Below are 72,089 nucleotides of genomic sequence, written 5' to 3'. Positions count from 1 at the left end.
CACAGATTACAGAAATTTTGTACGACTTATGAGTGACCAGAATGATTATACTTGTGTTTGCAGCTATGTTGCTTGTTTTTTGTTTGTAATGTTTTGATGCATGATATTGCTAATTTTGTTTTTGAAAAAAGAGGAAGAAATGCTGGGGCTTGCAGCTATGTTGCATTGTTTTTGTCAATGTTTGCAATGTTTATTGCTAATTTCTCTTTTTGAAAAAAGAGGGGGAAATGTCGGGGCTTGTAGCCATGTTACTTGGTTTTTGCCAATATTTGCAATGTTCATTGCTAATTTTCTTTTTGAAAAAAGAGGGGGAGATGTTGGGGCCTTAGTACTTTTGTAAGAATATAAGAAACTGGGGTAATGGGATTCGGGGGTCACCCAGAGGAGAAGAACGTGTTCGTGGGCAAGTTTCAGGGGGACTGGACCGACGCCTGGGAGACCTAGCAACCAAGCACCAAGAAGAGCACCAATCAACTGCGATCTTGTAGACCGACCAATGAGAATGCTGCTTCTTAGCGCATGACCACGTGTACTGGTATAAAGCTCTGTTGCAGACGACAGCAGAGCGAGTTGAACCTGCTTCATATTGAAGTGTTGTTCACTCCGGCTCGCGGGGTGGGCCTCGGCAAGTGTGCCCAGGTGACCAAGAAGGTCAACAGCATCCTGGCTTGTATGAGGAATAGTGTAGCCAGCAGGACCAGGGAAGTGATCGTTCCCCTGTACTCGGCACTGATGAGGCTGCACCTCAAATATTGTGTTCAGTTTTGGGCCCCTCACTACAAGACAGACATTGAGGTGCTGGAGCATGTCCAGAGAAGAGTAATGAGGCTGATGAAGGGGCTGGAGCACAGACCTTATGAGGAGCGGCTGAGGGAGCTGGGGTTATTTAGTCTGGAGAAGGGGAGACCTTATCGCTCTCTACAATTACCTGAAAGGAGGTTGTAGTGAGCGGGGGTCAATCTCTTCTCCAGAATAACTACCCCTAGGACAAGTGGAAAGGGCCTCAAGTTGTGCCAGAGGAGGTTCAGGTTAGACATTAGGAAAAATTTCTACTCAGAGAGTGGTGAAGCATTGGAACAGGCTGCCCAGGGAAGTGGTGGAGTCACCATCCCTGGCAGTGTTCAAGAAACATGTAGATAAGGCACTTAGGGACATGGTTTAGCATGCAGGGTGTTGAAGGACTTATGGTTGGACTCTATCTTTAAGGTCTTTTCCAACCATAATGATTCTATGATTATCATATTGGCTGAAGATAGACTGCTGCACATCACTAAAACTACCAGCATGATAAACCTTCCTAGTTACAGGCCAAAATGGTCCATTCCATATCTTAAAAATTCAGAAACTTTTCTGTCTTCCACTCCACAGTTAATTAAGGACATTGCAATGACCTTTCTCAGTTACAATGGAAATTCTTTTTCTTTTTTTTTTCCTTCAAAAACATGTTTTTCTCTAGCTTAGTAGAACGGTGCCCAGTTTGAATCTTGATTTGTACTTTTTTGTTTGGTATCCTACACAAATTTAAAGGATGAAGTTGTCGGAGGTATGACATGTAGGAAAAACTTTATGGGCTGTATTTGTTCATGAGGTCAGAGTAGGATGCTAGCATGGTATAGTAACTAAATATAAGATTATAGCATTTACAAGGTAAATGGTTTCCCCCTCCCCTAGAAATTTTTTTTATGTTCAAAAGATAGAGACTGAAACCTGAAGGGCTTTGACTTAAGTGGGACTTTTAAGGGACTGAAAGCAATGACACAGTGCAAAGTATTAATTTTCAAACTATGAGTAATCCTGGCAAATAAATAAAAAATAAAAAAGTACTGATCTACATTCATAGGCCTCCAAGTTGATCCATTTCTATTAAAACCGATAGGTAATTTTCCTTTTCTACCTTTGCTCTCTGTTATTAGCCAAACACAACACCTTTCACACACAGCTACCTCACAATCACAAATGAGGATAGAGAGGTTTGTTATATTATGAAGAAATGCTAATTGTTAGACCACAACTCCAGAAGCAGTCAGATACATAGGTAACCTGTGTTTAGAAGGTGATTTTTCAGTGAATTCTCAAAGTGAAAATGATGAGCTGATTTGAAACCTTCCACTATGGCTACTGCTTGTACCAGTCACTGCAGATGGACACAGTCCCGAGCCCCTACATGTGCCTCTAGAGAATCGGAGTCTAGAGACTGTTGCGAGTCTTCTGGAGAGCTTGCTGGGAATTTACAGGGCAGTTCTTTTTGGTGCCTCACAAGCATATTGCACCCTTGGGCAAATAGAACAGGAACTCAGAACCTTATGGCTCCTACTGGCTAACAAAATCCTTGGGATTTTTTTCAGCAACATTTTATTAAATAATCCACATCATCGCATTTTAACCCTTGCCTGGAGACTAAAACTGCAGGCCCCAAACTTGGCCCAATATTAATTACTAATAACATAACTCATAATAACTAATGATTAGTTATATTAATAACCTATGAATGCTAGGAAGTTTAAAATTATATGCAATTGGTAATAAATAAAAATAGCCACCACATTTTTGATATATGTTAAACAGAAGTGAAGACTTTTTGCACCCGGCAGATGCCTGTAGAGCCATAAGGTACCAACCCATGCTGGCAAAGACTGTTGCATCACCCAGAACCCTTTAGTGATGCTGCAAACCAGTGGTAAACAGAGGAAGAGTTGCACCTTGCATCATTTGTACTTTCTCATACACGACTGGAATTGCTGAGAAGGAATGGAAACCCTGAAATGCGCAATTGTTGGCATTTATCGGCCCTGAGTAATCCAAACAAAACTGTATTGCTGTTCTCATCTGCTCACACACGCTGCTTTTAGCTCCTGGGATCTTATCGTGAATATTCCAGTACACTATATTTTTCCATTTTCTGTTTTTAAACAGGAGGATCCTCTGCTTACCTTAAGCACTTTTCTTGTATCAACACCCTAGAGCACCCAAAGAATCAAAGCATCCTTCCTTTCTGCAAAACTTCAGACAGGATCTCCCTCTACAGGCCTCCAAGGGCACTTTCTCCTCTCCTTAGACAAAAATGAGATCCCAGAACAGTGTCCTGAAGCTTGGTGGCCTGGGTACCAAGAGAAGTTTTCTTCTCTACACTGAGCTCTTGAGATGCACATGCACCAGGTATAAAAGCACAAAACCAAAAGGCAAAGAATGGCATGTTTTATGCTTTGCTTAGGCATGACTCAGAAGCCATCCTTGTGAATTTTGAAGTCTGTTGATTAAACATGTGGAACCACTGCATGAGGTCTTGCACAAATATTCAGTCTCTCAAGCACAGTGTACTCTGTCTCTCTAAGTGAAGCCCAGGCAGCCTCCTTCCCTGGACAGCATTAATGGCAAGTCTATAAGATGCCATCTGGGAGGCCTCTGCATTCAGCAAAGGCTGCACGCATGCTTCAGTCCTCTGAGTTGAAGGGCAGCTCAGTGGGTTTGGACAGGCTGTGGCAGTTGATGTTTACAGCTTGGGCTGTGGGTTAAATACCGAAGAATTTTCTGTTGAAACCTCGACTGTCGATGATAGAGATCGCAATGCTGCCACGTGGCCGAGCAAATGTTCTGCTTATTATGAGTGTGCATATACACAAATTCATGCATGTGATGCTTTGGAAGAATCCTGAACAGGGATTTTATTTCCTTGGGGAAATACTGATGAACTCACAGGTGCATCCCAAATTCTTCCAGAAAAAACTTTCTACAGAAACTGTGTAGAGACACACAGCTCTGAAGCAACTTGGAATCCCTTTTTTTGCTAAGTGCCATGATGGTGGCCACAATGAAAATAGAGGCCTGCTGCAGCTTCAATACAAAGTATTTTCTATCCAATTCTTCTCTTTTTGTTATGAAGGCTTCTCACCAGTAGTTTTGAACATCAGAGAATTGCAGTGTTTAGAAAAGAATTCAGCGCGCTAGGAGTTTTGAAAGGAATTTGGAACATATTGTTTACTGGATGTTAGCAGCTACTTCAAATTGAACTTTTTCTGTGTGTATACATTACCATCCTCCAATCCCACAGGAATTATACACAAATATCCACCTCTACTGATGGAAAACATGACAGGGTGCATTTGGCAAAGATTTTTCATTCAGGACTCCCCTGCCAGGAGATTGAGAGGCTCATGCAGCATTATTCACATGGCATCTACCCTTCTGCAAACCATCAGCGTTGCTGAAAAAGCTGCCTGATTACATCACCCCTTTTCATTTTCTTACCAATTAGTAAATGCTTCCTTGTGGTGAGAAAAAGGTTGGACTGTTTGTCTCAATCAAGCTAAATATTCTCGCAGAGCTTCCTGTCCTAATTCTAACAGTTTATTGGCAAAATTCATAGCACATTTAATGTGACCAAGAACCGGCCTAAAACACTGATTTTCATTTTTTTTTCTATTTGTGGATTTTCAACATCTCCACAGGAGAGGCAAGTCCCCTATATTGCAAACACAAGCTTAGCAAAGCCTCAGTTTCCTTAACTGCCTTTCACAGAATCCTGGCTGAAAAGCATAACCCATAACCAGCTCACAGTACCACATTGCTTAGCTTGTGCAGCATTGGTCCCTGTGAAAGCAGTAAGCTATACCTCTGCAGAAGTGCTCTCCATCATTTGGCCCACAATGACACAGTAGGTAGGTATTCACGAAATCTATCACACAGTGAAGGACAGACTTCTTCCCTGCAAAGTGACAGGACAAGGGGTAATGGGTACAAATTGAAACACAGGAAGTTCCACCTCCGTATGAGGAAGAACTTCTTCTTTAATGTGAGAGTGACAGAGCCCTGGAAAAGGCTGCCCAGAGAGGTTGTGGAGTCTCCTTCTCTGGAGATCTTCAAAACCCGCTTGGACGCCACCCTGTGCCACGTGCTCTAGGTGACCCTGCGTGTGCAGGGGGGTTGGACTAGATGACCTCTAGAGGTCCCTTCCAACCTTAACCATTCTGTGATTCTGTGAAAACTGAAGACATTTGTCCATACTGCCACGCTCACAGAGAACCTCACAGTCTTTATGTCCACTGCGTATTTATGTCCACTGCATATGAATATATGGTGTACTCCTTTTTAACAGTGGAGAAAAGAAGAACAAGGAAATACATTCCCAAACATATTCAGGAGCCTAATTGCAATAGAAGCATAACCACACCAGAAATTTTCACTTCACCATGGAGAGAAACCCGCTTCACAAAGCGGAATGCACAGGAAGGTGCTCATTTATGCAAAATACCCTACAGATCCCTGAGGAACCCCTCCGAGGGACTGTGGCTGTGGGTGATGCACACCAGGACAGGGGCACTCTGAGGGACCATGCTGGTATAGGAACTACAACCACAGGTGACCCACGCTGGGACAAGGACACCCTGGCGGGACTGTGGGTGACCCACGGGGTGACCCATACTGGGGCAGAGACAGCCCCAAGGGACTGCAACTGTGAGCGAGCCATGCATGGGGCAGGCAGCAGGAAAACCTGAAGCAAGAAACCGCATCAGAGAAAAGGAGTAAGAAGCAAAAAGCAAGAAGACAAGAAGCAGGAAGAAACAAGGTACAGCAAGGAAAGAAAGTAATAAGTGAAAGAGTAGCTGAAAGAAAGGGTTACACCTACGATCCCAACGTTCCTGTGTCATGCACTGCCTCACCAGAGGAGGCAGGACAAACCGAGTCTAACCTGTGACGAAGAAAGGAAGCTGAGCCTGCTGAAAGGGGATGAAAAGTGTTTGGCTGAAGTGTTTGCTTGTTCCTGCTCACTTTTTTTTCCCTAAGTATCTGAATCTGTGATCAGAAGTTAGTGTTAACTGGAAATAAACTACATAAAAATCCCCTGAGCAGAGATGTGTTGCCTGTGACAGATGCTTAGGCTTTCTTGCCCATTTGGTGCTTCCATGGGGCCAACAAAGGCCCTCAGGCCAACAAAGATCTGACTCCTCCATGGGAAAGCTTCTATCTATTTTCAGTAAAAAACTGACCAGAAACCACATTACCTGGCTCCCCTCAGGTATCCTAGCCAATAGTTTCCTTTAACATAAAATGTCATAAAGAGCTTATTAATAGGCCAAACCTAAAGCCACAGGAGTTTTTCAAAATATTCATTATTAAATGTCAGGGCAAGAGGGAATAGAAGTTACATTTGGTAATAAAGGATTGCAGCCCAGTAGAAGAAAAAAAAATGAGAAAAAATTATTAAACACAGAGTTAAGTGATTGCCATGTTACAGGTGAGGCTTTAAAATTCTATTTTTCTTTCACTACAGTCAGTAGTAAAACATGCTTTTACTTCAATAGGGTCTGAATAGAGCCATTAAATAGACTTGAATTGTTAGGCCATATGTTCTTTCTTCATGCAGTTTTCTTCATGCTGCAGGTATTTGTTTCTGTTTTGTGTTTGTATTTACATTTTCTTGGCCCTTTTAGTCCCCTAAGGAGGCATTTGTAAGTGGTCATAACATAGTAATCCACAAAATTATAGCCCTATAAATTATTCCCTTGGGCATTAAAAGAGCCTGGGAAAATACAGACAGACTCAAAATCTTTATTTAACAAAATGTAGGCAATACTGGTGGTGAAAAAATATTATCATTTAAAAACATGTCATATAATAAGATATCATGTTTGTTTGGTAACAATTCAATAAATACAAGAAAGCACTAGGCCTTCCATAATATCATTCTACATCCAAATTGATGTTTTGATGTTTTTTACAGGAAAAAATGAATTTTATGTAAAAGCAGTGAATATTGCTAAATGACAGTGTACTTGCTTATCACATCATTTACAAACTGAAACACTTAAAAGCCAGGAAATGGATAAAGGACATCTGAAATCTTACACTTGCCACATAATAAAAGAAAATATACTGCCATCTATTGCAATAGAATCCTAAAATATCACACTCGTTCACACACTCATTCACAGCTTTTTTTTTTTTTTTTTTTTTTTTCCCTGAGACAGGGACATGATATTTTTAATCAATTGGAAATTAGGACACAAAGCGAGAGATCCTGAAAGACACTTTGCAGATGCAATCGACACACCTGATGGCCATTAACTTCTATGCCAGAGTCACTGTTGAACATAAGGCTACATTTGCAGCCTACAGGAGCGCAAGCAAGAAGGCGATAAACATACTTATGTTCCCTGTCTGAGCTCCACACGCAGGTTACTGGAAGCAGCTCTGAGACACACTGTTGGACATCAGCTCTGGAGAGTTTCAGACTCCACACACATTTTGCCTCGTAATTTTGGGACCCACATACTAAAAGTCTCATAATCAGCTTGCATGATGTCTACCACATGGTGCTGGGTAGCACAAGCCCAAGCATCTTCCCAGCCACTCAATGAGCCCCCAAAATCTCACAAACCTAAGTCAGGAATGTGGTCATATTCCCATGCTCAAACTGGGAAACAAGAAACTGCCTGGAAAACTGCGTGCAATGTCAGGAAAGCTACAATGCCAACTATACTTGGCTTACAAGTTATCTACAGGTTTGACCACAACCTCTCCTCCTAAATTTCCTAGCATGCCTTGTTGTTCTAAGCTTGTGAGATTTGGCAAGATCCCTGAAGCAGGTGGCATGGCCATAAATACTCTCCATTTTAAATTCTAGTCAAGTGATATTAGTTTCTTGACTAAAAAGGGAGATTTTGACTGAAAATGTAATCACAGAACACTTTGAACACTTGCAAGAAGACAAATGTCTCCATGTTAATCCCAGAAACAATAACAACAAGAAAATGCCTTTGTCAGTTGTTTCCAAATGTTTTTTGACCTCTTAGTCCTAGGGATTATGAATTTCAGATGGATGTGCTAGATGCCAGATATATTTGTTAGGTCCGGTTTTCAAATTGACGGAGAAAGAGGCAAACACCATCGATATATTGTGCTTTTTAATAATAGGAGAAAGATAATAAGTATTACCAGCTAGCTGGGGTCCGGGCTTTCCCACGCAGGGGTCACACCACGGACCCCGACCGCTTCGGTCGTCCCTCTTTTATACCGTTCTTACCCCCAAAATGTCCCCCCTCTCGTTTCCCTGTTCTGCTTTCATGTCAATGTTATCTATATTTTATTGCTGACTACACATCTGGATAAGCAACCCCTCCATGCAGATCATCCTGACTTGCCATATATCAGGAGTCCTTGTAGATAGGCAACCCCTCCATGCAGAACATCCTGACCTGCCATATATCAGGAGTCCTTGCAGATAGGTAACCCCTCCATGCAGAGCCACCTGTCCTTGCAGATTGAGACTAAGTATTGACTAGCTTATTAGTACACTCTACATTAACTATTTAGTCCCTACATATTAACTCAAATAATGGATGCCCTGAGGACTCACCTCTCTGGGAGACTGAATTCATCAATAGAACGGACTGACTTTGGCACACATTAATATGAATTCAAGACTAGGGGAATGAACCTTAGAATTTACCTTAAATATATTTATGGACTACTTTCATGGTTATATGTTATTATTTTGACTACATTGTTGCCATCATAGGATTTGAGTAATGTCTGGGTCCCTCTCTCCACTGAAATGTGAAAAGAAACCCACACATTTTTCCCTAGGATGAGATATTGGAGACACAATGCATCTGCTGGAAAGACAAATGTTTAAGGGAAGATTTTGCAGGCTAATATATTGGGGTACCCTAAGGCTCAGCCGTCTGCCAAGAAACTGCTCCAACTCACACCAGTGGTGAAATAAAGCCTAGAAGAGCAAGGAAAAGATCTATCATAGTTTCTCCAAGAGAAGAATTTGCGCAGAGCAAGGGAGAGAGAGACTGCTGAAGAGCAAATTTCCCCTGAACTCTGCTAAAGCAATGTGTATACATTTTTGGGGGCATAACAGAACATTTTTTTAACAAGCTTTTCTAGTGAGTACTAATAAACTGCCTTTGCCAACAGAAAACTCGTCCTTCTAGATGCTTTGGCCATATTCACAACGAGGGAATAACACAGGCCCAAGACTATTCTCTGGCCTTAAGGCACAATGGCCAAGCATAGAGGATGCTACATCTCTCCTTCCCCATCCGCTCACAAAAAGAGGGTGGCAGCACCCAAACCACCTACTGGGAATGTCCCCGGGTTGTGCCGGTCTCTGAGGGGGGCCAGGTCTTGTCTGAGAAAGCACCGGTTGAGCTGGGCCATGGCCAGGGCCTACACTAACAGTTTTACAGTGTCCTGGCCCTCTTTAACATACTAGTTAAAGCCACTTAGTGCAAATTTGGATCATGTGAAGGTAAATCAGGCATATTTAAGACCTGTTTAAGACCTTCATGCTTATGCAAGCAATATTATCCCCCTACGCCTATGACGTAAGACCACAGAAACAGACTGGCTCTAAAACCCCTTTTTTGACTATGCAGAGAGATTCTTCCCACATCATTCTGTTTGTAACAGTAAGGGAAATATACCATTTTTTAAATCTAAGCTTTTACATCCACAGAAGTTTATCATAAATTTTACATCATTACTACATATAAAGCCATTTTCATATTGAGCATGGATTGTGCTCAATTGGCAAATATATATATATATATATTTTCAAAATCAGTGATTTTAGCAGATATGAACTATCAAAATTTGAGAGCATTGAGTTAATTTTTCTAAGTGTATGCTCAGTAAAATTCATAGAAATAAGATTTACTGCAGACTGTAGATTGAATGTTTTAAACAACTGTTTTCATTTCAGAAGTTCCATAAATAAACTAAATTACAATTGTCTGAAAATTCAAAACCAGACATTATTAAACACAGCACTGAAAGTTAGAACTAAGATAGATAGAGAACACTGACTTCACAATTTCTCAGAACAGACTTCCATTGATTGTCTTTTTAAATAAGGTTAACAGAATATTTAAATTACCATGTTGTTATGTGTCATGCATCAACAACCACTTTTCACTATGCAAAATAAGAACTTGAAGACAATCCTTTCCCTGAGGAGACTTTAATGAAGATGCTGAATATTCTCATGCTACACAGACTCACAGCGGGAACTAGATCACACCAGCAGAAGCAGCAAGCATTTGTGTTTAACTGAAAGAATGCATATGTCAAATGCATATCTACCTCCAGAGAATAGACTTCAATTAGAAGTTATAACCACAAGGAGACAACAGTATGAATTTAAAGCTAACTTGACCTGTCTGAATTCCAGTAGGATTTTCATTGGCAGCATGAGCGCGTGCTTCAGTTCCACATCCATCCTCAGCCTGGCTGGCTCATCAGGCTAGGACAGCTGAGGCAATCCCTAGCCCAGAGCTCAAACAGGAGGGATGTGACCAGCCCTGTCTCTGCCTACCTTTGCTTCAAGCAGCTTATGAGACCCTCTGTGCGCTGACATGTGGCCTTCCACTCCTGCGCCTTGTATGCCTTGAGCCCACCAACCTCTGACACTTTACCTGAAGAAAAAATTACATGGCATTCAAAGGAGATCAAATGAAATATTCTTAAACCTACTGTGAGGTTAACTGCAATTGAAACAGCTAACATTCGAAACATAAATGAGTTTACTGCCTGCCCTCTTAATTTAATATCTCTGAGCTAAAGACTTTAGTTTTTATCTCCTGTTGTACTACATTCAACCCTAATATGGGTTTAATATTTTCCCTTAGATGTAGGATGATTCTTGCAAATTCTTCCATTTCAGTACAAAATAAACTATTTTTTATAGCATTCTTCAGAACTGCCCTTGAAGGGTAGAATCCCCAAAAGACTATTCTGTGCTGCAGTACAAATACAAACTTCCCAGAGATCACATCCAAACCTTCTCTGTCAATACTTCAGTTTTCAACAGTATCACCATCCATTATGATAATAAAATGCACAGGGTTCTTTGCAGACTACAAAATATTCCATAAGAGAAGATACAGCCCCACAGACCTCTCTATTTGGTTCTGGTTTCTGTCTACCTGACATTCTGTATTTGCACATACTCTCTTTAATATATTTTTTAAATATACAATAAGGTTGCTGCTTTTGTAACTGTATAAATGTACAACATTATAGTAGATAATCTCAGTCCAGTCCATTATTTAGTTGCATATGCTGCATTGGCATAGGATTTCCAGCTCCCTTTTTATAGTGTTCTTATGATTCATTAAATAAATTACAAAAGAAATGTCTGTTTTTGAAGGCAACATTTTAAGCAGTGTTTGGAGACTTTGACAGACTATGTAGTTCATTCAAAACAGTAAAATTTTATGCAGAAGATACTTTTTTTTCTAATGCTCCAGTTAGTTTTTAAGGGGTTTTTGCTTTCTTCCCTTCTCAGGAAGTACTCTTTCCAAAATCATCATTTATTAGAGCAGTAACTCTTTAAAAAGTATAGACAGACAAAGAAGCAAGTGCAATTTTCATTTTAAAATCTTCCAATAGATGAAAGGCAATTCAGCATCTATCATCATGCCTGTATCTGCATTCATTCCTTACAAATACTTTTATTGATCTCTGTGTCATTACTCCTGAAAAAACTACTTACAGGAATTGGGAGCCCTCTTATGTAATATACCATACCACAGAAAACATGTAGGGGAAGAGTTTCATCATTATGTAACATGCAGTCTATGAATCACGACTTCCTTACAATGGTCAATGCTTCGCAGCAGTTTGTTTTAGTCTCCACTGTAGTATCTCTCTGCTGGTTACTAAATATTCTAGAACAGTTTATATTGACTCCAGGGACAGCTGTTGAGGAGAAAATTCCTTGTTTCAAGCCAAATATGGAGTTCATGGCTTAGCTCAGGAATTGGATGGTGCCCAAGAATTTGTTAGGGTTTTTTTCTCCCCTTTGCTCTGAATTGTCCAACATCCCCCCTACCTCCTCCTCCCCTCCAAAAAACCCTCTGCAACAATAAAATGTAAAGCATATCCAGAACGCTTATTATATACTGAAATCTACTTAAAGGAACAGTGTCAGGATACCTTAGGCTTCCATTTTGGATTTAATAAAAACTTTTTAAAACTAAATTTAAAGTTAATACAAGATGTAATGTGATTCTTAAGCTGTCTCACTGAAAGCAGCAGTTGATGTTTTAAGAGGCCCTCAGTGTTGCTACATTTCAAAGAAATGCCTCATTCTAAAAGGCTAGAATGTAGAACTGAATAGATTAAGTACAGTACACTACCCTACTTTATTACCTAAACAGAGAAAAGCAATAAACAATAACAACGACAAAATATTTTTGGAATTTTCATCTTCTCTTTATATTAATTACACACCAGAAAAAGGTATTTTTTGATGTGGCCCTTACAAACAGGCAACAAATATCTCCCTATAAAGAAAATATATGTTTTTTCCTAACAGTTAAAAATACACTAATATATCTTCCATAGTCCACTAGCCAAAGGTCTATCTGCCTTTCCTATGACTAATCATAACAAATAAGCCAAGAGTATCAAAACATAAGAGATACTGACGAAATTCTTATCTGGTCAAGAAAAGGAAATGTGTTTACAAAACAAGTCCTATTTGATACAGGAAATATCTCAATTTGAACTTACTACATAAAGTCTAGGTTATATGTTTGATTTCCATCTATTTTTAGCTCACTCTTAAAACATAATGCAGCAAGTTGCAAATGTTACAAGACGTTTAGAAAACGCTGCTTGTCAAGACAAGGTTATTCTCTTCACAGATAACACCTGTAAATGTCTTCTGTGAATGACATTTCATACGTCACAAGTCTTTTGTGAATGACACCTTACATCAGTTCCAGTAGAAGAGGAACTTGCTAGCAGGAAAAAAAAATTCAATAAAATGAGGTAATGCCAAGAATCAAAGCAAATCTGTAACTGATAAACTCTAAGGCATGGGTGACTCAAAGCAAATAATGTTTAATCCTAGTGATATGTAAAATATTTTAAAGATTTACAATTGGAAATACCTGAACAGTTTTGAGTTTTAAAAAATGCTTCTTGAGTTTTATTGAGAATTCTTGGTGGAGCAGTGTACCTGTCTGATGTGGATCCAGCTATAACAGCTGTCTCGCACTCCCTTGTCGCAGGCCAGGGAGCCTCCTGAAGCCAGGGGCGCGTGGGAGGCCTGAGGCACTTCACAGTCATGTGCTATAGCTTCAGAAACTGCCTCTGGCACCTCCTACAACTATCCAAGCTGGCATGAGTGCTCTGTTCCTTTGACAGGAAATGAACATTGATCCTTTAGGCAACTAGCAGTGATAAAACAAACCTCCTGCCGGGTGCTCTACACAGCAAGGTCTCAGAGCAGAGTGGTTGCAGAGCTAGGCCCAAGTGCAAGGCACTCATGAACAACATATGGATATGCATATCTGTAGAGGGATGGCTAGAGAGCCGCGTACATGGCTGCCCAGCAGGCCTGCTCAATTCCAGCCTTCAGGTTTCAGTGAAAGAACAAAGGGAGTGCTAACTAGGAGATAAGAAAGTAGACCAAGGTCAGAGGGAATAAAAGAGCTGTTGAACTAAAAGGATGAGCTAAACAAGTAAGGGGGGCTGTAAGGGTCTGAGTTAGATCATTGTCTACCAATTAGGAGCCTGTGTAATTACATCACTAATTGTTAAGAATCATATAAATGTACTGCATGAAAAGCTAATAAACGAAGTCAGTTCCAGCTTCTATGAAGTTGATGTCTGGCATTCCTGACCCGCTCCAAGCTGCAACAAGTGGCGCCCGAACAGGGACCAGATTCCGAACAGGGACTGGTACAGGGACCTGGCACAACGGTGCGGGATTCCGGAGGACGACGTACGGGTGCAGCCGAGTGATCCGACCAAGAAGGGGACCGGAGCGGGTAAGCCGGCCGTGATTGCGCACACGGGAAGACGGCGTGGGGTAACGGTTAGAAGCAGAATTCCCAGTGCACGTGTACATGGAGCGAGAAGCTGCTGAACAACTGCTGCTGGACTTATTAGCAAAAAGGGAAGCAGCAGTGAGCACGAAGAAGCTGTATGAGTTGATTAAGTGGGCAAGGGAGAAAGGACATTTAAAGGAGCCACAATTTGTTTTTAGTATAACAGAGTGGCGTGAGATAGGGAACTCATTATGGGAAGCCACTCTGGAGGGCAACAAAGCTGCCAAAGAACTGGGTCAAACTTGGCGCGAGGTGGCGAATCAGCTCAAGTGTATGCAGGCTGAAAAGAAAATGGTAGCAGCCGCGACGCAGATGCTGCAAGGGGAGGAATCAACTCCTGAGGGATCGGCAGTGCAGAAGGGCCCCCTTGGACGAGGCGCCACTGCAGTCCCAAAGAGCACCGCCAAGGAGTTGATCGATAGCGTTCTCGGAGGTGGGTCGTCGCAACTTCAGCGTCCCTTGGAGTCATCACCTCCACCACCGGAACCTGCGCCAGCCGAATCGACCGCGACTCCCGAATCGCCACAGCAGCCATCGGCGCCATCACTCCCGGCAGGGGCAGCTGGAAATAGACCACAGGAGCAACCGCCGGAGCGAAGCCGGGACCGACCCTCTGATAAGCTGTTCCGAGAAGCCTCTAGAGCGCTGGTTCAAGCCCAGGCAGATGGGCGAGCCACAGATGGGGGGTGGTCGGGGGCTTCCGGGGGGCTTTCGGGTCCGCGGGTTTCCTCTTCGCGTTGGTCTGGGGTTATCAGGGATGCAATTCTGGAGGGTCAATGGGAGCCGGCTATGAGGGTAGCGTGCCCGGTAACCTTTGAGCCGGATGGTCAAGGGGGGGCAGCGGGTAAATGGGATCCGTTTGACTGGAAAATTCTGAGTCAATTGAGGGATACGGTCGTGCGTTGGGGGATCAAAGGCGAGCCCTCCAGACAAATGCTATCCTACATTTTTAGCAGCGATATGCTTCTTCCTAGTGACTGTCAACAAATCGCAAAATTAATCTTGACACCAGGTCAGTTACTGTTATGGGAAAGACAGTGGGCAGCTCACGCGGCACGGGAATGCGCTGTGCCGCGGGGGCAGGATGATCCATTGTTTAATTTACGGCCCGAAACGGTCATAGGACAGGGAAACTTCGCGGATGTGGGGGTGCAGATGCAGTATCCTCCTATTCTTTTGAGGCTCGTGACACAGACCGCCTTATCAGCGTTTATGTCCTTACCAGAGGAAAAGAAGGGGCCGTCTTTTGTAAATGTTAAACAGGGTGTAAACGAGCCTTTTGGTGAGTTTGTGGATCGTCTGCTTAAGGCCTTAGAGGAAATGGACGCGTTAGATGAAAGAACTAGGAGGCTTATGGCACAGTCCTTAGCAGTCGAGAATGCTAATAAGCGAACTAGGGATGTGCTGGTGACATTGCCTCAGGGAGTGTCCCTTGAGGAAATGCTTGAAGAGATTGTTCGTCGGGGTGTGGGAAACCCAGGAGCATTCTTAGGGGCTCGGGTAGAGCAGGCACTGCTTGACTCAGCCGCTCAGCAGGCGCAGGCGACTCGAGTGTTAGCAGCGGCACTGCAACCCCTTGTGGGAAAGGGACAGAAGAAACGGCCGAGTGATGATGGCCCTAAGTGCTTTCGGTGTGGTCGTCGGGGACATATTCGGAAGAATTGTGATGAAGGGCGTGTTTGGTGCCCCCGATGTCAGAGAGACACTCATTCCCAAAAGGCGTGCAGATCAGCCCCTGGTACTGTTTGTTCGGGAAACGGGAATGTGAGCGCGAACCCTGCCCGCGCGAGGAGAACAGTGGTGCAGGGGGGGAGCTCTGGCTGCCTGCCACAAGGGGAAGCCTGGGCATTGACCTGGCAGCCGCAGTAAGCATCTGTCTACAAGATGCCTCCCCCGTGCGAATCCCATCCCAGTTTAAGGGCTTACCTTGGTCAGGGAAAAGAAGTGGGGGGTTGATATTGGGACGATCTTCGGCGGGAATGTCTGGTATTTTTGTAATACCTGGGATTATTGATTCGGATTCGGAAGGAGTAATCAACCTGGTGGTATACACATTGACCCCACCGGTAACTATTGCTAAAGGTAGTAAATTGGCTCAATTAGTTCCTTTGCAGAATTTGTTAGGGGCTATTAATCCCCGGGCGGCTTCATTGCCGTCACGGAAGCAAAAAGGCTTTGGATCTACAGGAGGACAAGCCCTCTTAACTCTAAACATGAAACATCGGCCGTTAGTAAAGGTGCAAGTGAGTTTCCGGGGCCAAAACGTGTGCTGTCAAGGGTTAATGGACACTGGTGCAGATTGCACCATCATCTCAAGCGAGTGTTGGCCACGTAGCAGCAGCGTGCATTGGAGGTGTAGGCGGGGTTCAACAAACAGAGGAAAGTGTTTACCCTGTACAGCTTACAATAGACCATCAAGTGGTCAGCACTCACGTGTCTATCCTGCCGTTGCCTGCTCCTATTCAGATGTTGATTGGCAGGGAGTGCATGGCCCAGCTAGGAGTGGTTCTCTCAACTGCGTCAGGACAGGGTTTTCCTTAGCGGCTACTGTCGAGCAGCCCATTGCTATCACCTGGATAACAGAAGACCCTATCTGGGTGGAGCAGTGGCCGCTAACGAAGGAGAGGCTGCAAATAGCGGAAGAGTTAGTAGAGGAACAGTTAAAGGCGGGTCATTTGGTGCCCTCCACTATCCCATGGAATACACCGATCTTTGTTATCCCTAAGAAGTCAGGGAAGTGGAGGTTACTTCATGATCTTCGTGCAGTTAATCAACAGATGCAGGCAATGGGGGCTCTACAGCCCGGCCTGCCTTCTCCTTCTATGATCCCGGAAAATTGGTACTTGTTGATAATTGACTTAAAAGATTGTTTCTATACCATCCCGCTGCAAGCCCAGGACTCCGTCCGTTTTGCATTTACGCTACCCTCCATAAATAGGGCAGCACCTGCTAGGCGCTATCAGTGGGTAGTGTTACCCCAGGGAATGAAGAACAGTCCGATAATGTGCCAACTGTTTGTGGCTGCGGTCCTTCAGCCATTGCGTACACAGTGGCCACACACATTGATCTATCATTATATGGATGATATCCTTTTTGCGCGAGCAGAACCTATTACGGTAAAGGAGGAGGAAGTAATTTCAAAGGCCCTTCGGGAGCGAGGGTTGCAAATCGCACCTGAAAAGGTACAACGTACTCAGCCTTGGAAGTACTTGGGCTGGCTTATATCAGAGGCTACCATTAGGCCACAGAAGGCAGAATTGAAGGTGAGCCTGCGCACGTTGTCTGATGTGCAAACCCTTATGGGGGATTTGCAATGGGTACGGTCTGTCCTAGGTATCACCAATGATGAGATTGCACCGTTAGTGCCCTTACTAAAAGGTACCGACCCAGCGACGCCAATCAACCTGACAGAGCAGCAACAACAGTGCCTTCAGAATCTCTCCCAGGTCTTGTCTCAGCGGTTAGCCCGCCGCCGGAGGTTGGACCTCGGTATAACCTTACTACTGTTAAAGGGGCCGACTAGTTACGCTGCTGTAATTAGTCAGCTCACAAAAGAAAAAGGGGGAGAGACGCAGGTATCGGTGCTAGAATGGGTATTCCCTGCAGTGCGCCCAAAAACAGCCCTTGCGACACCCTTTGAGATTCTGGGATCTCTAATTCGGAAAGGTAGGGATCGGGTTGTAGCGATCGCAGGGGAAGAGCCAAACATGATAGGTCTACCGATACAAAAGGAAGATTTAGAGTGGGCAATTAGGCACTCGACAGCTCTGCAGCTGGCGTTGTTGGATTTTTCAGGGGACATAATATCGCGCCCAGTGTCGGGGAAAATCGGTCATTTGTTAAACAATTATGATTGGGTCGAACGCCCTAGGCGATCCAAGCGACCATTGGCAAATGCGGTGACAGCTTTCACAGATGCAGGTAAAAAGTCGCGCTTGGCCGCAATTACCTGGCGGAATGGAGATCGGTGGGAGTCTCAGACTTTATCCGCGGAGAAGAAGGATTCCCTTCAAACCTTGGAATTGAAAGCAGCAGTTTGGGCCTTCACCAAGTGGGTGTCAGTACCCTTGAATGTGGTCACTGACTCCTTATACGTAGCAGGAGTGGTAGACCGAATAGAAGATGCCTTGATTAAGGCCATGGAAGATCAGCGATTGGGAAAGTTGTTTTTTCAACTAAGGAAGGCGATTATGATGAGGTCCGAGTCCTACTGCGTGATACATATCCGTAGCCATACATGGGAATTAGGCCTAGGGGAAGGGAACGCCCGAGCAGATAAGTTGGTGAGTGTAGCCCCTCGGATGGGACCATTCAGTCAGTTCGAGGCAGCAAGAGTGGGTCATGGAATGTTGCATGCTAATGCTAAGGGTTTGGCAAGACAGTTCGGGATATCCTTGGAAGATGCACGGGGAATTGTGCAGGCGTGCCCACAGTGTAGTCACCATGGTCCAGGATTGGGTATCGGGGTTAATCCGAGAGGACTGAGAGCCTTAGAGCTGTGGCAAATGGATGTCACGCATGTGTCGAGCTTTGGAAGATTGAAATACGTCCATGTTTGTGTCGATACCTTTTCTAAAGTCATATGGGCAACGGCACAGCCTGGGGAAAAGGCCATACATGTAAAAAAACACTTGTTAGCATGCTTTGCAGTCTTGGGGGTACCTGAAAAGATTAAGACTGACAATGGCCCCGCGTATGTTAGTCAGACACTCCATCATTTCTGTGATACCTGGGGGGTGGAGCACAGTACGGGTATCCCACACTCCCCTACGGGACAAGCAGTAGTAGAACGAGCCCATCGAACCTTGAAAGAGTATCTGGGAAAGTTTGAGGACATTTCTGACCCAAAAGAGCGCCTTTCAGTTGTTCTCTTTGTGCTAAATCATCTGTGCATTTTTGGTGCAGAGGAAGTGCCACCTATTGTCAAGCACACGCAGTGTGTTCCTCCCGTGGAGACCAGAATGTGGGTACAGTTCCGAAACCCGAAAACTGGAATCTGGGAAGGTCCTGCTGAAGTGCTGTTCCTCGGCAGGGGTTACATGTGTGTTTCTACCATTTCAGGTCCCCTGTGGGTGCCCAGCAGGTGGACGAAGGTAGCAGAGGGGCCAACGCCACCCACGCAAGATGAAGACATTTCTGGTGCTGATTCTCGTGGGCCTTAATGTCTGTGAGTGGGAGGCTTCGGTACTCCACCCACGGCTGTTCGACCCTCGGCAAAATATCTGGGTAACATTGGCCAGAGAGCTAAATACTACACAATTTTGTGCTAGCTTAGCGACACCCAGCACACCCTTTGTGACCTGTTTGGTAGGGGTCCCACTTAACGATAGCGAAGCGGTGGTTTTTGCGGCTCACTATGATGATAGTTGTAAGAACGCAAGTAGCAGCTGGTGTGACTATAAGAACATGTCTGTCGTGATGTCGCAGTTCGACCAGTGGGTTAACGGTCAGCTGGATATGGATAACCCCCCACAGGAGTTTGAGCTACTAGATTCTCTTAATGCTACTGCTTGCATTTTTTTTTAAATACTAGCGCCACAGCAGTACCACTGCCTTATCCACTCCGCTTATCCAATAACACCACCCCTGTAAACCCGATTGGAAACAGGTTAAGTTGGGAAAACTGGTGCGCCGGGTCAGTCCCTGAGGTTAAAGGTAATGCTCTGCCTCGTAAACTTCCTCCCGGATATTTCCTTATATGTGGAAATCGAGCCTGGGCTGGCATTCCAGCCCAGCCCATGGGAGGACCTTGTACAATCGGTCGCCTTAGTATGATATGGCCCCACGGGCCTCCTGGGAGCCGGAAAATAGCAGTTAGGCGACAAAGAAGTACAAAGGTTGCTATAAGCAGTGATTGCATTGATGATGTTGATTTATGGAATGATTGGGAGGTGATAGTGGCGTCTTTCTTCGGTCCTGGGGTGTCAGCCGCCCGAGCCCACAGGAATATTGAACATCTTGCATGCTGGGCAGTCAAGCAGGCAAACGCAACCAGTATGGTGCTTAGCGAATTGTCAGATGATTTAACCCAGGTACAACACGCTGTATTACAAAACCGTGCCGCTATTGATTTCCTGCTTCTTGCTCACGGACATGGGTGTCAGGACTTTGACGGCATGTGCTGTATGGACTTGAAGGATCATTCAGCGGCGATACATCAACAGCTCCACGACCTGACCAAGCATACAGAGAAAGTAACAAAGGATGTGGGATTCTTCGGTCTAGATGGACTAACGGACTGGTTAGGAATTGGGGGATGGATAAAATCGTTGATGAAATCGTTGTTAATGTTGTTACTATGGGGACTGTTGTTTGTAATTGGCTTAATGATTGCTTGTACCTGTTTGCGCGCTTTAATGTCACGGTTATTAACTGCTTTTTCACGCAATCCGAATCTGACGCCTCAAGGCTGGCTTGCTTCCCGGGGTCACCTAATCTAAAGAAAAGGGGGGATTTGATTTCTCTTTTAAAGTGGGGGTTGAAGAATTGTAATGCTTTAGACGAGGATAGCAACCGCTAGTAGGGCTAGTATTTCTATTTGCTATGTTCCTCTTTATCATGTGTTTCATCCTATGTATATTGATGCTGACATGAGGTATGGTTGAAGGCTGGAAACTTGTACGATCCATAGAATCATAAAACTGTTGTACAAAACAGAACCTAAGACCTTGAGAAAGAAGATGTTTGCCTGCCCGGGTTGAGAGATAAGGAGCGCGGAGGCGGCTGCCCAGCCAGGCTCAGAGCCGACCTCCTCCAAAAGCAGCTGAAGGCGGCTGCTCAACCGGGCTTGTAGCCAACTTAACTGCAAACATCCTCTAAATTAGTTTGAAGGTCAAACACCCGAGAGGGAGGAGATGAGAAAGGCAAGACCCTCAGACTGACGGTTGCGACCACTTACTGGTATGCGCACCTGCACGACCAGGAGGGAAGGTTATGTGACTGAAGGTGGAGTTTGTCCACCCGCCCCGGTCTGCCTGCTGGCACGTACTGGCCCTACGTGACAGGATGCACCGGGCTTAAACAGATAAAGCAGAGCGTAAAGGGGGGGGGCGGTGAGACTCCTAACACTGAGACCCACGTTGTCTCTGTGGGGACGCCTGCCGAGTTGGGAGTCTGTCAGCAACCCTCTAATCTGCTAACTCAAGAGAATACTCAGTCTCAGTATCCTGCCGACGAGTGTTACCTCAAGAGTAATTATCTATGCTTGGTTTCTGAAATCGGATGGGTGACAGAGAAAATGGGAGAGGCCTTAGCTGGAAGCAACCTCACATACATCAGATGTAGCAGGCAAACAGCTGGTACCCTAGCGGTGGGAAGTGTGAGCCTGCAGAACATCATGAGAGGAAGAAGTGTCCTGTACTACTAAGCAGGCCTTGCTGGTACAAAAGAAAAAGGGGGAATTGTAGAGGGATGGCTAGAGAGCCGCGTACATGGCTGCCCAGCAGGCCTGCTCAATTCCAGCCTTCAGGTTTCAGTGAAAGAACAAAGGGACTGCTAACTAGGAGATAAGAAAGTAGACCAAGGTCAGAGGGAATAAAAGAGCTGTTGAACTAAAAGGATGAGCTAAACAAGTAAGGGGGGCTGTAAGGGTCTGAGTTAGATCATTGTCTACCAATTAGGAGCCTGTGTAATTACATCACTAATTGTTAAGAATCATATAAATGTACTGCATGAAAAGCTAATAAACGAAGTCAGTTCCAGCTTCTATGAAGTTGATGTCTGGCATTCCTGACCCGCTCCAAGCTGCAACACATATCTATAAGCAGTTTTCTCTGCTGTACCACACACTGAGTTACCTCAAGCAAATGTCTTCAGTTTAGATCTCCAGGAAGGATCTTTGTGGCACTAAGGTATCTCTTCTCAGCCCATCGATGCATTTATACTTACAGACACCTGTCAGACTAGAAAGTACTTAGAAAGTTAGAGGCCCACTTCCAGATGGGTGTTCCTCTAGCTAGGTCCCTTGAGAAGGGCTGTCCTGGTCTCGGAGTTTGTTTTACACATAGCTGTTCGTACGGGCTCTTCTTTCAGCAGCAGTTTGGGGTATCTCCAGAGACAGTCGGCAGAAGCACCAAATGCAACCACAAAACTACACTCACCCAAGGAGAGGAACCAGTTCTCTCACCCAAACCAAAATTATTCCATATCCCTGCTTCTAGATTTTTACTGTTAAATAGTCAAGATTAATCAGAAATAGAAAAAAAAAAAAGTGTAACATGCAAAAAGTCATGCAAGTTCATGGTCTAGAGAGCTCTCTGGAGATGCTTTTTAGCTCTGTGAGAAGGCAGGTCCCTCCTCAGGGCTTCCAGCCTCTACTTTCAGAGCAGTAAATAAACATTTTGCTTGCCCACATTGTCTGCCGGTCAGGTTTTAAAACAAAGTATCTGTAAGAGTATATCCTGAGGAATCCAGTGCTCTCATTGGGTCACAAGCTTTAAGCACCTTGAGAGAATTCCCAGTGAACTGGAATCCAAGGGGAATGAGGAATCATGCAACCCAGGCTCAAGATCCTCATAAGAAGATAGGTGTTGACCTGCTCCAATTTATATATATATAAAAAAGCAGTCTGTTATGAGATTGGTTACTTAGGTAGCAGCCAAATGGCATTGTTTTGGAACTGCTATTGAACCCAGGTCTTTGTTGCAACTTCTACATCTCTAAATCATGAACAATGGACAATTCTAGATCAAGGCTCATGAGAGACTTGGCAACATCTTCAGCTGTTAGGGAAGAGGATGCTACTTTACTCTGAATGCACCCCTGCCTTCACATCTTCCTGGTGACCTTGGCTATGCCATGAAACTAAGAGATAATCCCTGTTGGAAGGGAGTGGGGGCTTTGTAAGAAAGCAACGTTTTATTTAAAGAGTTGAGTTTTTTTTTGGTATGCAGTAATAGAATTATCAGTGCTGCAACGCTAGTAGACTTGGGTTTTTTATGCGTAACATGCTCTCAGTTTTGTAAAAGGAGGAGCCAAAAGACAGGAAACATATAGTTGAGGCTGGATACATTCCATAGATCAGATGGTTCCCTCTTCACATCAAGCTCAAGTTCCTAGTTCCTATTCTGGTTTGCACTTTAACTACTGACATGGTAAAACTTTATTTTCTCTGCAGAAAGTTGCAGCGTTCCTGTTTAGCAGAATACTTTTCATTACACCTACAGGTTATCACCCATTAGTGCTTTGACTTGTTTAAGCATGAGGCCATGATAAAAAGGTCACAGCTTGTACATGAAGGAAAAGGAAAACATGCAGGTGTTACTGCAGTTTTTCTAAAGTTGAATCCTGGAAAAATTAATGTAAACTGTGCATAGTTGTAATGTGAAAGAGGACATTTGTTTCTTCAGAAGGAATTATTATGGTGCAAGAATTGTCATGGCAGATAAGCAGAACAGATTTGCCCAGGGTGTAAATAACTTTGTTTTTTCTGTAAAACTTAAAGTGAATAAGTAACTTTTTGAAAGACAAAACCACTTCATCTCTGCACCTTCCATATGATGTACATACCTGTCCCTTTAAAAGAAAAGGCAGATTTTTAATTCTACCTTTTGATCTCAGTGGTTTTGTTTGGTTTACTGATCAGCAGAAGTTTCAAATGTCAAACCAAAAAGTATTGCTCATGGAAAAAAAAATCTGTTGGCAAAGGTAACTCTTCTACGGAGGTTACATTCTAGAGCTCGAAGCGTGGGAAAATAGATAGCTTCCCCCCCCCCCCCCCCATTTCCTAAGAGATTAGTCATATAAACATTTTTTAATTAAAGAAAACAGTACATGTGACTTTGCCTATTGCAAAGCATTCGCTTGACTGTCCATTACGCAGTTTTGCTAGATAGAATGCCTGCCCTTCGCAAATTCTGTGCTGACTGAGGCATGAGTGAAGCCTCTCCCCGTGACTGCAGCCATCCTGGCAGAAATTCCTCTTGAGCTCAAACCATGGGAGGTCTGTGCTCTTGGAGACACAGCATCCAAATAAGAGTCCATGCTGTTGGGCTGCGGGTGATCTGTATGCAGCAATTCGATGGTCACATTAACGACCTATGCTCAGAAAGCCTCATACAAAACACATGGAGGAGGAGAGCTCTGCTAAGGGCAGACATAAAGATATCCTTTTACATTAAATTAGGCTTAACTTATCAACCCGGATCATTTTAGGACTGAGATTCCAGATCCAGGCTTTTTTTCCAATTTAATGGTGAGTGTATCAGAACATGAAACCAAGGGGTCTCCTGGGTTTTAATGTGTAACATAAATATACCCGCTGGCACAATGAGTCCTTTTGCTGCTTGCAAGAACTTAGCAAAAAAAAAAAAAAAAAAAAAAAGTCAGGTCTTATTGACTACTTTCTAGGATAATAACACTTATCTACACTTTTGCCTGTATTTTTTCTCTGTACTTAATTTGTGAGTTGTCAGTGGCAGGACTGGTTTTTTGTTTTTACAGAAAATTTGCCACAAATCTTTTTAAATTTTCAATGTGAGAACTAAAGAAATTATGATAATTCAATAGAGATGTCAGTAGAGAAAAAGATTTGCATTTATAACATGGAGGGCTTATAATATACAAGCAAACAAGTTTTCGAAAGAATGAACAAAACAAGTTTTTCTACCAACAATTTTTCCATGGATTTTAACACTCAGAAGGTTGGAAGTATGTAGTCCTTTCATGATTTGCAAGTGGGTCCATCATCAAAAAAAAAAAATCACGCTGAAGAACACTAATGCATACATTATTCATTTTGCCTGAGCTTGTCTGAAATGTCTGAGTGAAGAGGAACTCTAACAGGTACTGTTTCATTTCAACGCTTACAGAACCTGTGCAGGAGGCCAGACACAACTCCTGAAGGCTTCAATATGAGTCTAACAGAAATAGAGTGCTGTAACATGAATAAAGCGATTTATCTACTACATTTCTGTTAAGTCATCTAGCCACGCGTACGCTTACATTGCGATTGGTTGCATACTACTGTCCACGCGTCTTCTATCATACTAGGTTGGCTGTAGATATCGGGGCACGCGTTTACATGATTGGCCCGCACACAGTCCTCTATCCTGCACTGATAAACTTGTTTACAGGTTCTTCCTCTCCTACTTCTGTGTTCTTGCAGCTGGTGACTTTCCCACGATCTTTTCGCCTTGGTCTTAGTCCAGCTCATCGTATCTGTCTTCTATCGGGAAGCCTCCGTTACTTAGATATCCTCCCACAAGCCTGCAACCCAACTGCAGTAAAATTTATAGCATTGGGCTCTTATATGATTAATATTTTACTGCCCTAAGGATCTGCTCCTCTTATGGTGCCATTACATAGGTTTCTGCTGGACATTAATCTTTGTGAATTCACATATCATGAATTTAAAGCTAAAAATGTTTCCTTAAAATGTCTCTTTAATACTATATATCAGGTAGTGGGAGACACTCTATTCAATTTAAGGGATCTTTTAAAGGCTACAGTTCTAGCTGAGAAAGCAAACTAAAATTAATTTGTTCATATCTGCTTTTCTGAAATTTAGAGCTAGATAAGCCCCCACCTGCAGGGACCCTAGGAAACTTAGGTAACGTATAAAAATACTTGTGAAGTCTCCCTCAGTACACTATCAGGCATAGCAAAGGAGAGGTGGGAACACCATAGCACACCAACTTTAACATCTTCTCTTTGCTATTGGCTCCACAAAACCCCAAAAAAGAAAAAAAAAAAAAAAACACCAAACCAAAAACCACACCCACTACTTGCAAGAGCCCTTCTGCTCACAGAGGACAGAAGGCAAATGGGGAAACAAGATGTGAAGCCATAATATACATCATTGTCTATCCACAGTAGCCCTCTGCCCGCCTCCTCAAATACATAACAGAAAATCTATGGAATATGAGTAGAGTCATAAAAGAAAACAGTGAACTTTGAATATGACTTCTTCTGAAAACAGAATCTTTTTAATTTATCACATGTATGTGATTACAAAAGCTCCATGCATATTTTTAATTAAAATATTCAGTGCCAGAAAGCAGCTACATTTCACAAGACAAACTGCTTCAGTTCTTGTAATCTGTAACACAGTCCTTTAGGGCATCATTTACCAAATTTGACCAATATCAAACAAAAATTAAAACAAAATTAGCAAAAGTTTGTATTATTCAGTGCTTGAATTGTATGTAATTAAGAGTAAACAAGCTCAGTTGTCCCTGCTGATATCTAATATGGTTTTATAATAACCAGACAGAGGCTGGCTTTGCTGTTGGGGAATTAACGCTGTAAGCAGTAAGGATAAATGTGGACCAAAAATTTCAGAGTTAGAGCTTTAACAGAACTGAAAAGACAAAACATTTATAAAAGATGTGATCAAAAAGCAGACATGAAATACTTTGATTTACTGAAAGACCCTTGAAAATGGATCATTATTTAATGAAAGCCTGAAGAGTTGATAACCGCCAGCCACCTGAAATCCTACCATGAAGCAACTCATACTTGGGTTTAATAGCAAATGGTATCAGCCGATGAAAGCACAAACTAGAGGGAAAAGACCATTTCAATTTTAAATAGCACATTAACTACATATTACTTCAAAAACTAAAAGGTTTTTCAGGGCACTAAATAAATCTTTAAGATGGCAATTTACCAGCAATAGGTGAACCTTACCAAACTTTATATATATAAACTTACTAAAATACATTACTGTAGCCTGCAAAGACAGTAACACTTAAGTGTTTATGCTTCAGGTGGATGACACACAGAAACAAAATTGTTGATAGCTGCTGCTTTCAGATTGGATCCAGACTTCAAAAATTGTTACTCTCCAAAAGCAAATACATATAAGTTTGAAAGATGCAAGCTTTCAATTATTTTTATTTTTTAAAGATAAGTGAGGGGTGGGGGGCACTCACTTTTTTGTGAGAATGTCATAGAGCTTAGGAACAAGAACAACTCAGGACAAACGGGAAAGCCCCACTCATGCTAAAGTCATTGGAACTCTCTGCACCGAGGCCAAGATGTCAGTCTACGTCCAAATATCAGTAATTTTTAAGAGCTGACAACTGAACAGGAAACATTCAGTAGATTAGGACATCTTGATGCTACTGGAAATCTATGTTATTAATACTGTAAGGATGACAATTATATTAAAGGTCATTAATTAGGTGATGCATAGCTAGACAGGACATCATTAGTACCTATGTAAGATTAATTCGTGCAATATACCTTTATCCTTGCAATTACAAAATAATTCTTTTTCCATCTCACCAAGTTTAGTCTGGCTGTGAACCTTTCTCATTTTATTCTAAATGGTGGGCTGAGCTTCCAGATCATGAACACCTACTATTTCACAGGTTATATGTAATTTATACTATTTAAATTTGTATTTTACACATTTTATTATAAATATGCATTGTATTATATTTAGAACATTACATATTTACACTGTATTATTTTCTATATTTACAAAAGGATTGAAAATTTATCCATGAAGAAAAAAGTGATGAGCCAGTGTGCTCTGGCAGAAGGTTACACACATGTGCATCAACTCAGAAAATGGACAGACTTACAGCAGTTCTCTGCAGCTTAGTCCAGAGAGTCTTTGTCCGTTGCTTCTCCAAGCCATTTGATAATGTTGTCAGATACTGCAGTAGGACTGACATAGCAGACAAGCTGCATATAATGCAGGTATGATTTGGTCTGCACAACCCATGACTAGAGCAAGCATAACTACACATATCAATCCAGAGGGCACTCAGAACATCACAAGTGTTGATGTTGCCCATACATTTCTTCAAGATGTGAAGTTAGCTCTTCTGTAGTGATTGATCACCACCTCAAGAAGAAAACACTTCCTTTTGATTTATTCCTTTTTTTTTTTCCTGGCTGCATCTTTTTCAGCCTTTGATACATCTTACCCTATGCCCCCATTTTCATCTCTAGGAGGATCAGGAGCACTGCTGTGAAAGTAACCACATTTCTACTGTGTCAAATTCGGGCAGCGAGTCAATGCTAATGCTGAGGGAAGGGATGAAAATCAGCCCAGCAGTAGCAGAAATAGGACCCTCCTGATGGCTCCCATTATAGGAAGAGCCAAAGCCCTAACCCCACTCAGGAAGTGTCACAGGGCTACATAGGCAGAAGTCAGCTACAGGCATCTTCAACTCCAAGATGACATCACTTCAAAATAACCTCTGTTTTCAGACAAACACAAATGGAGAAGGAAAAAATGTGATACGTATGCTCATCTAGACACTATTTCCATGTCCTCAACAGAGGCTTAAAGCATTTTATCTGTTTTCAGACTATTAACTTCTTAAATATTTATGTGGAACAAGTGACATCCAGTGGTTGGTATGGTCAATTACTATCCAGCTCTCACACATTCAATTTTTGAGTCAGGTGCTCCAGCACGCAGAGCTTTCTCCCTTCCTTTCTCTACTCCTCTACTTCCTTTCTCTACCATGTATTCGTAGCAAGTGAACCAGCACTTCTGTCTGAAAAGTCCTTCAAGATGGGCTGAGAAGTATCACATGTGAAGGTGGCAAGGATTAAAGAGGTGGATAGCCAGGAATCTCGATTAAATGAGATCTAGATGTTCGGTTTCACAATGGCATTTGAAAACAATGCCATGTGTTGAAACTTATTTTAAACCTTAAAAAAAAAAGAAAACAAAACAAAAACTAAACTAAAACTTAGCTTTATAAGTGTATTCCAACTACATTTACCTGCCTGTGATATATATCAATCTCAAAGTGCTACATGTATGTGCTTTTTGATGAGATGCTAACAGCTAAATTGACTGAGAATATTTAGGAGTTGTTTCTGGAAAACAAACAAATAAACAACCCCCCCACACACACACACACAGAGTATGACATTGCTAGGACTCAAAGAGAACACACAGAAGCAGCTAATGTATTCTTCCTAGAGAATATTCTTATAAATATCTGACCTCCAAAGGTATGCTTATATTTATATACAACATTCAAAAGCATTTTTATAAGCTTGGAAATCAAGCACTTCTGTATTAACTGGTTTTGCAGAAATAATGCTACCTACAGAGCTAGAAAATCATCTCCACATCTTTACTTTGAAAGGAAAATTGATACAGATCACTTCTCAGTAACAGTAGATGAACAGAATTTATACAACAAGAAAGAGGGAATTGGGCAGATCTCCAATCTGGACACTCTGGAGTGATCCCAATAAATAGGGAGATCTCCTGCAACATTCTTAAAAACAAAGTATAGTCATAGCAACTTGGAATTATAAATCTTTTCTTTTTACAACAGATATTAGAACTTACTAAAAGGTAACACAGCACAGAGAAGTAGCTAAGATCCCATAATGGCATAGCCACTGACTATTTGTATTATATTAGTTCTTGTAGCTTTCTTATTGCATGCTTGGAGAGATCAGGCATTTATATTATCTTATACTATTCTGTTATCAATTAGTAAGATTTAACTGAAGTCCAGTTAATAGAAGAATGTTAAAAAGTAGGTATATGCAGAACATTTTTTGTAATAAATTTTAAATAAGCATTAGATAAAATACTCAAATGAAATACCCTGGGGGGTCTCAAAATTATCATATCCTAAAAAAAAATATAATAAGACTTTTAAATTCCTTGACTTTTCCTCTGTCTTGAAACAGTCTCTATACATCTTCACCATGCATGCACATTAATAATAACCCATACCCATAGGAAATGTTGTAAGGTACCAGTTTGCCTAAAACATCACAGAACAACAAGTTTTGTAGAAAGAAATAACATATAGAATATGAATATAAATAAAAATAAAGAAATATATAAATAAAGAAATAACATATAGAACATATAGAAATCCCCAAAAATATAGTTGGGAGAGGAACCAGACTGAGCTTTCAGGCTGATGCACCCTTTGAGTCTGAGATCATGGACTTAATTGACTATGAAAATACGAGGCCTGAGAAACACACGTTCTTTTCTTAGCTACATCAATTGACTAGTAAAGGATGTCACTTCTCCCTTTCATTCCTATTCTGTTCGGACAACAGGCCACCAAACAAACAGCAACTGCCCATTCCCCAAGTAGCAGAGATCCTTTTCAGAAGCCTATGCCATAGCTAAGGCCACAGCCACATTCTGTACAAGGGTTGTTGCTCAGCAGAAACAGGAACATATGCTAAGCTAGTTCTGACATTTCTAGAACAAAGTTTCAAAAATAAAGAAAAAAAAAAAAAGCAAAACCCTCTAAATGTGCAACCATTTATGTTGCATACAATTTTTATGGATGTTTGAGCAAAGATGCTTGTAGGAATAAACACCCACTGACACCAGCTTTTTTTGGCTGGTATTTATGAACACAAACACGTGTGCAGGCAGAGCCTTATACCCTCCATCAGACCTCAACAGCATTTATTCCTATGTTTTATTAATAAATGGAGGGAAAACTTTAGCATTAAAAAATATTTTTATTTTGTGACAACTCGGACTAAACAGCCTGAATACTTACACAGACAAAGATCCTATGGGGCACTGTAAAAGTAGGTAAAAGGTCACCGAGTTACTCCCAGGCGAGTTAGCTGCGCAGAACTGGCCAGGGAGATAAGGGAACCTGAGAAACAGGCACAGCTCCTGGATGCAGCAGCCTCTAACTGGCTACCTTATGGCCACTAACAGGACTGGACCCAGATAACGATAGAGTCAAGGGATTGGCTGATGGCGGGGAAAGGGAGTGCGCGGACAGCACGGGGAAAATGCATGCTTGAGGGCTATATAAATGCTTGTAAGCTACAATAAAATTGCTTCTGGTTCTTAACCTTGAGCCCGCCCCTGCTCTTCAAGGCATCCACAAGATCCCAACTCTCCTTGTAAAGAAAGTTACTTCCTTTACAGGGCAGCCATAGGGTAAGCAAGGAATCTCCTCAGGATGAAAACGTTTGAGGCTTGCTTTTAAGCCATCTATCTTGGCTCATACAAGTCTTTTTTTTTTTTAAACACAAAAGTATGATCCAGGAAGACAATAATTGTTTACTTAGTTGTAATCTACTAGAAAACATGAATTTCACATTTTTAAATGGTATTGATTTGTTTTTATAAAAATCTATATCTACATTTATTAAATTCCTCTGCTTTGTAAATAGTGAAAAAATACTAGCAATCCCTAGCTGTTAAAAATCTACACTAAAAATTGCAGATAGAGCATCAAATGCAGGTGGGATGAAGTATCTTGCCATGTGTTTATTTTTACAACTTTTACAACTGAAAGCAATTTTCACCCACAAAATGAACCCAACAAAAGTTATACTGCAAGTTCATCAGACTAATTCCAAAATAAGTTAGAGCTATTCTTAAGAGTAAAACACATGTTCTTTGAATTAAACAGACAAAAGGATGACCTGGATGAAGAGACAGGGTGCACCCTCGGCAAGTTTGCTGATGATAGAAAATTGGGAGCAGTGGCTGATGCACCACAGGGCAGTGCCACCATCCAGAGGGACCTGGACAGGCTGGAGACACGGGAAGAGAGGAACCTCATCAAGTTCAACAAGGGGACATGCACCAAGGGAGGAATAACCCCAGGTACCGGTACACACTGGGGTCTGACTGGCTGGAGAGCAGCTCTGAAGGATGTGGGAGTTCTGGTGAACAAGTTGACCATGAGCCAGCAATGGGTCCTGGTGGCAGAGAAGGCCGGCCAATGGTGTCCTGGGGCACATTGGGGAATGTTGCCAGCAGGTCAAGGGAGGGGATCCCGCCTCTCAGGCCTGGTGAGGCCACTTCTAGAGCACTGTGTCCAGAGCTGGGCTCCTCAGTACAAGAGGGATATGGAGTCACTGGGGAGGGTCAGCATAGAGCTACAAAGATGGTAAGGGGCTGGAACAGCTCTTCTTATGAGGAAAGGCTGAGAGCTGCGACTCTTCAGCCTGCAGAAGACTGAGGAAGGATCTTATCAATGTGTGCAAGGGTGTAGAGAAGATAGGGATGGACTATTTTCAGAGGTGCCCAGTGATAGGACAAGAGGCAACAGGCACAGACTGAAACACAGGAAGTTTCACCTGAACACAAGGAAAAACTTTGAGGGTGATGGAGCACTGGAACAGGTTGCCCAGAAGGCTGTGGAGTTTCCTTCCCTGGAGATATGCACACATAGCTTGGACACAATCCTGGGTAACACACTGTAGGTGATCCTGCTTGGGCAGGGGGGTTGGATCTACCGAGGTCTCTTCCAAACTCAACCACTCTGATTCTACAAAGGGAGTTAATATTACCTCTATTTGGAAACAGAAAATTAATGAATTTACGCTTTAAAATCTTTTGGTATTTCCTGCAAGGTACGTAAGCCTTCAGGTATGGTAAACTTTATGTCAAACTGATTAAAACCTGAGCTACTTTCCTGTCTTTGCCTAATAGTTTATGAGATAAGTCTGGCTGAGGTTCAAATCAGTATATTTTGAAGATGATAAAAAAAAGATGCTGCTTGAAAAACTAAGGCTCAGGCACTGACTTTTGAACCTCACCAACATACTTTCTTTGAGTAAAAAAAAAAAAAAAAAAAAAAAAGCATTGATTGCATTGATTATGGGAACAATTCTAATACAACACCTTCTCGAAGACAATTTTATAGATATTAGCACTTATTTCCGAATTAAACAGGTAGGCTAGAACATATACGCAACTATCTCCAATCAGTAGTCTCATTCATGTCAAGACCTGATACAGGTTTATGGAAAACTAATGGTAGATTACAGCCTACAAAACACAAAAGCATCATGAAAAATGTTTTCATGAGATGAGAGACTACATGCGTTCCAGTTTCTGGACTTTTTTTTTTTTTTTTTTAGAATTTTTAGAATTTTTAAAAATCAGAATTTTAAAAGCAATTATTTAGAGAATGTATACACAGAAAGAACATACTGCTAAGTTTAATTTTAAATAAAATAAATAATAATTGCTGACTGTATGCCAATGTATATTTTCTCAGAAAGATCAATATCACACTTATTAAAACACTTAGATTCAGTTGTTCAGGCCAAAGCCACAAAGCGAGTCCCTGGACAAAACAAAATGAAAAAGAATCAATTGCTATAAAAGTTAAACTCACCCCCATTAATTTTCTCATTTCTCATGTCCTAATAAAAGGTATAAAACTTCAATGCCACTGTCTTACCCAGAGAGGTATTCAATTCAGAGACCAACTCAGTACATCTGCACGATAAACAAACAAAAAAAGAATCCTTACACTTTTTTTTTTTTTTTAAACTCCAACATTACATTGTTTGTTACACTGAGCTGTTTCAACTGTATTTTTGTTTTCACTGGCACCTCATCTTCATCACAGCATTATTCTGCTCAACCTTTTAATAAAATCCATTTAAAAAAATTCTACTTTTATCTGAGGAATTGCAAGAGGGGTCTAATAGGAGAACTCAGGGCAATAAGCTTGTGTCCATTTCCTAATTAAAACTGAAGTTTCACATTCGTATCAACTCCCATGCAGTATATGTTCACTTTACTCAGATTACCGAGTACAAAGAATTTGCAGCTACCTTAGAGAGTCAATCAGCAGTTTTATGTTAGAAATAAATTAGATGCTAGAAGAAGCAGTAGAGCAACATTTTAAAAACTACTGTAACAGTCAGCCTACAGCAGAAAAAGGTTGAAAAGTATAATTGCTACTAGTTGCAGAGGGACCAAAACTAATCTATAGAATCAATCCAGATCATTTCAACTTTTTATAGCTAAATAAGATAATGCTCTCTGAGGAACCACTATATCAAGCATGTCTTCTAAAAGCATTGAAACAAAGATGGGAAACTATTTCTCTTTTCCACCTTGGACCATGGTAGCACAGGATAATAAGGTGGGGTTACTATATGGTTTTCTGTAAGATCAAATCCATAGAAAAAACACATAGATTACTGCCTTCTTTTGAGTCCCATGGAAATTAGCAAAACCTAAGGTTCAAATGAAATTGCTATCTACTCTTGCTCCACCAGTTGAAGGAAAAAAAAAAAAAAAAAAAAAAAGTTCTGATGTTCAAAATTTAGCAGCTGCCTGAGTAACTTTAACAAAGTCTGTTCACAATTCTAGTAAACCGTGTACACACAGTGGTCAGTAATATCTTTGAGTGCAAAAAGCAGCTTCAGTGATGTCAGGAAGGCATCTTCTGCCAGGTTCACAAACCCTCTCTGCAAAATGAGACTGATCTCAAATCTGAAGTTACAGATCCTTCAGAATAATAGTGTTAGAAATGAGGCCTAAGAGGTAATAGATAAACTACCTGATAACTGTCATTGAGCACTTGAAGGTACCAGGTTACAGAGAGATACAATGTTTGCTCTCTCACTGCTCAAAATACTGGAAGACAAATATTTTGGTGCTGTAGAACTATTTCCTAATACAAGTCTTTGAAAATAAAGCAAGACCAGGAGAAAAGAGGTCCAGCCAAATTCAATACCATACATCACCTTCTCCTTAGGAGGAGGAGGAAATTCTGAAGGAATTCTGGAGGAAACTCCAGAATTCTGAATTCATGTAAAATCAGTTCCAAGTCTGAGAACGGTAGCAAAGAGAAATTTCTAAACAAACTTCTAAAACTTCACAGTATGAAAATTACAGCAATACTTAGCATATTAAACTATTTAGACTACACTCATCTGGTTTCAAAACTCAAGATACAAGAAACCGCTTCACTAACCTAGTCTTCATTAGATACCTTTGGGGACAGAACATTGATAGAAAAAAGGGTTGTTGATGGGTTCATAAATTAAGAGAAGAGCCAATTTCCTGCGTTGTGTCCACACTAACAAATATGCCATAAAACACATGAAAATTATAAGTTCATTGTACCATGGCCCATGACAATGAGCTTCTGAGAATGTAAAAATCAGAGAACCAAATGATTCTTCCTATACACACCTGTAATATTTTACTAAGGAATGAATAGCTCTAGTTATTATTGCATGAGACATTTAACAGCTGCTTGAGCTCTTTATGTTCACTAGCCATTCGTTTCCATTCTGCTAGGGATTTTTTAAATTATGGGTTACACTGACCATGTAACAGAAGGATTCAATTTCAATGCTGTGCTAAAGTTCAACCACAATCTTCTTTTGGAAGACACTTCTTACAGTGTGTGAAGCCCCCTCAGCCCTTTTGTCCTTCAGTTCTTTTGTTGCTTCGTTCTTATAACAGAGAGGTTTGGATAACAACCAATTTTCAGGGTTTTGTCAACAAAGGAGAAAAAGGTCAACAGACATACAAGGTCTTTTTCTGCCTAGTCTGATTGCAAAACATCAGAGATTCATCCAATTCATGAATATGTAGACATCCAACACCCCTAACCGAAGCATACCACATATAATTTTAGTTTCACAGCCTATATATGGAGAAGTCTGACCTTCCAACCTAAGTTGGTCTGCGATCACTTTAGTAGTGCAACACTTTCTATTAAAACAAAGATCCAAGGCACCTCGAGGACACAGCCATGCACAGAAGACTGTAAAAGTTCTACCAGCTGAACAGAGTTGAACACCCTCCTTCCTCCCCACTTATTCTTGCTGCACAACTCTGCCATGATCACAACGCATTTTCTTAATTTTGAGGCAGGCTGAGAAAGAAAAATAGGAGTAAAAATTCCTTTTAGTTATATCTTGCAGTCACAAGATCAAAACACAAAAGGACATTGAAACTCCCAGAATCTCAGACTACTCATCTACTCAGAAAACACCACAGGAAAGAAAAGAGACCAATCAATACAGGGAAAAAAAAAAAAAAAAAAACCTTTTATTAGCACTTCAACGATTACCTGGTGTTCCACTGTAAAGCACAGTTTTAAAGATAACACTGGTACCTCTGGTTCATTACATAGCTTTATGCTTTGTTTCAAAAAAGAAAGGAAAATAGCTCATCTCCTACCCCTTTTTTAAGGAAGAAAAAAGTTGTCTTAAGTTGACTACATATAAGCAGATACATTGTACACTGCAGTTAGATACTTCAGAGTTTGGCAGAACAAAAATGTTCCAGGATATTAAATCCCTTAATCCCTTCAGATGTGGGTTTTTTTTTTTTTTGCTTGATTAGGAGGAGAGGGAGAAAGGGATCATTTTCTAGTCCTCCCCTTTCTCCCATTCCCCTCCTATTTTTGGCAGATCTAAAAAAGTAGAATAGAATGAAATCAGGATGCCATAACACTCAAACATAGCTGCCACAATGTTTTAAATTAAAATTTCATTACAAGTATTTTCATGTAGTGTACAACATACGATTGCTTATGTGCTTATTCTTTTTTTCCAATTATAGAAGAGATTTCTGAAAAGTGTAGCTTTTTTTCCCCATACATTGTTAGATTTAACACATTACCTGTTTAAAGTCTTGGCTTTAAGCAGTCTTCAAATAAAAAAGAGGTAGTTAAGTGGAAAACGTTTCTCATATGTTATATTTTATACAAGATCTCAATAAATTCTGTAAAAAAATTATCAAAATAATTTCCTTTCAAGACTTACTTCATAGCAGTTTGTCTCCCCCAGATATTAATATTATTATGCTTTCTAATACAAGAACAGCTGTTGCAGCTTGGAGCAGGTCAGGAATGCCAGACAGCAACTTCATAGAAGCTGGAACTGACTTCATTTATTAGCTTACATGCAGTACATTTATATGATTCTAGCAGTTAGTGATGTAATTACACAGGCTCCTAATTGGTAGACAATGATCTAACTAAGACCCTTACAGCCCCCCTTACTTGTTTAGCTCATCCTTTTAGTTCAACAGCTCTTTTATTCCCTCTGACCTTGGTCTACTTCCTTATCTCCTAGTTAGCAGTCCCTTTGTTCTTTCACTGAAACCTGAAGGCTGGAATTGAGCAGGCCTGCTGGGCAGCCATGTCCGCGGCTCTCTAACCATTCCTCTACAATTCCCCCTTTTTCTTTAGATTAGGTGAACCCAGGAAGCAAGCCAGCCTTGAGGTGTCAGATTCGGATTGCGTGAAAAAGTAGTTAACAAACGTGACATTAAAGCGCGCAAACAGGTACAAGCAATCATTAAGCCAATTATAAGCAACAGTCCCCATAGTAACAACATTAACAGCAATTTCATCAATGATTTTATCCCTCCCCTGATTCCAAACAAGTCAGTTAACCCATCAAGTCCGAAAAACCCAACATCTTTTGTTACTTTCTCTGTATGTTTGATCATGTCGTGGAGTTGTCGATGTACGGCCGCTGAGTGATCTTGCAGGTCCATGCAGCACATTCCGTCGAATTCCTGACACCCACGTCCATGAGCAAGAAGCAGGAAATCAATAGCGGCACGGTTTTGCAGTACAGCGTGTTGTACCTGGGTTAAATCATCTGACAACTCACTAAGCACCATACTGGTTGCATTTGCCTGCTTGACTGCCCAGCATGCAAGACGTTCAATATTCCTGTGAGCTCGGGTGGCTGACACCCCAGGACCGAAGAAAGACGCCACTATCACTTCCCAATCATTCCATAAATCAACATCATCAATGCAATCACTACTTACAGTAACCTTTGTACTTCTTCGTCGCCTAACTGCTATTTTCCGGCTCCCAGGAGGCCCGTGTGGCCATATCATACCAAGGCGACCAAATGTGCAAGGCCCACCCATGGGCTGGGATGGAATGCCAGCCCAAGCTCGGTTCCCACATATCAAAAACCACCCGGTGGGAAGCTTCCTAGGCCGGATAGTTCCCGTATTGTGGGTAACATTTCCGTTACGCCATTCCTTTTCCCCTCTTGCCTCCTCAAGGGTTTTTGCATACTCAACTTTGAGACCTTCCAGTTCAACCTCGTATCTACTGTTCTCATTTTCCATTTTCTTCAGTCTGTTTCTCTCCCCTTCTAGTTGAGCCTGGAGACGAGCATTTTCTTGCCTTAAAAGACTATTCTGGGATTCAGTAGAAGACATCTGAACTTTAGTAGAAAGAAGTTCTTCTGTTGCAGCCCATTCTCTTTCGGCAGCTGCTGCCAAAAGGGCTTGAGATTCACCAAGTCTGTTGGAAAGATTCTTTTCCAATTTTTCCCACAAGGAGGTTTGCGCTCCCAGCATGGCTTGTAAATTTTCTATCTGCCGGAGCAGCGGCCGTGTAGCAGATGTAACACTTTGGCTCGGTTCTTGGTTCCGACTCTCCTCTTCTTGCAGTCTCTGTTGTAGTTCACTGATTTCCTGCCGTAAGTAGTCCTCTCTTCTTGCTACCTGTTGTTCTGCACGTTGCAGCGCTAGCCGCAGGTCTGCCACCTGAATCGCCAAAGCTTCTTGTTGCTACCGTGCCTCATCCTGGGCCTTCTCCAAAGCTAAACCAAGTTCTTCCTTTGCCTTCATTTCCCGACTTAGGGCTGCCTCTTGTGCCTCACTGTCCTTTGTGGCATTAGCTTTATGAAGATCTGCAAGTTCCTTGTAAGCACTGTCAAGTGCTGCCTGGACACTTCTGTTCCTTTCTTCAAGATCTTCCACCTCTGCCTGGAGCTTATTAAGATCCTTTTCTTGTCGCTCTACAACACTGTTCAGTTGTTTAAAAGAATACCTAACACCAGTGCATCAAATTGATCTGCTGTCCCACAAAACCAACAACTCTTAATTTGGGTATAATTAACAATATGCCTAAGAAGCATAACATATCCATTAGTGTTAAAAGTAGCATCAGCTTCTATAATAGCATTAAAAGTAACATTACCTCCTAAAAGCCACAATATACAGCTAATAACAACAGTAACACTTCTTCCTCCCATGTTGTTCTTCTGCAGGCTCACACTTTCCACAGCTAGGGTACCGGCTGCTTGCCTGCTTCATCTGATGTATGCGAGTTTGCTTCCAGCCAAGGTCTCACCCATTTTGCTGGCACCCATCTGGTTCCAGCATCTGTAACGATACAAGCATACCCTTTTCCCCAGGTTACCAAGTCCAAGGGTCCTGTCCAGTTTCCCGTGTTCCAGTCTCTCAGCATCACCTTACACGGACCCGACTTTACTTCTGTCAGGGCTCCCTTTAGCCCAGCCCTGTGTTTGACCATCAGAGGGACTAGGCTGTCCTGGGGTAATCTCAAAAATTTAAAACATATTCTGCCAATTTTAACAACAAGTTAAAACATATTCTGCCAATACAAACAGCTATTTGTATTTAGCCTTTGTCAGCATGGACAGTTGCTACATCATTATGCAAACATGATAAATTCATTTTATCAGGCAAATATTTGAGCTCCACTCAAGTACACTTAACACAGTAAAAACAAAACAGCAGTCCACGTCATAATTTGATTTCCTTCTTTGCTGCACTCACTATGGGAATTTAAACAGCACTTTTAATTAGATTAGAGAGAAGTCAAATAATCAGAATACTGAGTTTTCAGCTTGGTGTATTTCTGTGCTGTCCAAACAATAGTTTATTTATTTCAAAAAATTCTAATGAACTCCAGCACCTTAAATATGTTAAAAAGTGCCTTTTCCAGCATCATAATATTGTTGATTAGGAAAGCATCACCAAGATCTAAAGTAGCAAATATAGTTAAAAGTCAAAGTGAACAAAACTGAAATAGATGTTTGCCTGTGCAGAACTGGACCGTATTCTTCTCGGAACACTTAAAAAGGCAACAATTGGGAAAAAAAAAAGAGGAAATATAGCAGCTGCTGAAAATAGTTAAGCAGTGCAGGTGTATATTTCTTTGACAGGATTAAAGATCACTTGGTAGGTCCCTGAAATTCTCTGTTTCGTTTTACAAAATGTAAGCAGACGCTATGAAAAAAGTAGAACTGTTTCAAAGAAAAGTAACTTCCTTCAAAAATACTTGATTCACGGCATACCTGGAACCCATAAAAGCAAGTCTGAGTTTTTATATACAGATTTAATATTTTGTTGAGGCTCTCAAATCACATAAGCATGCTTACAACTTCTGCATTTTGTTGAAAGTTATTTTTGTTCATATGGACCAGGGAACAGATTTGATAAGCTGGAATGCCATTTTAGCACAGTAATTTTTAGTGACTATTCGTGACAGAACCATAAAGAGTTAGAGGGAGAAAACCAACAGCCACTTAAAAAAGACAATGAGTATTTGCTTCCTGCTTCCAACAGCTCATTCTTAAACTTAAAAAGGACATTTTTATACTTCAGTACATTGCATCATGGAAAGATGTAGTTTGCAGAGATAGTGTCCCCAAGGTTTCATAAAAGGATATGCCCCTAACTGAACTACATCTCCTACGAGTCAATGCGGTCTCCAAATGCAAACTGCAGTATGACATTAAGATTTTTGTAATTCTTGATTTCCATGACCTCTGTGACAACAGCATAGCCACAATCATGAGCAAGTTGAGTGTAAATTGGTATTTAGCTTTGATACGAATCCCTGACTTTGGCCTGCAAGGTGTCACAAGTCTTCTTTGCATTTCCCAGCAACATGGCAGTATTGGGTTTGTAGAAGACTGGATTGTCCACAGCTGCATAACCAACTCCCAGAGACCTCTTCATTACAATGATCTGCGTGTAAAGAGTTGGCATTTGACACAGCATGAGACAAAAGTTATCCCAGCTCAGATGTGGTAGGCATGAAACCACCCTCAACAAACAAAGGGAGAGAAACAGAACCATGATCAAGATAGGGAGTTCATAGGTAAGAAAATATATTTCAAGTTTTAATACACTAGGAAAAAAGAGAACAATTGAAATCCAGGCCAGCTTCACAAATACACTTCTGTGCAATTTAACACATCAGCTGAACAGACTGCGGAGAGCACATCTTTTCATAGGCTTTTATGTTACTCAGTCCTAAGACAGTAACACACTTGACATGAGTGTTCATATCAATGCTTGGAGCAGCAATCTCCAGTTCTATCCCATATTACTGCCATTAATTCATACATAGGATTTAAGAAACACTAAAATAAGTTTCAGCCAGTTTTAGCTGAAGTGTCAAATGAGTTTACAATTGTACTTTCAGAAAAGAAATTGGGAAGCTGTACTGATTTTAAACACATTTATTTCTCAAATTGCAATAAATTGATAGAATAAATAAAACTGATGTGCCCTTGATGCTGTGTACTTGAATGGTTCAGGATAACGAAGCTGAACTTACAAAAAATCCCACACTCTAAAAAACCGGCTGTTCAACTCAGCTTTTCATGTATTAGATCCAAGCATGATATTTATTTTTGTATTTTTATCTCAGTGATAAAGTTGCCAGAAAAAAATCCTATAAATTACATCTTTGTACTGAAATGTTTTAAGAGTTGTAGATGTAAGCAGAATATCATTTGCTCTAATGTATTTCTTCTCACAAGAGATTAACTGGCCTTACTGACTTCAGTCACCATTAGTCTCATTAAAGCAGACTGATGATTAAAAAATAATGAAGTAAACTGCAGCACACTTGCACAATACAGCCCATTTTATTGGTCACCTTGCAGAAGATCTTTTCATGATAACAGAAAAAGTCTTTTCATGGTAACAGAAAAAGAAAGGACATCTTAAGTGAAACTTTACCTATAAATTACATTTTTAAAAGCATGCTACTTATAGAAAGATGCTAATGCACCTCTGTTAAGCTCACCTGTTTGGACTTCCACACTTCAAGAACTGGCATTCCAGCTATGATGGAGTTTGGATCTTCCTGAGCTGCTGAATTAACTGTATCGTTCGCACCAATTACAAGCACCAAGTCAGTTCCTGCATCAAGAAAGGGTAGAAAAAAGGGAGGAGGAGGGTAGGGGAGCGAGAGAGACGGAGAGATGGGTCGGCGGGGGCGGGGGAGCGCGACGGGGGACGGGGGACGGGGGGGGGGAAGAGAACTATCGCCATCTTCAACTCTGAGGCTGAGGTACATCCATCTGAGTTAAACCGGGACCTAGCAAGGAACTCCTTGTAATAAGCATTCTACAAACTTTTATTGAGACTTTTTTCAAATATCTTATAACCTAATTGGCAAATTACTCATGAGAGAAGCCAAGGATACTACAAGTGGAAGCTCCAGCCAGCTCCGAGCATCCAGAACTCATTCTAATGGCTTATTAAAACACACAAAGTTAAACCCTTTAAAATTTAAATACAATTTCATATACACATAGTACCAGCACTATCCAATTCTTTGGGCCTGCGTCTTCCCTTTAAATATCTTTAACAAAGCTTTTGACAGCAGTTTTCTGATTTTTAAAGAATAGAAAAAAGGAAATAAAGTCTTCTACTTTAAAGTTACACTGTCAAAACATTCACAAAATGGACAGCATCTGACATAAAAAACAACAGTAATTTTCTTGTATGGAGCAGTAACACAGACAAAATAGACACAGCATTTCTCATTTATTTCACAGCTACCAATAGCTGTTCTCTTGACTCTGGAGGAAACATACTGCCCAGTTGTTTTTCATTCATCTCCCTTCAATACTCCTGCATTCAATACTTCCCTTTCACTTCAACTGTCTCTACTGTCTCTCTATGCTTCTCAGTTTTCTGCCTTTGAGTCAGGCTGTTCCTTTTATTTCTCCTTGCTCCCCGCTATCATTTGAGAGATCACTCAGACCTCTCCAGTTCACTCCAGATCACCCATCCGCTCCTCTGCGGTGGCACCACAACGGGCACAAAGCAAAACTGCACAGCCTGCTTGAGATCACTGTTTTGAAAGTCCTTGTACAGTGCAAGACCTAAAGAAATAGAAATTGAGAAGAACAAACCCAGTCTTCTAGAAACTTAAAGTCCACATGCTAACCTGGGAAGTCCTCATTGATCTCATCCATTTCCAGAACCATATCATAGGGGACACCAGCTTCTGCCAGGAGTACATTCAGCTGACCAGGCATACGACCAACCACGGGGTGAATACCAAACCTAACGGGAAAGAAAGGGCAGCCCCGTTAACCACTTTATTTTATGCAGTAAACAAATGGCCCTCTGCAGCCTACAAGGTTGCGAAGCTCTGAAAGCTCATGCACACTTCAGATTTAACCTTTATTTTACTTTTAAATCATACCCTTATTTTACTTTTAAATCATACCCTTCTTTTACTTTTAAATCATACCCTTATTTTACTTTTAAATCATACAAACAATATTGTAAGTACTTTTCCAGTGCTGTAGGGAACTGAATGGGAAGGAATGGAAACAAAGTTGATGGATTTGATTCTTGACCTGGGCAACAGCTGTTCCTTTCCTGGAAAGTTAAAGAATGACTGACAAACAGATATGCAAAAGAATACACTCAGTTGCTAGTGAAGGGAAACATGTTAAGAGAACATTTTAAATTCTTCCAGCATAAGACCATAGTAAGTTGCTGCACCTGAAAGTAAAGTGGCTTTAGAGTCTGCTGCAATAAAACTGCCAGATACATTTCTAGTGACAACACAGGAGGAACTAATGGCCAGAAGTGCCAGGCAACACACTGTTCCATCCCACAGCAGTGCAAGTTTTTCCATCCACGTATCAGCAGACTTGGCAAGTTAACCTCAGTTACTTTCAAAAGCAACAAGGCTCTAACCACCAGTCAGGCCACGTCACACAGGAAGCATTTGTGTCCATCTTTCTAGTAGTACCATATTTAAAAACATGACTAACACCGTTGGTTCTTTATGATTAAGCCTGTTTGCTATGAAACCATCTCCCACATCATGCTTTACAGGTCCTCTTGCATCACTGAACCCACAGCACCAGAGTAAACAAATGGGCCACAGTTTAACACTTTCCCACGCAGCGGTCAAAACGCTGAGCAGCCTTCCTCAAAGCAAAGGGCTCCTCCTAGATCTCCTCTGGCAAATGAGGCTGTTGCACTGAGCAGGTCTGGGGCCTGCCTGGTCACAGCACCCGAGCGCTCCAAGCCCACAGGAGCCTTTGCAGCGCACTCGGCCTCGAGCCCAGGATGGTGCTTTGCTCCATCAGGGCAACGCAGCACGTCTGTCCCCTGACTGATTGACCTGGGCAGTGGAAGAGGGCTGTGGAGGACAGCTATGAAGTTATACCTGCTTAAGCATAGCTGAATTTTATAAACAATCTCAAAACTGCTCAAAGCCAACTTGCACATAGCACACTGCTTGAGAGCTATTAAACTTCAGACAGCTGCGATTTGGGGAGGCAAGGTGCACATTAAAGCATACATCTAATTCCAGAAGGATAATAACCTGACAGAGCTCAGAAGAGAGGCACTAAATTGATTTTTTCACAACTCCCAAAGACTTATTTTTGTTGTAGGAAAATCTGTTTCTTGTAGGCAGACTGTATTCTGCTACATCCCCAAACAAGCTAGGCTGAGCATTTCTACTGTCCTGGGCATTTACTATTTTACCCAGTTTTGGAGCCACTAAATATAATACTGACTCTCACACACACGAGAAGTGCCTCAGCTTCAACTATATACTGTGTTCATATAAGTGTTCAATAAGGAAGTCTACTGATTTCAAAATAAGCAGAAAGACCAATGAGAAAACTGTAAATTCTTGCATTTCTGAACAGAAATCTCAGAGCAGAAATCCAAGCAAGTCAGAAGTGCAATAACAGGACTTCAGATAGACTCTTTTGAGAAGGAAGAAGAGGCAGATAAATCAACCTGCTGTAACAAAGAGATTGCTAGAAATTTGTTTTCAACAGATCACCACTGTGATGGATCCCTGAGGGTCCACAAGTCCCAGTCAAATCAACACAGCACACTTGTGGATTTAACACTGTTTGAATGCATCCTTAAAAGGGCAACGCAGTGCTCCATGAGGAAAGCAGCATTCACACAATGCAAAAATAAAACAATTGAAACTCAGAAACAAAATTAAGGATGTACAATTAATCCACATCCTGTAGATATACTGTGATTGTAGGTCAAAGAGCAGGATAAACAGCTAGTTTGGCAAGGAATGCTTTAAAGGAACAAAGAAAATATTATACTTAGCTCTTAAATATTTGGGATCCTGATAACATCTAGAATCAGAAAAAGGAGAGCAAAACACACAGGACAAAATATTAACAGCTTACATTTCCTACCAGTCACCCAGTTGTTTAAGCTATCTGTGTGGACTGCAGCTAGTCCTAATCCACACCAACTGCCATCACTGACATGGCAGGAGAACTCTTATTCTGAAAGATACTCGAGAAAATCATCACTCCTCTGGCAGGGAAAATAGTTTTTCCAGAAAAATTCTCTTTTGTTCCTAATAATTTTATTTGAGATTCTTTGTGACCAAAGCTGCTTTGGCAATACACAAGACAAAGTATTTGTAAGGTTCCCATTAAATACCATATACATACACAATCTTATTTTAAGGGCCGGAAAAGCAAAACTTTAAGGTGCCAGGAGAAATCATCATTGCTGGTGAGAAGCATAGAAAACAAGGAAAGAAAGGGACAAAGGGACAAGAAGAGTTATGGCACAGAAGATCGGCAATTAGAGACTTCTGACAGATCCTTCTTGAAACCACACACTGTGCATTCACAGAGTTTGAGAAAGCTGCTCACACAAAAGCTATTTTTTTAATAAACAAAAAACCCACACAAATGCATGCGCTCACTGTAATCACTGAAAGGAGTTCCAGAAATCTGCTTCTGAGAATCCGTTTACCAAGGCTGACAGTAGCCTGCCTGTATCTCTTCAAACTGGACAGGCCAGTCTACCAAAAATTTTTGCTAGGCATGTATGTCCAGAGAGATTGTTCTCTGGAGATCTTCTAAACACATGCTCTAGGTGACCCTGCGTGTGCAGGGGGGTTGGACTAGATGACCTCTAGAGGTCCCTTCCAACCTTAACCATTCTGTGATTCTATGATTCACACACCTGCAGAGAAATCACCCATTCCCACTGAGAGTAGAATTTAGGCAAGCAGGCACCAGAAGGGGGAAGCTCCTGCAGACACCTTCCTCCCAAGTACAGAGAACATGACTCAATCTCCCCCCAGATCATTTCAAACATGCCACATCTAGATAAGGTACAGTATTCAGCAATTGCTGTACTGACTCAAAAATAAGAAAAAAATGCAAAATCAAAAGAGGGTCACATTTCACACAAACAATATATTCCAGAAGCTAAAATCCTCGATGACTAACAGCAGGTCTAACAAGAGCTGTATATTCTGCTCCAGACCCACAACAGCAGGAGTTTCTCAAAACTGTTTTCTTTATGGCAGGAATATTCCATCATATATGCTCTCCTAGATGTTTAAAATGAACTTCTACATTCACATTTAAAAATTTAAAACATGAATGATTTTTAAAAGGAGGCATATATGTTATAGGGAAAATGTTTTAAAGTAAATATAAAGTAAGCTTTCTTTGATATGCTTTTAGTATCAGTGTGGCAAGAGCTCCTTCGATTAAAGCACAAGCATTGTACTTCTTGATTTTCTATTTGGATGACATTGTTTGGGATAAAGCATGAGCAGACTGCAAAACTTAGGATTGAAAATTGTGCTGTGGCTGACTTCTCTAGAACTTGGCTTGGACTGCATGATGTGGGCCTTACTTGTCACCTCCTTGCTGCTAACAGACTTCATACCTAAAAACATGACTAAAAAGGAAGTGACATTCAGTCTTTTTACTCAGCGTCTTTCAGATATTTCTTTGCTTCAGAAAAAAAAAAGCTGTTCTGCTGTTATCCATCACAATACATGCTGTAAAACTGCAAAGAATTACATGCATCTTTGCTATGAGGTTGGAAAAATACTGAAAAAGGAAAATAAACAGTAATTGCTAAAGTATTGATTCCAAAGGAAAGTCACCGTGTAGTTGAAATAAATACACAGAAATCGGAGAATAAGCTTGACAAACCATCATTTGTCCAAATATATTTTTCAGATTAATATTGAGCCTTGACTAATTTTAAAATATTAAGTTATCATAATTAGAAAAGTTTCCCAAACATTTAGAAAGGGAGAAATGACATTAGCCCTCCAATACTTTCAATATTTGCAAGCTTTATGAAAAATGGAAGATGACCAACATTGGTACTTAATTTTCTCTGCTTTCTATAACAGCACTATAGCTGAATAAATCCAGAAGACTGGCCACATGCACTCCAATAATCCTTTCACACAATGCATAACAAGGCTCTTAAAGCACTTTTGCTTGCAACAGCAAAAAAACACACACACTCACACACCACCCACCTTATGGGAGGTCATTAAGAATAAGCCTAAACAAGGTGATTGAGAGACTGAAGCATCTCCCATACAAGGGGAAGCCAAGAAAACAGTGACTGTTCAGCCTGGAGAAGAGAAGGCACAGGGGAATCTTATCAACATTTGAGTATCTGATGGAAGGGAGTAAGTGAGAGCAAGCCAGACTTCTCAGTGGTGCCCAGAGAATAACAGGGGACAGGATAAAAGCCACAGGGACAAAATGAAGTGTAGGAAATTGTCTGAACATTAAAAGTTTTATTTTAATGGTTATCGGACACTGCTGTGAGATTCTGGAGTCTCCAATCCTGCAGATAGTATCTTGTCTAGTTAGATTTGCAGTAAGTGACCTGATCCTGCTTAGAGCAAGGGGTTGGCCGAATCAGACGATCTCCAAAGTACCTTCCAACCTTAATCATTCTATGACCCTATGAACATTTGGAAAACATTAATGACAATTTTTTTCCTCTTTAGACTTTACCAACTTCAGTGGCTCCTTTCAGAACACACAAGAAGGCAGAGAAACAAGAATGCAGAAAGCTTAAAAGTGTGAGAGAAGACCACAGCCCCGATGCTTGGAAAGAGTCAAGTCAGGTCAGGAAGACTATCCTATAGAAGCTAAAGTCCAGCTGTGAACATAAAATAAGCAGATTGACCTATGAGCACTTTTGAAGAATGTATCAGACTAGAGATCTACTTTTAAGTAACAGACTGTGCAAAAACTCTTATGCCAAACTTAGAAGCTTCTGAGCATCTGCAAGAAGCTTATTAGTAAACATGGACCATCCTCAGCTATCCTATAGTACAGAAGAAGTTAGAAGACAAGAGAAGTTCAAAGGTAAGGTGGACTGGATTTTTAATCTATGCAGATGGATGGCTATTAAGCGCAATTCTCAACTTTCTCAGTATTTGCTTCCAATATACCAGGTAGAACTGAACATTACTGCCCATACCTTTAACTACCACTACTGTGGAGGAGTAAGCACTGTTGCTGTAATTCATCCCAGTTATTCCAAGTAAGCTATCCCATGAAAGAAGTGAATCCTTGGCACCGAGGCTGTTACTTGATCTACTTTTCCATGTCATACTGGTCTGACCTTGGCAAATGATTTCTCCATGTGGCAGGAGGCCATCCTTCCCACCTAGGATTCAGGACTACTCCCATGACATCCTTCCAACTGGTCTCCAAGTTCCAGTTTCACAAGCAGAGGGGTCAACTCCCTTAGGAAATTATGTCCTATCTTTAACCTAGAAAGCAATTTCCCTTAATGGATGTTTCTCTGAAAGGCAATTCAAAGTACTGAAGTTAGACCTGCTCTGCCTCACCCTCCCTCTCCATTGACTGACTACAAGCATAGAGAAAGATTTTGTTGCTACAATAAAAAAAATAACAAGCTTAAAGCCATTCTGTTAGAGTGAACTTCATCATGACACCAAACAAAAGAGGAAACAAAATTATTCTCTACCTTCTCAGTCTCAAGAGAAACTAATCTAGCAAAACACATAAATAGAACTTAACTCCCTGAAATTAATAAGAGGTAGAAATAACTGTTAGGCTAAAGCATGAAAATTCTAGATATTCCACTACATGTAAGTAGGACTACAACATTCCTCCAATTGATATTTCTCAGAGAGAGATCAGCATAAGAATGACTGTTGAAAGAAAAATTAGACCCAAAACACACACTTGTAGAGGGTTTTAATGCAATTAGGAAAAAAGCTACACAATAATACTCCTCAACAAGAAAAGTACTTACCTGACACTTTTTCCTTGTTCTCTCAACATGTTCACTAGATCTGCTATGGGGTAGTGAGCTTTTGCTGCACACAGACCATAACCTGAAAAAAGTATATCAAAATTTTAAGCTATTTTCCTGGTTCAATGCAGATAGAATAGTTACAAGAAATACATTTACCTTTCATGCAAACAGAGTTTCTCATTAAAAAAAAAAAAAAAAGACTCCTATGTTCTCATGGGAGTTTCTTCTTGACCACTGGAATCCATCTAATCTTTTTGGTCTCCTAACCAGTAACAGAACAGCTGCTTGACCAGTCAAACTACACAAATGACTTATTCTGGCTTCACAAAAGCATGAATTCATTACACTCAGAACAAGATATTTTGGATATATATATATATATATATATATAAAAAAGACACAGAGGCTGCTATCAGGTCACTTCAAGATCATATGAGATCATATGGTCAACAATGTTGATGGCAATGTTGAAGGCAATGTTGGTTGCTCCCTCCCCCCCATTTCAATGCTAAAATAAAATTTAGTGCATTAACTGTGCTACACAGCTGCAGTAAAAAAGTCTTAAACTATTCATCATCTCACTTCTCTTAAGAGGAACTGCTGGTATTGAACCATATGAAGCCTATGGTGAACTCAAGAGCTATGGAAAACTTAGTTTATTGGTTTAAGCTCTGTTCCCACTTCGCCCTTTATAAAATCCAGTATTTATTGGATGCTAATTAGAATTTAGATGTTTCGCTGCAGGTTTTCCAATATAACAACGCAAAGTTAGGCACGTAAATTGTGCAAGAAGCACAAAATAAACAATCTTCTCTTGTAGTATCTTAAGGGACAGATAATTTCTTATTCGTAACATTGGCACTATGGCAGCACTTAGAAACTTGCACCATAACAGCTGTACACAAAATTAACTACACATAATCTGCAAAGAAATCACCTTTGTCCTGAAGAATTTAAAGTCTAAATAAATAGGACAAAGCCTGTGAAGAGACACAGAAAAAAAAATAAGGTGACATACACATATTTGCAAAAGAACGGTGACTGAACTAAGAAAAACAGGCCTCCCACAACCCCTTTTGTGCTGCACAACATTTTTTATGCTGCTATCTTACAATTGCAAAATGTATCATAGCTTCGTTGAAATGACACTTCCTCTGAATGTCATACATGAGTCATGCCATGAGTGTCTTATCAGGGGTAATAATAATGCTGCTGGCTTCCTTTATAATTTCAACTGCATTATCCAAATTGATTTCTGTGTGGGTTCCAGTAATTTCCATGGGCTTCTCGCCAGCTGTGGATGTAGTGCCATAGCCTCCTAGAATCACATTTGCAAGAGAGCGGTTCATAGCCTGAAAAACAATAGTGTGGAAAAGTCAAGAACAAGAGAGACGTCCACAAAGCAAATTTCTAGAAATACTAAAGCCTGACAATAGCATTACTTTGTCTGATAGCTTTGCTTGCTTTAACTCAAAGCTTCTTAAACGGACTCCTTAAAACAGAAACTTAGATTAAAATGATGGTAGCCAAACATCAACTCCTAACAGCATCTGTTACACTTGTAATAAGAGATAAACGGTATCTTCCCAGAGAAAGGGAAAGGAATAAAAAGAAATAAATCAACCCCACACACAAAACACTATCAACCCCAGCAAATACTTGTGACTTTTGGATCTGAAAGGGAGGAACATAGACACTTGATGACACGGGTGCTTTCCCTGAGCAATTCAGCATGTAAGCCTAGAATTGCTCTATGACAGCATGGAAACTACAGAGCTCTCAGGTAGAACAGAAACAGCTTCTACAGCATCAAGCCAGAAAACATGAAAACAAAGCTCGACAGCCACAAAAAACTAACCAAATGCTAAATCAAAGCAATGTTTTAATGAACTCAGGGTCAATATCTTATTGGGGAACAGTGTTTCAGGAGAAGGGCACATCCTGAGAACTCAATAGATATAACTAAGAAAAACCCACCGACTAAAACCTTTCACTGACCCATCTCCTTGTGAGTGGGGTCCTAGAGTCAGGTCTAGCAATATTTGGAAGTAGGCAAGTTTTCTAATTGCAGTCTGCAAAGCTTTAGAAGCACAAAAGGAACAGGAATAAATTAAGTCTCTAATTAAACATGTGCCACCCATCTGCTGTGCCAGGTTATTTGGATTAATTTATATGGATTTGCTCACATGCTAGCAAGAAAAATAGACAAAAAAGTGTGCTTCTGGTTTGTATTGACATGTCTTATCATGCATTTCCAAAGGCTTTTGCTATAGCCTGAAGAGATGTGTCATTCTGAAATTCTGCATCTAGCAAATAAGCAGCACCACCAGATGTTAGAGAACTTCTGTTTACCCTGGTGTTTTATTTCCTGTAAGGAAAGATCACAACATGGCCCAAATGCAGGCCCTCTGGAATCACCATCTTCCTAAGGACTGCAGCAGTTCACATCCTTTAAGAACATGTTGCCTTTGATATGCATCACATTAAAACTTCACAGAAGAATATAAGCTAGCAGCAATACTATTACAGAAGTTAAATGTCAGGTAAGACAGTCTGGATAGAAAAAAGACTCTCCTGAAATAAGCACGCTAGTGAGTGAGCAGTACAGGAAGCAAAGAACTTTCAACTCTTCTAAACTAATAATAAAATAGAAACACAGATGAACAAATTCCTAACTTCTTCATTCACAGATAACCCAGCAAGGAGCAAAGAGCCCTTTCTGCAGTGCACACACAGGTGACACTGCCCTGCAGCTTCCAGGCCAAACCACTGAGAACATCAAGGCTTCTCACACTAAACCATACCCACGTGAACAGCACAGCTCATAACGAGTGATGAAGAGCATCCAGTCTGTAAGACTGTAACACAACTTGTCCCTTCTCCTGCTCTGCCTTCATCACTTTCTATCTTGAAGTCTTGCCCTTAACTCGCCCTACTAATAGACATAAAAGAGGGAGAATAGGTATGAGTGCAAAAATTAAAAGATTATACAAATCCATTTTGTAGAATATTTTGTCAACTCATGTAAAAGCTTTAAGAGTTTATCTGAATAGGTATTGGATTATTAAGATACAGATTTATCAATAAAAGGTCATTAAAAAATATTGTAAAAGGAATGTTTATATTGGCACACTGGAGCAGCTTTTCTCCTGAAATGCAGACTGACAAAGTACAAAAATGCTGCAGCCCTCGATTATATCGGTGGTTTTCAAAAGTAATAACTTCCATTAATGGAAATTGAGTAAAAAAGAATAATTCTGTGGGATAAAGTTATTCTGCTTACTATGCAGAGACACAAATTAATTTTAACTACACTGTGTGATTGACTATAATGGTCTAAGTTGAGCTATAGCAGCAGCAGATCTGAATTTTAACTCAAAAACTGAACTTAAGTTTGAGAAACACAGAGGTCAATATCTCTGACATAACATAACTATTTTGTGAATTACAAGCCTAGCCTTTGAATTTACATAAGCTCCTCCAAACAGGAAAATGAAAAAAAGAAAAATTGAGGCTAAAGAGCAAGTACCCTACTGGTAAATGCATACATTACCTTTTTAATCAAGTCTTTTTCCAGTTTCTTTCAAGAATTTGATCTATATATTAAAGAAAAAACATTTTATATCTACATTGTCCCATTTACTTTCTAGTGACATGGACTAAATTGCCAATTAAAGACAAAAAAGAAATGGAGAAGCATCCCATCACCACAATCCAATTTTCGTTTGAGAAGGACATACAAAAAACGCAGGTAAGAACAAGACTCAAACTTCTCCCAGTGGCGGGTTTAAACAGACAATCCACAGTGCAGTTGTACCAAAATACTTTAAGTTTTTCTGAAATTTTTCAAGAGACACAATAATGACCTTGTAGAACGTTCCCTAAGTGATACTAATTTTTAATAGGAGAGACAGTAAAGGAAAACAGCCATGACCGATCATAGGAAAATATTAGAATAATAGGACAGTGACACAGATCATAAAAGAATGCAGGAGCAGAAGGTAAAATAGAATTACACAGCAGTGGAGTTAAGCAATTTTTAAGTCATTACCTTTTCCATCTTGGAGAATAAAAGGGAAACACTCACAGACAAGAAAGACTTCTCTGCAAGTGCTCCAGAAAAACAGCCTATTAAACAGTACTGAAATATGACAACACAGTGTTCAAGTCTGCCCTGACACAAAAATCAACAGCAACAACACATTAATGCAAGCCTGCTGCCACCCCGTGGTACTTCAAAAAACCTGTTCTCTGAAGAAAGTTCAGTTCACTTCACTACACTCAAAGAAAATAAGAAAAATCCCATCACCAAAGTTCAAATTTAATTACTAATCAAATCACACACTGTAGGTCTCATAGGAACTCACTATTGAAAATACTTGCTGCTGCTAAAGCAGCAGTATTAAACTTAACACCGCTGCAAAGTGGCACTCAGCTGTGCACATACAATCAGACCTGTCTGAGGAATGACCAAATCAGCATAAAGGCCTTCTTCAATTTCATTGACTTTTGAAGTATCTCTCCAAAGCCAAAAAGCTCTGACTGCCAAAAAGCATCTAGTCCAACCATTTCAACCCAGAACTTCCTAGTCTCTGGGCACCTGGTAGCCTCATCTTCCAACCGCTTATCTTAACAAGCATTTTGACTAAGGCTTTTTACTGTTTGGCAAAACAAACAGAAGCTTCATTTAATTCTTACCACACACATGATGTAAGAGAGGATGGCCCAGAGGAACCAATGAGTGCACCAACAATGGTCAGCAAGTTGTTGTTCAGCAGGAAGCCCTCAGCACACAAAGCCCATCCGGAGTAACTGTTCAGGACAGTAACAACTACAGGCATGTCAGCACCTCCAATAGCTGCTGTTAATGTGACACCCTGGGAAAGGAAAGAAAATACACAGTTCAATATAAGCTATAAACGCAGAGAAGAGGGCCCCCCTGCAGTATTTAAAAAAAAAATGTAGTTGTAAAATAGCAAATCTAAGCATTTTCTACATAACAGATCAAGCTGTGTCTTGAGCACAAGATATTGGGATTCCCGGTAAGAGGGGACAGGAAAACATTCCACTATCCTACTCACAAAAATCCCACCAGCTCTGTGGAACTGTGCACACAAGGAAGTTATTCATACTGAAAAAAAATTGCAAGACTCAGCTTATAGTACTATAATATTCAAGGTAAATGTTTCAACAGCTGGAGTAAGCGTGGAAGGAAAGCACAGGGATAACTATTTTAGCATGACAATCTGTACATTCAGTGCTCTTATAGTTAAGGATGAACTTTCCAAAAGATCTTTTAAACCTCATTTTACCGTATAAAAGCTTCCATTAAGTCATAGCTGCAAAAAGTAGTTACCTAAATACATGTCTGTTCTTCAGAACAGTTCTGTTTTACAGCTAAATTTAGGAAAGTCAGCTGCTACTTGCCAGTAAAGTTAACAGAGAGGCACTGTGATGTGACTCAAGATAGTAAGATAATCATTAAGAGAAGGGAGATTTGGAAAGCTGAGGAACAAACTGTACAGTCTGTTTTACCTCCTAGAGTTTCCCCAACTCACCATTATGGCTGAGAGTGCTGATACAGAACCCAAACAAGTAATTCCCGTGGTGTAACTAGGGTCGATCATGTAGGGAATCATCCCGCCGACGCTGGCGGCCAGCAACCCTGCGTTCAAGGCATGTCGACCAGGCAAGAGCAGTGGTGCAGAATTCGGGATACCTGCAATCGAATGCAATAAAACTCTTGCTTCATTCCCTAATCTCTTTGAAATGATTCACAATAACCATAAAGATTTGTTTTCCTCCCAAAAACAAAAAACAACCAAAAAACAACGACCAAAAAAAAAAAAAAACACACACACACCAACACACACCCCCACAGCCACACTTACATTTTGGCCCCAAATGTTTGCATGAAGTGCGAAACAGGACTACGCAAAGTCTAGTTAAGAGTTATCCTACTATTAAAAAAAAAAAAAAAAAGCCCCAAACAAATAAGAAAGCATGGTTAAAACAAGTGCATACAGTCACTATCATTAAGACATGTGAGCCCATTACGAGAACTTATAAAAAAAATAATAATAATCTTCTCAGCAGCTGTAGTACAATAGCACAACCTGGAAACATCTTAATTTCCCTTTGTTAGTAAGGGTAGAATGCTTTAGATTTGAAGAAGCAAATTTGGTGTTTGGTGAGCTTTTCCTGGAGAACAATTTTATTCTGAACTCTGTATTTTTACCAGACAGGGGATAGGTGGGAAGAGTCTTCAAATGAAGGCACTAAGACATTTCATAGGGATACTAATAAGGAACCTAGAATCCAAAAACTTATTTGACACTGTCTGCATTTTAGCTCTAACACACTTAGCACCAGGAAGGCTAAGATAAGAGTTGGAAGCTATTTATATAACATATTTCTTCATATCCTGCTCAGAGGGTATGAAAAAAGAAATAGATATTAGCACTACACACATTTGAATGATTCAAGACTTGCATCAACACCAACCTGAGTCTTTTTTTTTAAGAACATAAGCAGTCTTTTAAAGACAGCTGTTCCTACTAATGCCTGCCTCAGCAACTCTTAAAAAAAAAAATCTTGCTTCTAGATAACATGAACTGAAAAAGTTCACATGATTTAATAACTAACAACAGTAACATAAAATCACAGAATGCTGAAGGTTGGAAGGGACCTCTAGAAGTCATCTAGTCCAACCCCCCTGCACATGCAGGGTCACCTAGAGCACGTGGCACAGGACTGCATCCAAGCAGGTTTTGAAGATCTCCAGAGAAGGAGACTCCACAACCTCTCTGGGCAGCCTCTTCCAGTGCTCCGTCACCCTCACTGTTAAAAAATTTTTCCTTAAGTTCCTGTGGAACTTTTGGTGCTTTAGTTTCTGGCCATTACCTCTAGTTCTGACAGTGGTCACCAGTGAAAAGAGGCCAGCACCATCCTCCTCACTGCCTCCCTTGAGGTATTTTTAGACACTGCTCAGGTCCCCTCTCAGCCTTCTCTTCTCCAGGCTGAACAGGCCCAGCTCCCTCAGCCTCTCCTCATACGGCAGATGTTCCAGGCCCCTCATCATCCTCGTAGCCCTGCGCTGGACTCTCTCCAGCAGCTCCACATCCCTCTTGTACTGTGGAGCTCAGAAATGGACACAGTACTCCAGATGTGGCCTCACCAGGGCTGAGTAGAAGGGCAGGATCACCTCCCTCGACCTGCTGGAGACGCTCTTCTTAATGCACCGCAGGATCCCATTGGCCTTCTTGGCCACGAGGGCACACTGCTGCCTCATGGTCAACTTGTCGTCCACCACGATGCCCAGGTCCCTCTCTGCAGAGCTGCTCTCCAGAAGGTCAGTCCCCAGCCTGTACTGGTGTTTGGGGTTATTCCTCCCCAGGTGCAGGACCTTGCACTTGGCCTTGTTGAATTGCATGAGGTTTTTCACCGCCCAGTTGTCCAGTCTGTCCAGGTCCCTCTGGATGGCAGCGCAGCCCTCTGGGGTATCAGCTACTCCTCTCAGTTTGGTATCATCAGCAAACTTGCTGAGGGAGCACTCTGTGCCTTCATCCAGGTCATTGATGAATAAATTGAACAGGACTAGACCAAGGACTGACCCCTGGGGGACCCCGCTAGCTACAGGCCTCCAACTAGACTCGGCACTGCTGATCACCACTCTCTGAGCTCTGCCATCCAGCCAGTTCCGAATCCACCTCACTGTGCACTCATCTATCCCACACTTCCAGAGCTTGCCCAGGAGGATGTTGTGAGGGACGGTGTCAAAAGCCTTGGTGAAGTCGACATAGACGACATCCACCGCTCTCCCCTCATCTACCCAGCCGGTCATTCCATCGTAGAAGGCTATCAGGTTAGTCAAGCAAGATGTCCCCTTGGTGAATGCATGGTCTCTACTCTTGAGCACCTTCTTGTCCTCCATGTGCCTGGAGACAACGGCCAGTATGAGCCGTTCCATCACTTTTCCGGGGACGGAGGTGAGGCTGACTGGCCTGTAGTTGCCTAGGTCCTCCTTCTTGCCTTTTTTGAAGACTGGCGTGACATTGGCCTTCTTCCAGTCCTCTGGCACCTCCCCCGTTCTCCAGGATCTTTCAAAGATGATGGAGAGCAGCTTAGCTATGACATCCGCCAGATCCCGCAGCACTCTGGGGTGCATCCCATCAGGGCCCATGGATTTGTGGGTATCGAGGTTCCTTAGGTGCTCTCTGACCCAATCTTCCTCTACCTAGGGCAAGTCTTCCTCTCTCCAGGCTTCTTCTCTTGTCCCTAGGGCCTGGGGCTCTAAAGGGCTGCCCTTGGTAAACACCGAAGCAAAGAAGGCATTGAGCAACTCTGCTTTTTCTGTGTTATTCATAACCAGGGTGCCCATCCCGTACACCAGCAGACCCACGTTTTCCCTGATCTTCCTTTTGCTGTTCATATATTTGAAGAAGTTTTTCTTGTTATTTTTAACCTCCCTTGCCAGATTACGTTCCAACCGTGCCTTAGCTTTCCTTGTCGCATCTCTGCATTCCCTGACTACGTTCCTGTATTTCTTCCAGGGGGCCTGTCCTTTTTTCCACATTCTGTATACTGCCGCCTTCTGCTTGAGCATTGCCACAAGCTCCCTGCTCATCCACGCAGGTCTCCTGCCCCCTCTGCCTGACTTCTTACACACAGGGATGCACTGTTGCTGGGCGTGGAGGAAGTGCTGCTTGAAAACTAACCAGCTCTCTTGGGTCCCCCTACCTTCTAGAGCTCTAGCCCATGGGATTCTTCCGATGAGGTCTCTGAAGAGGCTCAAGTTGGCCCTCCTGAAGTCCATCTTTGCAAGACTGCTTACAGCCCTGCCACCTCCTTGTTGGATCCTGAACTCCACCAACTCATGGTCACTGCAGCCGAGGCTACCTCCCACCTTCACACCTCCTACAAGTCCCTCCCTATTTGATAGCACGAGGTCCTGTAGGCCACCTCTCCCCGTCAGCTCCTCCACAACCTGTGTCAAAAAGTTATCGTCGACGCTCTGCAGGAACCTCCAGGACTGTTTGTGCCTGGCTGTGTTGTCCTTCCAGTTGATGTCAGGGTGTTTGAAGTCCCCCATGAGAACCAGGGCCTGTGACTGTGAGGCTACTTCCAGCTGACTATAGAAGGCCTCACCAAACTCCTCATCCTGGTCAGGTGGCCTGTAGCAGACACCCACCACAGTGTCTCCCACATTAGCCTGCCCTCTAATCCTTACCCACAAGCTCTCAACTTGCTCATCCTCCACTCCCAGGTTGACCTCCATGCATTCCAGTTGCTTTCTCACATCAAGGGCAACTCCACCACCTCGCCTTCCCAGCCTGTCCTTCCTAAAGAGCACATAGCCTTCCATGGCAGCGCTCCAGTTGTGCGAGCTATCCCAAAACGTCTCTGTGATACCAATGAGATCATGACGCTGGGACCGCACACAGATCTCCAGTTCATCCTGCTTATTCCCCATGCTTCGCACGTTGGTGTACGGGCATTTCAGGGAAGTAACCAAGCCCGCAGGTTTCCCAGGAGGGGTGAAAGAGGACCCTCCGTGATCATTTCCTATCCTCACTTCCCCACTACCATACTCCCACTGGACGCCATCTGACCTAGGCTGCACGGTACTGTTCGCTGTGTCTGTGTGACACTCCCCTTCCCCCTTCTTGTCTAGTTTAAAGCCCTCCTAACCAGGTTGGCCAGCCTTTTGGCAAAGAGATGTGTGCCCCTCTTGCTGAGATGGGTCCCATCATTCCCCACTAGCTGGTGGTCATAAAACAGAGCCCCATGGTCATAGAAGCCAAAACCCTGTTGCCAAGCCCAGCGGCGCAGCCAGTGGTTAATCTGCCATATCCGCCTTCTCCTCCTTGAATCCATTCCCCTCATTGACAGAATAGAGGAGAACACTACCTGGGCTCCCATACCTTTGATGGCCATCCCTAGGGCTCTGAAGTCTTGCTTGATATCCCTCAGTTTCCCCATGGCATCATTAGTGCCCACATGAAACAGTACCAGAGGGTAATAGTCAGACTCCTGAACAAGCCTTGGGAGCCTTTGTGTGACATCCTTTATTCGGGCCCCTGGCAAGCAGCAGACCTCTCTGGATGAGAGGTCCGGTCTACATATTGGTGCCTCCGTGCCCTGTAGCAGGGAGTCACCCATGACGATCACCCGCCGCTTCTTCTGGGTGCTCCTTTTCTCCTTAGGGGGAGCAGCCTTGCAGCATGGACCAGACTGCCTCTCTGTAGACAGCTCCCTAGATGGGCCTTGGTTCAAGGCCTCCTCTATCTGATCCCCAAGTTCCAGGGCCTCGTACCTGTTGGATGTGGTCACAGGTGGAGGTGAGGTGGGCCGTGGAAGGGATCTTCTGCCACCTCAAGTGGGGACCTGCTTCCATTGTTGATCGTCCCTCAACACTGTTAATTCTGTCCCCTCTGCCCTATGGCAAGAGGGTACTGGATTTACAGACTGAATTGGGGGGTTCTCAGGGTGGCTTTCCTGGGAAGACTGCAGAATGCAGCTCCACCAGTCTATTTCTCTTTCACATTCTCTGATGGCCCTCACCCTTTCTACCTCCTCCTTTAGCTCCACCACCAGACTGAGCAGGTCGTCCACCCTTTGCTACAGTCTTCTGCTTCACAGGGACTCCTTGAGGAATGTTATTTGGTGGAGGTGCTGGGAAAATTACCTTGCCATCCTGACAAGAGATATTTACAGTTATCCCTAACATAATAGATGCTTCAAGAAAATAAGAGTCCACTCTTCTTTATCCTGTAGTTCAGATGAGCCTCAACATCTCAGAGCCATGACAAAGGAATGGCTCCTCTTTCCATATAGGTCATAGTTTGCAAGTCTGGATAAACTGTACAACCTGACCAAATGAACCAGATTGATTCACACATTTTTCTGACAAGATTTAACAACAGTATCCCAGAACACCTGTGAATACAGTACATGACCCAAAGGCAGCAATACAATCCTACCCACCTCTCTCAACCTGAGTGAGCTAAGCTCACCAAACAGACTTATTTGAAGAGTTTATCATCATGACAGAGCGCTCTCTCACCCTATTTGGTTCAGTTTAGGCATTATTTTCCTGAAGTTACTCTTAGAAGAATAAAAATGTATTTATTAAAACAACATTAAAAGGGGGAATGTTTTCCAGTCCTCCAGTAGGTATTTGAAAAATATGTTAAATAACTGTTTTTTTTTTAAATCACACGAATACAATCTGCAAATTCAAGTAAAATACTTTTTTTTTTTTTAATAGGCATATTAGGCATTTGTTTAATCATGAGATACACAAAATTTAGAGAAGCAAAAAGGTTTCCCTTTGCAAAAAAGGAATAGTGCTCTATTCAAATCAATACATATGCGATTGTATATACTGTCTCTCCAACAAGCTCCCTGTAAAGCATGCAAGCATGCAACCTCTTTGAATACAGTACTGAGAAACACCAGGTTGCACCACAAATTAGGAGGATACCACTAATTGACTTACCTTCATCACTACAGTTCCCCTTATAACATGATCCAGGGTGCCATAATCAAAATCATCTTTTGGATCAAAGTAGAAATTCTCCTTGTCAGGACTAATAGCCTTTAGGAGTTTGATGATATTATTGGAATACAGAGTACTGGCCTGGGTAGCCATTCTGCTAGGCAGGTCTGTGTAGCCAATGTGTGTAACGCCCTAAAAGAATCCAAGCAAAGTATTAAACATTCATTGAATCTCTTAAAACACATTTTCAGAAGGATGTACTAGAAGAGATATTATATCCAAACAGTTCAGTTTATTTTTCTGAATTTGTTTCTAAGTTTGGTTAGAACTGTTACTGCAGCTTCACCATTAGTAGCTGAGGACAGGGTATTATTCATGTCTTAAAGTTTAGCATGACCTAACCAAACATCTCAAATGCAACAAGCCTGAAAAGAGAGGAGGAGGTACTGGTGTAAGAGTTTGCCCTCTCCAAGTATTACCTTTCTCTCAAAAATCAACTTCTTAAAGCAGTCAGATAACAGATTATCTGGCCCATTGCTTGGCATCAATCCTACACTATACCTAGGAGTACTCCTCCTCTGCCTAAAATGTCTCCATGTAAATTCTCCACATAAGTATCTGGTTATTTCTGTTCTGCTTATTCTGCCTGCAAGTTCAGCTCTTAAGTAGTGACATCAAAACCCTAGAAAACCACAAAGCTAAACACAATGCTTGACTCACAATATACATGCAATGTCCTGTTTATATTAATGATACCAAAGGTAATGTGATGTTAACCAGCACATCCTACAGACTGCCCTGGAACAGGATAGAAACAGCAGCATAGCTACACATCCTCAGAGAACCTTGGAAGTCTGCTACTTTGACATCATCAACCAGATCACTAACTGGTAATAGTTTCTCACATGTATACCTACTCCCCGCCATAAAAAAGCAGCTCTCAGTTGAGCTTATGAACATCAGAAAAAATATAAAACGTGTTTTTTTCACATGTAGCTCCTTCAGTCAAGGGCAAGTTTGCTTAGTTTCATGAACTAATTCATGCTACTTCTAGTTTGTGCAACAAGGGGTTTTGATACTCTAGGCCAGATATATTAACATTGAAAACAGCTGAAGAAGTTAAAGATGGACAGCACCCTCTTGAAGCTGAGATCATGTTGACCTGGAGCCAGAGACCTTGCACCAAAATAAACAGTGACACAGTCTGCACTTGCTCAGCTGTGCCTGTTACAGAGACTGCAGACACCAGCTGTGGGAGGTGATGAGCACATTGAGGATGCTGCTGCTGCATCCTCTTTACATAGGCCAGATATCAGATCACACTTTTAGCTCAAAGACACATTCACAGGCTTTGAAGTCTAGCGTATAATGCTTCCTTACATTACCAACCTACCTAACCCTATACAAAGGAATTTGTTTCTTTAACATCCTTCAAATTATGTATAATATAACTTTGACAAAATTGAAATCAAAAGGATTTAAACCCACATGACATAAGCAGCTATTCATTTTCAGCACTCATTTTACAAAATACAATCTTCAAAGTATGAAATTGAAGTCACATAAACTGGGAATGATCTGCAGTGCAAAATGCTCACCTTATGAACATACAATTCTCCAGGCTTTGTAGTTTCAATGTTTCCTCCTGCTTCTGCAGCTAAATCCACAACAACTGAACCCTCCTTCATTGATTCAATCATATCTTTTCTAAACAAGATGGGAGCTTTTTTTTTTTAACCTGACAAGACATAGCAAGTTAAACACAAAATACACCTCTAATCCATAAAGCCCAGGAGACAAGTTTTCTCTTCATATCTCCATAAACCTCTCACCTGCTTCAGAAACTATACTTGTATTTTACATGTATTTTTTTTTTGTTAAAGATAAAATATCATGGAGGACTTGCTTGAACAGGCAGAGAGAAGAGATGCTGGAACATCTTGCACCCATGCACATGTGCAAGGTGTTCATGGGCAGTCTACCAAAGATCCTAGAAAGTCCAATTTTGTCCTTAGTAAACAGGCAACTTCCAAACTTAGAATTCAAGTCAGAGCCAAGTGACAAAAACGCAACATTATAGGTTAAGACTGTTGTTGTGCAATACAAAGCACTGAGCCCTAAGTTCTATCTCACTGTGTTTCACTTAAGATACAGCCCTATTGCAACCAGACTTGCTTCAGTACAAATCCTGGATGTCAGGAACAGCAGCAATACAATAAATATGCAAGAAAAATACATATTCTTGATCTACTGTCTACTTGTTTAATAATAAAATATAAAGATATTAAGTCAAAGATGTTAGTTTGCAACAACATAGTAAATATTTACCCATGCTATGCTATGTTCTTAAAACAATTCAAGATTTTATATATATATATATATATATATATATATATATATATATATATCTAAACTAGTATTTTACATTTTTTTTTGACTGTAGACTCCAGTGCACCAATATTAAAGCCAGCAAATTTGAGGATCCTTCAACTTTCTTCTCAAATGGCTCCAGGTTTAGGGAAGAACCAACAGATGAGGAAGGAATGGAATACATCACATAAGCACTCACAGAAAGCTCAGAAAAAAAAATCAGACATTCCAGAAGATCCTTTCCAGCAAGACAATCTTTAGGTACAGAACAAAGTGAACTAATAATTATTTCCCTGCAGATTAAAACTTTTTGTCTTCTCCTTTTCTAGTTAAATCACAGTTGCAAAAAAACACACAACACTGCTTAAAAAACAAGCATTTATCAGGGAAGGGGAAAGTACATGCTTACAAAGAGGTAGTTTTGAAGGTATTCCTTTGTTTTCACTGCAGGAACACCCCCAAAATATACACGTTTACATAAAATAAATGAAAACTAGCATGTTGCATGTAAGACACACCTGTAATGTAGTGATGATGATATCAACGTCTTGGCAATGTTTAGCAAAGTTTCATTTCAAAAAACTAGCATATTTGCATGTAAAACATACCTGGAATAAGTGCTGTAGTGATGATGATATCAACATCCCGGCACTGTTTAGCAAAGAGTTTCATTTCCGCTTCAATAAATTCTTTAGACATTTCTTTAGCATAACCACCTTGTCCCTCTCCTGATTCTTTTAAGTCTACTTCCAAAGGCTCTGCACCAAGAGACTTGAACTGTTCCAGAGCTGCAGCTCTAGGGAAAGCAAGTTAAAATAAAATACACACATGGAACTACTGAGACAAATAGACAGACAAGAAAAATGTACTCAATTTTTTAGCAGCAGCTCAACATACTTTGAGTTTTGAGGCCACTTTAGTAGCAGCTGTCTTCAGACAAGAGAAACAAAGCTCATTCTAGGACTGAGGAGACCAGAATAAAAGTTTTTACTTGCTAAATGGAACAGAAAGAGCATTTGCATCACTAATTTTAAGTTCTTTACAAGCACATTTTGTTTAGAAATTAGGGCAGCCTACTGTTTCCTGTAGAATCAAATGAAGATACACTGAGAAAAAGCCAAAGCTGGAAGCTTAACCATTAAGTCTGCTAACCCATTTCCTCTTGCTTTCACTAGATGGCTAAAACTTAGATGCCTAAATGGGAGAGGAGGAACCACTCCATAGCCTGTGTCCCCATCTTTAATCTTTGACATGGGAATACCAGTAAGTGCTTTTCCACAGGGAATGCAACAGAGCTTTTGCGGTCTCGGGATACTGTAGAGGTCAGAATCATCAGGATTTCAGATGGATGACAAAATCCTTTGGAAAAAAAAAAAAAAAAAAAAAACTAGCTTCACTTCAGGTTATACCACAGAATAAAATGACAGACTAAATTCCCAGGGTGAGGTGAATATTCGCCACATGCAGGTGTTTACTACAAGCATCCTCATACATCAAGATAAAGTACATTATAGTACATTATATCTGAAAAGTTCTAGACAGATTTTGATCATGCTTTCAAGTAAAATGATTCTTTCCAGGTTGTTTTATGAAGCTATTAACCTGGATCAAAAACTGTAAATGAGAGCACAGATTCTTTTTCCACTATTTTGCCTTGTGTCCTCAGAAGAGCACAGACAAAATTCTGGACAAAAGCCCTTTCTCATTTCTATAAAGCAAGTCTTTTTTGATTCATATACCTCTGATTTAATAACATGGACTCCTTGGAAGGTTCAGTTGATGATGGGGAAAAAAAATGAAAAATTACACAGAAATAAAAGCAGCAGACAGGAGTTGCAACTCAATGCAGCTTTTGCAACAGTACAAACAGCTACATGGTGACAAACCATAAATTCACTCTGTAGAGCCATGACTCTTTTCACACACCCACCTGGTGTCAAACCCACAAACCACTGCACCCATCAACTTGGCTGCTCCTGCAGAAGCCAGGCCAGCTACTCCTCCTCCAATGATCAAGACCTAGAACGATACCATTATCATGCTTGGACCATAAACCAAAAACAAGAGTTGGCTAGAAAGCAGCCAGGTTGTACTACATTCACACAGGGGAGATACAGGCATTTGAGCTTTTTTTTGAGCTTTAAAACTGTTACTTTTAACTTCACCTCTCTATGACGAATTTGAGAGAGGAAATGCAGGATTCCCGCTCGGTTTGTTTTAATTTTCTGCTTTTGTTGCTGTTGGTTTTGTTTTTTAAAAAGGTTTCACACTTTCATTTCTCTTCATCCCAGCTCATCTGCAAGTTAGTCAAGCAATCCCTTCCAACATAGCCCTTAACACAGCAGAGCTCTTAACACCTCAAACCTTTCTTTACTGCTACTTACTTTATCTTTCCTCACCCATTCATGCATTGTTAGTCTGAAGTTTAAAAATAAGCAAACAAATAAAACTCAAATTATTCTATTCTTCCCCCCAAAAAAGACTAAAAGCAGTGAACAAAAATTACTAATCCCAAATGAGGAAAAACTTCTAACCCAAGCAGTTGTTAGGTGCACTCAGGAAATGACCTGTTCTTCTACTAGAATACTTGTTTTATTGTACATACCTTGGCTGGAGGAACTTTACCAGCAGCTGTGATCTGACCCGTGAAAAAATGACCGAAATGATTTGCTGCCAACACAACAGCCTTGTAACTGCCACGTAAGGAAGATAAAAACATGTTTTGGTATTTTCCCTAATAGGGACAACCTAATGCCATCCATTGACAGCAATCAGAAGAACACAATGTATACCAAAGAATATATATGATGAAAAAAGTTTAATGTTTTACTCTGGGGCACAAATTTAATACTTTGCCTCTGCTCATATTCAGAACTACATCTTTTTTTATGATGGAATAGATTTTTCAGAGAGACTGCATAGACAGCAATATGCTGGATGTCCATAATACTCACATTAGGTTATTTAACCTAACAAAAAAGTTTGCCATCTTTGAAGCTGCCTTCAAAGACTACACCCCTCATGCTTGTTAGAGAAGGAATCACATACAAGCAACTACAGAATCCCGAGTAATTTTGCAATAAGCATTTAGGTAGGCAAACAACTTCAAAATAAGATACTCTCATCCCAGCTTTGCAGAACTGTATGGCATAGAACAAGCTGCTTAACCTTTCTACCTCTGTTGTACCAGCTGCTTTTGTTGCCATCCTAGAATGGATGCCTGGACACATCAACACAAATATCTGAAAATGCTGATTATTATGGACTTGCATCTTTTCTCAAGAGTGCACATTTCTCAAAACTGACATTGTTCAACAGTTCCATTCTACTCTTTCTGATCTCCAGCAGATATATATCTAGGCCTGGAGTCCTAAAACTAGTGCTTATTTGGAATATAGCTTGCAGATTTGTGGTGTGTCCACAAAATAGTTCAGTCTCCTGCTAGGACAAGCCTTAATATACCCTATGGGCATACGTCACCTGTTGCAGATAGTTAGGGAACGGCGGTCCGTTCTAAATCTAAATCTAAAGGTCCCTCACCGGAGGGCGGCCCGAGGGAGGGGCCGAGAGCAAGTCCGAGTGAGGGACGGAGAGAAGACCCGAGGGAGGGGTCAGAGCATAATGATGTCTGGGCCAGGCCACCACCCTATGCCCCTCAAAATGGCGCCGAGCCACAAAGGGAAGGGCGGGGCGAGGGTGCCCCCGGCGCGAGTGAGGCGCCGGAAGCCAATGGGAGTGACCGGAGCCCGGAAGTGACCAGTCAGTCGAGTTCCGACTCCGGATCAGACACTAGTCAGGACGAGTGGCTCACAACCGATTCAAACTTAAGGAAGGAGAAAAAGAAGGTAAACATCCGAATTAAAGAAAAACCGGCGGGAGCATTCATGATTAAGCATGTTGCAAAGGAAGAGCATCTGACCCCAATTCAGGTGGCTGTTACCTTCAAAATAAAACTAATGAAAATTGTGAGTTTCTGTTCACAGGACCGGATCATCGGACACCCCGGTCCCCGTACACCCCGGTGACAAGCGTCCCGACGGCGCCCGCCGCCCCGGGAGCCGCGCGCGAGCGCCCGCAGCGAGCCCGAGCGTCCCGCCCGAGCCTGCGAGTTCCACGCTGACCGAATCCAGAAAACAACAAAACAGCCTCCGCAAGAGGGGGCCGCGATGCCTTTGCGATATCTTAATTTTGCAGCTTGTCACTATAGGACAGGTAGAGTCACACCAGTCCTTTAAATGGGGTACTTGAACAGATCGAACAATCTCGAGCAATTAGTACAAAAATAACTACAGGGCCACCAGTTTTCAGTGCCATGCCTTGCCAACTAGCACCCATTGAACCCTGTTCCAAACGCAGCTGGTACAAAAATTTGTTCACCGGTTCGCCGTGGTTAACCACCCTGATATCCACCTTGATAGGGCTGATCACAATGATCATGATGACGCTAATCTTTGGACCCTGTATATTGAATAAGCTCATGCCGTTTGTCAAGAATCAGCTAGAGAAGGTTAACATCATGTTAGTAGAACACCAACAACTGCTTTAAGAATATATCCACTCAGTATTACCCCCAAGTTATCCCAAGGTACACCCTATTCCTACACCCTGGTATTACCTGTCATCCCCTACCTTCTACGCGCCTTCTTCTTTGTGCCTTATGTTTTATGTCAAGTTTATGATATGTAATTTTAAGATTGGTATAACTATAAGAATAGAATAAGATAGTAATAAGAATAAGATAGTTGTATTTTAGCTAGTTTTGTTATGCATAGGGAGGGGGGAAGTTGTTGCAGATAGTTAGGGAACGGCGGCCGGAAGATATCGTGCTGTACGGAAAGATAGGGCCCCTAGTAGCCAATAGTGTTTAGTCTATGGTGTAAGCAGACGGATGTGACGTTGTAAACCTAGATATATAACACCTTGTTTCCCATCAATAGAGGCCATTTGCCGTCCACCACATTTGTGTCAACTAGCTGATAGCCCGAGTGGTTTGGGGGTGGTCGCCGTGCCGTCCCTGAACCAGGTCGCTGCAGCCATTTGAACTGCAACATCACCTACATATGAAGTCCAAAAAAAACAAACAAAATTATTAAATTACTGTTTTTTGGTTATCAGATTGTCAATAAGCACCTAAAGCCTACAGCACCACGCACATAGCATGAAGGTATTTGAGAGTATTCAGTCTTTTTAATCGGCACCTGCCATGACCATTGCATTAATACTGAGCACTCTTTTTAGTTAACATTAGCTCCCAACAAGATTAAATGCAAGTGACAGTCCATGTTCAAGCTGCCTTAAAGACAGCTCTGATCTAGTCCAGAGTAAAGAGGTACTAGACAAACCAGTCCAGGAACTGAAAGAATACAAGTATTTATTTATTATTTCTTTTTAAAAACAGTTCTGATTTGAGAAAGTTAAAGTTGCTGGGCACCTCCAACAAGTTCATCCTGCTCCTGCAAAAATAAAGACAGAGTCTTAAATATACCCAATACCAAAATATGATAAAAATAAAATAAAATTATACCCAGCAATGTTGGCCATGGAGCTAAGTGCATCATAACCCTGAGCAATGGTGATTTGTGGAACCTGGTCCATGGCCAAGACAGTAGCTTTTTTTTCTGCAATTTTCTTCAGGAGGTCTGGATTTTGATCCGGATAGATAAAACTAATGAGGGCAGCAGCTGTCTTAAAAAGGTCTGCTTCGTGTACACCTAGTTCAGGGTTATGTATCGGAGCCCTCACCTGGAGAAAGAGGGAAGTTTCCAAATCAATCAGTAGTAATAAATCAGGACATGCCCCACTTTCTTTTTCCACAACTTGAGTTCACAATCACAAAGTATATGAGAAAGTATGAAGGTTGTTTGTACAACTAAACTCAGAACTTTCCAGCTACAGTTCACAGATCAGAGGTGGCTCAAAAAATAAATAAAAAAGGGAAAAAAGGCAATAGGAAATATATTAATAAAGCAATTACTTTGACAACTAAATCTGAAGCCAGTACTTCCTTGGTCCCCTGGATCTTTGCTCCTACTTCCCTGTAATGGTCATCAAAAAATTTGGAAGCTTCTCCAGCACCAGATTCCACCACAACATTGAAGCCTTGTTTAACCAAAGCTTCAACTCCAGCCGGTGATAAAGCCACCCTCTTCTCATTCTGAAATATCTCCTTTGGGACACCAACAGTCAGCCACTTGTAAGGAATTCCTGTAAGAGTAGCAGATAGGACAGTATTAGTTGCATCAAAGAACTTAAGGTTTTCTGAATTGATATTAATGGCACTCTGCTGCACACAGACATACAGCCAGTCACATTTAGTAATTTTCCCTCCTCAGGAAAGAGGAAGCAGAATCACATTTTCTACAAGTGTATTTTACATTTCTTTAAATTATACCATCTTTCCCGACATCCTTATTTCCTCAGATACCAACAGATCAGCGCAGTCACCACAAAAGCACTAACAGGTATCTGATGTAGTTCATACCCATCTCAACTTATTCAATCAGTTACGGTATTCTGGGGATATATTCTAAACAGGAATAAACGAGCTTAACTTCCTCTGTTTCAGTTTTCTCTGAAGAAGCAAATGAGTTGAGCAGCTGATCTGCATTTTAACTGAACATTAGTTTTGAATGTCTATTAAAAGAAAACAATCACATAGCAGTTGTTTCAGTTCACTATCACCGAGTACAAGTTATGTACCACAGGGAAAAAAAAAAAAAAAAAGATGAAGTGCTTGGACCATTGCTACAGAAATTAAAAACTTTAATATATGAGTATCTGAATAACTGGATGTCTGACTATGAGTTCGCTCGATTATACTTCAGTTTTTTACTTTGATATACTTCAGTAGTTGAAGTAAAGCAATTCCCTGTTTTAAGGTATTCAAGTTATACTAAATAATGCCAGGAAACTTACAGAAGCTGCAATTTATCAGTTTTAGCTTAAGGCATCATATTACAGATCTCTAATTCTATCTACAATTTGAGGACCTTGAGATATTTCCAGCTAAACTTCTCCAATCCAATCAAGTGTTCCAACTTATTTCTTATGCATACATAATCTCAGGCAACATAATCATGTATCGAGTTACCATATTCCTTCAATTACACAAAAGCGCATGGAGTCCAGCATGCAAGCCCCGTTCTGCAACAGCTTTCACAGATATCTCTCCAAAACTTAAATTTTGCATTGTGACATTTACACCACATTTACTGCACTGCTATGAACAGAACTTAAGCAGCCTGAGAAGCCACTCATATTAAAGACCAAGCTAAAAAAAAAAAAAAAGGAAAAAAAATGAATTGACGAGTAAGAGCTTGTTTTCAATAATGTATCTTTTAACTTGACAAAGAATTTTGACAAATACATATTTTATTATGTTTAAAAATGGTACCAGATAGTTAATATGTTGCATGTTTTAAAAAGGTCTCTTTTCCTGCATGCCCCTCTTCTTTTAAGGATAGAAACAAGCATTTGTACCTTATATTAAGAATTTTGAGAAAGGGAATTATTCTGCCATTTTTAAATCTGAAGATCTTACAGCTATGAAATGGAACTGGGACTAGCAGGTGCTTAAAGTTGAAGATCTTAAGATGTTTGAGAATAACAATTCTCACAACATACCATACCACTTGTAACGTTCTGAAAAAAATATAATGCATAGTTGCTAAGAATTGGGATTTTAAAAAAGCCTACCCACACCCAGTCTCATGATCCATTAAAAAAGACAACATATCCAACAAGAAGACAGGATAAAAGCTCACTAGGCAGAGAAGTGCATTACTTATTATTCCTACTCTTCCTTTCATATCTTTCTCTCTAAAATTAAACTGATCTAATAGTAATAAGTAATTCTGAGACAGAAGTTTTTATTATTCATTTGAAAACATGTTACATTCCTTAGATTACTAGGTAAAACCAAATCCAAAAAGTATATATTAAAGGAACAAAATATAGATCTGAAACAAAAGAGCTACAGAGGTAACAACGTGCTTTGTACAGATTTGCTTCATCAGCAATGCAGCACATTCAAACACCACAGGGCAGCTTAAGGCATCACTACTGCAGCACCATTAGCCACCTGAAAATTACGGTAGCTGCTGACAATCCCTCACAGAAATACTCCCGCCTTCAGGACATGGCTTCATTGTAGAGCACTGAAGAGTTGAGGGGAAGTTTGCTGCTGACTTTCATTAAAATAATTCAGTGGAAATAAAAGAACTCTCACTTTTCAAAGGCAGAAATGAAATCTAGCAGACGTAATTCCTTTCTAGGATAAGAAATATGAATCATGATTTGGGAAAGGCAGTAGCTCCAGGACAGAAAGCTTTCCAAAAAGCTCTGAAAAAATAAGAATTAAGTACTACCTTCTCTTTCTCCTTTTCCAAGTTTTACAGTGCATGGAGGCAGAGTAAGGAAGGGATTACAGCACACAGACACTAGGAGGATGACTGCAAATTTAGAGGTGTACAAACAACTCATATGAGTTAAGAGCTAAACTCATATGAGTTAAAAGCTCTAAGTTTTCTTTTCATAAAATCTAAGGTCCCAGCACAAAGGACAACTGTCACTTCCATTTTCTTTTTTTGTTCACTTGCTTTTGTGTGGAAGACTAAACCAGAAGAGCAAATAGGTGGGAGGGATGGGACAGAAGATGCATTACACGCCAAACATGTTCCCTCATTTTCTTCCTTTATATTGTTAGGTATGGCTTACAATAAAAATACGTAAAGCTTTTCGAGAATGAAAACATTTGCAACTTCTTTGCAATGGCCAGAGACCAATAAGGAGGACTATGCCCACCTCCAGCTTTGGAAGATAAAAATCAAAAACATTCAAAAAAAAATCTAATTCTCACACCCTCTTATCCCTCTATGCTACTACTGACTTTCTAGCAACCAAAACGTAAGTGAACAGTGAGACAAACATTTCAGTTTGCCTATCTTTAGCTAGAGCAGGCACTGTTCATTCATTAAGAGATGCACAACTTTTTTGACATCAAGAATCAGTGTGAAATTTACTACTACTGCTACTACTACTACTACTAAATTTCACAAGCCTTAGAATCTCAACATCAAGCACGCATATAGTTCAAAAAGAAAAGATGAGAACACTGTATTTTTAAATAAGCCGCTCCTATGACTATGCTTTCTCTCTCTCCTCATTATAATCTCCACTGTTTAATGAAGAGATAGCAAATCAGGCTCATAAATCTATTTGTAACCCTTTCTTCTCCATTATTTAACTTCTATCCACAAATTGAACATTTAAAGAACATCCAAAGGAAAAATACAACTTTTTCCCTAGTTAATCTGATTTCAGGAGGCAGAAACAGTATCAACAAGTGTTAGAAACTGACCTGAAGGAACCTGAGGGAAGTTTTGACTATATGCTACATTTTCTGGGATGGAGAAAATGGGATACAAAATTTCACCAGTTACTAAGATATTCTAAAATCAGTTTTAAATGAACCATCTCATCTGTTCTGAAGTAAGAGGATATATTCTGAAGAACAGCAATATGATGTAGGCAAGAAAAAGAAATGGCATAGAAGATTAAACACACACACCCC

General features: G+C 41.2%; 1 pseudogene across 1 annotated transcript; it reads right to left on the bottom strand.

Moving 5' to 3' along the window:
* Positions 1–39,415: 39,415 nt before the first annotated feature.
* LOC104566890 (NAD(P) transhydrogenase, mitochondrial-like) lies at positions 39,416–68,924 on the bottom strand (annotated as a pseudogene). Its single transcript, XR_015914024.1, has 16 exons — positions 68,910–68,924; positions 68,493–68,801; positions 68,043–68,260; positions 65,124–65,211; positions 64,449–64,537; positions 63,127–63,314; positions 61,747–61,886; positions 60,149–60,340; positions 59,212–59,344; positions 54,207–54,367; positions 53,347–53,525; positions 49,844–50,000; positions 48,646–48,730; positions 42,515–42,633; positions 41,363–41,478; positions 39,416–40,293 (listed from the first exon to the last, which is right to left on the bottom strand). The product of XR_015914024.1 is annotated as an NAD(P) transhydrogenase, mitochondrial-like (transcript).
* Between the last annotated feature and the right edge of the window lie 3,165 nt (positions 68,925–72,089).

This window comes from Tinamus guttatus, unplaced genomic scaffold (assembly GCF_059628265.1).
Source record: "Tinamus guttatus ecotype Peru unplaced genomic scaffold, ASM5962826v1 Tinamus_guttatus_pri_ptg000706l, whole genome shotgun sequence".
Taxonomy (NCBI): Eukaryota; Metazoa; Chordata; class Aves; order Tinamiformes; family Tinamidae; genus Tinamus; species Tinamus guttatus.
Note: the sequence above shows the minus strand (reverse complement) of the source record. Positions and strands in the feature narration are given on the sequence as shown.